The sequence below is a fragment of the Tenrec ecaudatus genome, chromosome 6, assembly GCF_050624435.1.
Source record: "Tenrec ecaudatus isolate mTenEca1 chromosome 6, mTenEca1.hap1, whole genome shotgun sequence".
Taxonomy (NCBI): Eukaryota; Metazoa; Chordata; class Mammalia; order Afrosoricida; family Tenrecidae; genus Tenrec; species Tenrec ecaudatus.
In genome coordinates this window covers 84,346,325-84,416,760 of record NC_134535.1, presented here as the reverse complement: position 1 = coordinate 84,416,760, position 70,436 = coordinate 84,346,325, and the positions used below count along the sequence as shown (strand labels likewise).

Here is a 70,436-nt window from a genome sequence, read left to right as displayed (position 1 = left end):
TCACATGTGTGCCCCCAATCCTTCCCCTTCCTATTGCGTGTAGATCCCTAGATCGTCCCCCTCTCACTGCTGTGTAACCTATAGTGCAACCCCTTCCTGTGACCTATGTCTGTACCTGTAATTAGTGGGCTTGCACCCCCCCCCCCCAAAGGCATGGGTTAGCAATAAAGGTCTCTCTCCTCAGGCTCCTCCCTTGGCCTCTCCTCGGCTCCCCCTCTCCTCTCCAGTCCTTGCTCCCCTGTTCCCTTTCTCCTTGTCCTCCTCCCCCTCCCCCTTTCTCCATGTGGACCACCAAGTGGGGCTGAGGTGAGCATCTACTATGAAATGTGTCTGACTCCATTATTTCAATCTCTCTTTTATCTCTCATGCTCTCAATATCTTTAATATAATAGTTATATATCGCAACCATACAACTGTGCCTATCGAACCCATGATTGGTGGTGGTGGGCTGGCCCTTCAAGCACGACCCCCCCACAACAAGTCAGTTCCTTACGGGAGTAGAGAGCCTCATCCGTCTGTCTCTTGCAGGACTGCTGTGGTTAGCAGCACAACATGTAACCCGCGGTGCCAGCAGGGCTCCCGGAAGGGGAGGGGGAACAAGAAGAGGGCTGAACAGCAGCGGGGGGGGGGGGGGGGAGGGAGGGGAAGGGTTGTTGTGGAGGGGAGGGGGAGCAGGAGGGGAGGAGGATTATGGTCAATGTCCAGAAACGAACAGAACACCAGTTTTCTCTGTAAACTTTTACCCCAAACACAGCAAAAAGTTAAAAAGAAGAAATTGTACCAAAAAAACTTCTCAAAAAAAAACAAACCAACCCAAACTCAGAGGAGATAGCCAATCCCTACTCCGAGACCTGAGGGTGAAACAAGGAGCTGTCCACATGACGATGGTCGTCCTGATCTAAAGAGATGCCTGTGTAGCTGCGGACGTCACTGCAGCTAGTCTGTGTATGCATGCATGTGAGCATGTCTATGCATGCATGTGCCCATGTGTTTGGAATGATCAAGTCCCAGATATCAAATCCACTGCCACCAAGTTGGTTCGCACCCATAATGCCCATAGACAGGGTTTCCAAGGCTGCACATGTTTATGGGAACAGAGAGCCTCATCTTACTCCCAAGGAGTGACAGGAGGATGTGAACTGCTGACCTTGTGATGACCAGTCCAATGCTTACCTCATAGCTCCCACCAGGGCTCCTTTAAAAGCCCCGATATACATGTGTTCAATGTCATGATCAGCATTGTTCTGCTACTTTCCATGTGGTATGTATCACAACCTTGAAATAACGTCTTTACCTCCCCTTGCACCACCCCCGCCCCAGCCTACTGCAAATAGACTTGATGGAGGCTCAAGTGGACGAACGAACGGACACACAAACACAATGTTAAAAAGAAATATGTCACTTTAAGAACTAAAGTAGCCTGACCCCCACCCCCCATGGTCTTATGGGCTGCAAAAAGAATGTGTACGTGATTTACACAAAAATACGTATTCCAAGGCTGGGCCATGAATTTGGAAGACTGGGTTAGAATGAACACATTTGAATATGGTGTTGCAAAGCCGACTGAGAACACACGAACTTTCAGAAGAATGAACACATCTGTGCTGGAAAAACACACCCAGAATGCCCCTTCATAGTAGGACTGGAAGGTGTTGTCTGGTGTCCTTTGATTGAGTTAGGACGAGGGATCAGCCCCTGGAGAAGGACATGGTCAAGTTCAGAGTCCATAAAGAAGACCCGAAACGAGATCGATTGACCACAGTGGCTGCAGCAAGGGGCTCAGAGGCGCCAGTGATGGCGAGGCTGTCCCAGGACTGGGTAGCTTTTCACTGTTGTCAATAGTCAGGTTGTACTCAGTAACTCTCACAAGAACAAGAGAAAACAGCCCATTTCTTCAGAAAGGGATAAAACAAACAGAAACAAAAGTGAGCGTGTCACTATGAGCCACATCCACAAGGTACAACGGTCCCGACATTGCTGGGAGTCCTTAACAAACTAGTTGTGAAAGAAGGGAGACAGTTGGAGACATTTGGAACCTGTGTGGCCACTCTCTAAGGTGCCCCCCGCCCCATGTAGTGCCTTCCTACACTGAGGTAGGGCTGGCATATGTAACCAGGAGGATGCTGTATTTATTTTGCGGCAAATGATATACTGTGTACTTTCTTTTTGCAGCCCATGTAACCTCCTATGCAGCGGCGGCATGTGCATTACATGTAAAAACTCATTGCAGTCACGCCAACGCGTCGCGACCCTAAAGGACAGGGTAGAACGGCCCCTGTGGGTTCCTGAGACTGTCACTATTTCTGGGAGTAGAAAGTCCCATCTTTACTCCTCAGTGGTTTCGAACTGTTGACCTTGCAGATTGAAGCCAAACATGTAACCACTACACAGCATGGCCACTTTTGGTCAGCGGAACAGGTGCTGTAGGATGAACCAACTCCGAGCGGAGGTGCCTGTGTCGCCGTTCATCAGACCCCAGGAAAGGTGTTGGTTGATGTAGACAGCGGGATGGTGGCCATGGAAGTTGGAATCCGTTAAGGAATGTCTAACAACTCACCCGCCAAATCAACTAGCCCTGAAAATTGATGGCGTTGGTGCGTCAGGCCCACATCTGGCCGTCACTAGCACTTGGGACACCAGGTTTTATCCCGTAAAGGCTTGGGGCTGAACCCATCTCAACCGAGTCTCAAAATTCAATGGGTAAGAAGGCCGTCTTGGGCATGGCGTGGGAGGGCCTAGTGGGCGATTATAAGTACTTGTCCATTATATGCAAAATAGAGTGTTCTGGAAATGTACGTGGCAGCTGAGGCTAGATCAGAAAAGACACTCCAGCTTTTGCCTTGACTGCTTGAAGCCTCAGACAAAGCACCCCAAGCCCATGGCCAAGAGTCAATACTGACTCGCGGCCACCCGCAGGCGGAAGCCCGCCCTAAGGTCTAGTCCCCTGAGGAGAGGCCCTGGTGGAGAGGGTCTGAGCACCCTCCTGCCTCCCTCCCCACTTTCCCCCCTCGAACTTGCCAAACAATGTGAATGAGCCACCTTGAAAGTGGACCCTCCGCTCCCTGTTAAGCTTTCAGGTGACGACAGTCTCCTGAGGCATCGAGTCCAAACCACCGAGTCAGGGTGCTCTGGAATTTCTGATCCAGAGAACCGGCGACGGACAAGTTGGTTCCAATTCAGGAACCGCTGGTGTGACTGAATCGAATGCTCCCGGGTGTTCTTGGTGGGGCTGGTGCAGGACCGGGCGGTGTTTTGCTCTGTCCTGCGTCCTGGCACCTGACAAGGGCAACCCCCTTTACAGAGGCGGTCACCAGCCTTTCTCTGGCAGTGCTCCTGGGTAGTTCTGAGTCACCAGTTTCTAGATGTGTCGTGGGGCACGGGCTGTGCCAGCCAGGGACCAAGAGGCCACGGCATGGCACGGAGAAGCAGTTCTGTGTTACGGCCTCCATGGGGAGGCACAGGGCTGGGGGTGGGGTGGTTAACTTGGAGAGCTGCGGGTCAGCTGGTCACATTCTAAATCCGAAAAGGGAGTTCGCTCCCTGACCCTCTTCCCCACAAAGGGCAAATGGAAGGATGGTCAACATCATTAGCCGTTAGGAGAATGCAAATACATTCAAACAACCTCGTGAAGCCACTCTGCACTTATTAGAAGGTCTTTAAAAACAAACAAAGGCGTAAAGGTCATACTGTAAAGTACTGGGATACCTCGGTTATTGAACTCAATTTGTTCCAAATTCATGTTCCAACGTCAAAAAGTTCGAGAACTGAACAGATTTCTCCCAGTCATGGAAAACCAAGTAATTGGTTCTGAGGCTCCCAAATTACACCTATACGTGTGTTTTTCCAGAACTGTAAATCTAGGGTAGTGGCTGTGCACTGGCTGTGATGTGCATGGTCGGCAGCTCAGCACCACCAGGAGCTCCGCGGGGAAAGCCCAGCGAGCTGCTCTCGTCCGGACCCCTGGTGCCGCAGCTGTAAGCCAGCATGACTCCGCCGCAGTGCTTTTGACCCTTTTTTCGATGGAGGCTTTTAGGTTCTCGCCGACGACTGCCTCAGTAACACTATCACCAAGCGAGTTGTTTCTGAGTTATTTAAATTAATTGCAACCTTTCAACCTCTTCGATGGTTTTGGTTCTTTGGTACTTAGTGATTTCATGCCTTTTGCAATATTAGCTGCTTTAATCGTTTATTTTTTTTAATGTTGATCATGTTGATTTACCAATGTTGTATTCAGCCGCCAAATCAGACAAGCGGTGACCTGATTAGAATTTCGCAATGATTTCTTTCTTTAACGCTATTGGGGTTCTCACGGGTTTCCTCTTGGCCTTACTGCTGGCATCTCCGACTGTCTTTGAAGCCACGGTCACGATCTTTTCCGCAAGTGAAGCGCCAAAGACAGCACAATGAGAGATGCGTCAGCCCCCGACACAGCACTCTACTGTCCCAGCGAGAAGGGCGCTTAGACGGAAGGGTCACCACTTTGGGTCGGAGGCGAGATGCCAGCGCGTGACTCACCCTTGGCCTGTGTCGGTTTTCTCGTGGGATCTTTGGTTGGGCGACCAGCAGAGTTTTAGCAGAGTCGTGGGAAGTAGGAGCTTGGAGCCACTCGGCAATGAGACATCCCCACAGGATAAGTGCGTGGAGCAGCCGGCTGGCCTGCCCTCACGTGAACTGTCCAAGAGCCGGACCGCCCCTTACAGAATGAACTCGACACGTACTCTAGGATCCAGCAAGCCTCCTCCTGTAGCCGCCCGGGAGAGATGTGTCCGCGCACACACTGACACACGCAGAGCAGTTTCCAGAGAACGATCATCATCTCAACCGGCATGCCTTCGCTGATGGATGGTGTCCGTCAGCCATCAAACCGCTCTGCACGGGCGGCCAGACTTCCACCACCGAGCCACGCTGCTCTGGCTCCACCCGGAAGGGGACCAGGAAAGGATGCTATCCATAGGTGGTGGGATGGGGACATAAAGGAATGAAAGGGTAAGATGAGAGAGAGGCGAGCCAGCCCAGAGACCCTCCTGCTTCCTGGCGTCCACCGTGGGGTTGGCTGCAGGGAACGCTCCCACCCGACCCTGCGCTGGACGAGTGCACACAGTCTATTGTCAGACGAGTGCACACAGCTCAGACGAGTGCACACAGTCTATTGTCTCGCACATTTTGCCTAGCGTGCGTGTGGAGGAGAGGTCAGGGTCCCTGGTGTTGGGAGGATATCCTATAGTTCTTCTTCTCACCACAGGGGCGCGCGTCAGGTTTGCAAACCTTCCGGCTGGGGCGCTGCCTACTGGGCACCACGATGGCTAACATTTCCTGGAAGGAAAAAAATAATTTCCGCCCCCTTCCAATTTTAAAGAATCTGAAATGAAGCATGTGCAGCGGACGTATGTCTGTGACTTGCGAATGCACTATTCATCCAGCGTAGGGCAGGATGGCGGACCTGTGGGGTCACGGGGTCCTGACAGCAGACTTGGTCCTGCCTCCCACTCTCCAGCAAGACCCGTCCGGAGTTCACCAGCAACCTGTCTCCACCATCCTCCTCCTTCCATACCCACACCACTCTACCTGGGGACAAGTCAGCATCCCTGAGGATGACCGGCTACCACCCGTGGCCTTTCCCTCTCCAGTGACTTTCACCTGCGCCCCAGGCCCGCCATCAGCAGCATGCACACGGTCCACGGCCCATGCCTCTACTCTCCCATCCATCAGGGCCTTCCGCCTCTTCTCACCTGCAGGTTGGTTGTATGCAAACCCCAGTCCTTAATCCCTCTGCTTTGTTCTATTTGTTTTTTAAATCCCTCCTAACATCACCCTGGTGGTGGGCAGGGTGGGTTATTCCTTGGGTGGCTAACAGCGCCATCAGCAGGCCAATAACACCAGCTGCCGGCGGGACAAAGACCAGGCTTTCTAAGTCCATAAGGAGTCGCAGTCTTGGTAACCCACAGGGGCAGCTCTGCCCTGTGCGATATAGGCTCACTATGAGCTGGAGTCGATTCCCTGGCAGTGAGCTTGGTTTGGGGAGCATCGCCATTCTGCCATTCACAGGATGGCTAGGCCTTTTGTGGTGTGGTACACGGGCTGCTTCGAACTGGCACTGACTTGCTGGCACCTAACAACCACAGCATCACCAAGGGGCAGTGGTAGAATTCTTGTTCTGCACAGTCTCTATTAAGGCTAGACCGGAGAACACACATGGGTATGCATAAGAGCTCAGGACACATGGATTTCAGGACAGATAAACCCCTCAAGAACAGTAGTGGGAGTAGCAGTATCATGAGGGAAACGAGATGGTCGGGGATGGGGAAAGGGCAGAAAGGGGGACCCATCACAAAGTTGGATATATAGTCCCCCCCCCAAGTGGATGACTGGCAGAGATGTGGGTGAAGGGAGACAACGGGCAGTGTGAGATGTGAAATAATAATAACAATATATAATTGATCAAGGATTCACTAGAATGGGAGGGAGAGAGGGGATAAAAGAGGAGCTGATATCAAGGGCTCAATTAGAAAATGTTTTGGAAAGGATGATGACAACATATGTACAAATATGCTTGACACAATTGATGTATGGAATGTTATAAGAGTTATAAGAGCCCCAATAAAATGATTAAAAAAAAAAGATCTGTGGGGGTGTCGTGGTTACATGTTGGGTGGTGATCCGCATGGTCAGCAGTTCAAAACCACCAGCAGCCCCTCAGGAGAAAGACTGGGCATTCTACTCCCGAAACCCATGTGCATGGGGGAGTGGGGGAGGGGGGTCTACTATGAGTCAGCACTGACTCAATGGCAGCAGATGCAGTCTCTATATAGGAGCCTTGGTGAGGGTTCAATTCCCCGCCAAGGCACTTCACGTGTCTCTACCGCCCGCCTGTTGGGGGGTGGGAGTGGAGGAGGGGTTTACAGGCTATCTGATGCAGAACAGGTTTCAGTGGAACTCCAGACTCAAACAGACTAAGAGGAACAGCCTGATGATCTACTTCTGAAATCAGCCAAGGAAAACTCTATGGGAGACAATCCATCCTGAGCCGAGCGCAGGGCGGGACGTCTTTTCCTTCCATTGTGGGGCCTGGGTTATGGGGAGTGGGGGGCTACCTGGGCAGCAGCTAACATAGCACCACCACTCCCCTTTCCCCAGCCATTCTGACTGCGGGACTCTGGAGTGGACCCCGTGGGTCTGTTAAGCGTCTTTCTCGACATACAAGTTGTGACCGTGGGCAAGAGCCTCACTCTGTCATATTGAGTTAGGGTACCAAGAATGGCCGTGTCCCAAAGCGTGGCGAGTATAAACCGAGTCCCCGCAGACTCGCGTAGACACTCTATCGTGAGTCTCGGGAGCAGGTGGGCGACCCTGCTGCCATTATTTGTGCTGAAGCCCGTGCGGGGGGCCACCCAGCCCGCCTCTCACCAGCGCCTCAACTCCCTCCTCCACAAGGCCTGCTGTTGCAGTAACCCCACACTCTGCCTCCTCGGACACTCCGAGCGGCCTTTTGTCAGAGCTGCCCAGCGCAGTGGACTTCCTGCCCGCTGGTCCGTGAGTGTTCATTGTGATTCCCAGTAAAATGGAATCCCTGACAACCTCACTCTGTAATCTGTTCATCATGGTGCTGTCTGCTGGTCCAGCGAGACAGCAAGGTGTCTGTCTACCTGCACATCATTGCTTCCCACGTCAATGGCAGCGCAGGCACACACGACTCTGCCCTGGCCGCCACCCCACCCCCCCCCACCCCAACAGTGTCCTGGACACCCTTCCTTGTCAGCACATACAGAGCTGCCGCTTTGTTTCTTCTTGTTGTTTAAACAGTTTGAGGTTTTTGGTTTTGTTTTTTTCAGTTTGAGGTTTTAAAAATTGAACTTTCACTTTCATCCAAATCATCCAGGTACACATGCATCTGTCACCCCTCCCCACCATCCAGTCACCATGACTCACAGGGGCGGCCCTGGAGGGCGGGGAGAGCTGCTCCCTGCGGTCTGGATGCTGTAGCTCTTTAGGGGAGTAGACAGCCCTGTCTTTTTTCTGCAGAGCAGCTGGTGGTTTCAAACTGCTGACCACGAGGGTTGCAGCCCGACTTGTAACCACGACATCACCAGGCTCCTTCCTACCCCACGATAAAATATTAAAAAGAAAAGAAGTCGTGTGTGTGATACTCTGACCACCACCATTTTTGTTCTCAACATTTACCCAGCTCGTGCCCACTGAGACTACTTCCCCAGATCCTTTGGTCCCACCGTAAACTGCCACCTTCGGAGTCTACCGTCTCCACGATGCCCTCCTTCACTGTCCTCTCTGCCCTCTTCCTCCGATCGACTGCCCACGGCCGAGGGACAGAGCCCACCTTTGCACACCTGCACCCCCCTGCTTCTCTTGCTCCCTTGTTGCACATGTTTGGCAAACTGCAGTCCTGGCTAGTCCAAGCTGCCGCCTGCTCTGTGCCCAGCATGACTGGAGAGAAAATAAAACAAAAGCCACCCGCTGGTAGCCAGTTGCAGTATAAATTCCAAACCACCACCTTCAACGAACCCCCCTGTGCTCCTCGCTGCTGCTGATCTACTCCCTCGTTTATTCACCTTTCTGGGCTCCTACAGGACCCGAGACCCATGCCTGCTTTTTTCTCGGACTCACAATACTCTCTTCCTCCATCATTTCTCTTAGCTGAAGGCCTTGTTTCTGTTTATTTCCCTGAGAAAGATCAAAGGCACCGGAAGAGTGCTTGTACAAGCAGACATGATCACATGGACTCAATCTACAATTTGCTTCTGGGTCTCCCTTTTTCCCGTGCCTGAGGGTGCTGTGTGGGGCCGATACCTCCACGTGTGCTTCTCCAGAAGCATCGACGTTTCTTTAATTGATCATTTTCCATAAGTATAACAACATCTGTGATCGCCTCAATCTGAAAGAAAACCTCTCTTGGGACTTGGGAGGAGGGACATCTCTATATCAGTTTGCACACCTCACCTCCAGATTCTGATGACTAAATATCACTCCTCACGGAAAGAACTTGGGGATTTTTAGGAAAAGAATGGCTGTTTCCAAGGCCCGGATCAGGGAAAAGTCTAAGATAAATCTTGGGCCAGGAAGGAAGGATATCATCGAAGAAACTGGGGATTTATCAAAAAGACCGAGCAGCCAGCTTGAGGGGACAAAGACCGGCCACGTCCTAGACAACCTGAACCTCCAAACAGAGATGATAATGCCTTGGATCGAGTAAGAACTATAGTCCATACTGAGCTCAATTTTGTTTAATTGTTTTCTGTGGTTTAAAGCACTACTTGATTTCTTAAGTTGGGATGTAATGCATTTACATATCATTCCATATCCAATCAAGGCAAGTAGAATTGTACTCAGTTCCCAAACATTCTTTCCCTACACGGACTCTTTGCCATCGTCTCCCTTTACCCTCATCCCCACGATCCCCTTATTCTACTTGCCGTCCCTATAGCTCATCAACCCTGGGTTTCAGATACCGAACAACAGAAGAGCATATGACACAGCTTCAAGAGGGTGACCGCCACTGACACAACACTTCTGAGATACACTCTGTGAACGAACCAAAACCAAAACAAACAATACAAACCAAAAATACAGAAGATTTTTGGAAACCAGAACAGGTCCAACCTGTGTCAGAGGGGCTTCTACTGGTAAAGTTCAGCTCAGATTTCTGCCTTTGATCTTCTATATGCCTCTCTCCCAGGCACGCTGTTTAGTGCCCACGTTCCTCCACCCCTCAATTTCAGGCTGGGGGACTTCTCCACAGCTTATCTCCTATGTGGTTCCACAGACGACTCTCGGGGTCCCGCTGTCATCCTCCTTCTGCACACTGGAGTCTCACAATGGAGGCTCTGAAACGGATCCCCCCTTCTACTTTGGATTCTATGGGTTCCAGTCCTTCCGTGGGGACTTAGTTGCCGTCTCACGTAGAGGGCTGCTTGTTTGGAGATGGTCCTTTAACACCAGATGGCTATTGTATTGGATAGCCGGGCGCCATCTAGATTCTTTGCCATATTTTGCTACCTTCCTGAGAGTGGGTATGGAGCAGGGCCATGCCCTAAGAACGAATTGTTCTTAAGTTGGAGTTAGGATTCAGTGCGAGCCCCAAATCCATCCCTGGATCTATGACTTTTCTTCCCCCTTTTAATTAACTGTAACTTGGGATAAAGCACGACTTTTCAACTTTGGCTTGTAAGATTTAAAAATATTTAAGCCCTGTGTTCTTGACTACCCATTACCTTCTCCCACTTGCTTCTCTCTTCTCCTTCCAAGCTATTTATGGTCTGATTCTTCCTCCCCCACTTGCTCCTGAACCACTCCAGTCAGCCTTCATCTCCACCCTGCTTCCTGTAAGTCTCCAAGGACCTCCACAACCCACTATCCAAAAGACCCTCTTCAATCTTCATTTGTCAGCACATCTGCACAAGTTGAGACAGCTCATGATCTCATTTTTCTTGAAATATTGTCTCCACTTACCTTGCAGGACCCCACAGGGCATATTTGCGCGCTCCTTCCTAGTTTCTTCCTCTCTCTGACCTCTGACCTCTCAAGGATGAAGTTTCCCGAGGCTTGAGTTCAGCTCTTTCTTCTTCTCACAGTTCTGATGGTCTCATCTAGCCCCCAGCTTTAAATAACACCTACATGCTCATGACGTGACGAAATTCTATATCCAGTCTTGGCCTCTTTTCTTAACTCTGACCTCCAACCCGCTCTTACTCCCCACCTTCCCTCGGATGTTGTCCAAAATGCACCTCAAGTTTGCAGTGTCCAACACGTAACATTTACCTTCCCTCCTCCCTCAAGACGGTCCCAGCCAACAGGCTTCCTGATACCAGTTCAGACAACTTCATCCTTCTAGCACCCCGAACTCTTCTCTGCTTCTTGTACACGAGCAAATCCTGTTGTTTCTACCACCTTGGTCTAGGCCACCACAGTCTCTCATCTGAGTGTCTGAAGAGATCTTGCTTCTGATCTCCTGCTTCCCCCCTCACGTTCCAGTGGTACTCTGAGCAAATGCCGAAGTCCTTACATTAGACTACTGGGCTCAGGGCAGTGGTTCTCAACCTGTGGGTGGTGACCCACCCCTGTGGGGGTCAAACGACCCCTTCACAGGGGTCGCCTGAGACTACCGGAAAATACACATTTCTGATGGGCTTAGGAACGGAGACACCGCCTCTCTATCCGTCTCCAGGCAGGTCTGCCCACATGAAGATACGCCCACATAGGTACCTGGCCTCGCAAGACAAACTTTCATTTATTTGTTATTGGAAATAAATATTTCACAATATATAATGGCATTGTTTTTGTGATTCATCACTATGCTTTAATTATGTTCAATTTGTAACAGTGAAAATACATCCTGCTTATCAGATATTTACATGACGATTCATAACAGTAGCAATACTACAGTGATGAAGTAGCAACAAAAATAATGTTAGGTAAAGGCTTGAAGATAAACAAGCGGCCATCTAGCTCAGAAGCGACAAAGCCCACATGGAAGAACACACCAACCTGTGTGATCGAGTGGTCCCGAAGGGATCAGTTATCAGGCACCAAAGAACAAAAAATCATATCATTGGCTGCACATCTCCATGATACGATCGCCGAAGACAAACGGGTGCAAAAGCAAATGTGGCGAAGAAAGCTGATGGTGCCCGGCCTTCGAAAGAGATAGTGTCTGGGGTCTTAAAGGCTTGAAGGTGAACAAGCGGCCATCTAGCTCAGAAGCAATAAAGCCCACATGGAAGAAGCACACCAGCCGGTGCAATCACAAGGTGCCAAAGGGACCAGGTATAAGGCATCATGCAAAAAAAAACCCCAAATATATATGTGTGTGTGTGTGTGTGTGTGTGTGTATACCATTGTGAATGAAGGGGGAAGTGCAGAGTGGAGACCTGAGGCCCAAATGTCGACCACTGGAGATCCCCTCATAAAGGGGTTTAGGAGAGGACATGGGTCAGTCAGGGTGTGATGTAGTACCGATGAAGAACACAGCTTTCCCCCAGATCCTGGATGCTTCCTCCCCCCCAACTACCATGATCCGAATTCTACCTTGCAGGGCTGGATAGGGTAGAGGTTGTACACTGGTGCATATGGGAGCTGGAGGCACAGGGAATCCAGGGTGGACGATACCTTCAGGACCAGGGGTGTGAGGGGCGATGCTGGGAGAGTGGAGGGTGAGTGGGTTGGAAAGGGGGAACTGATTACAAGGATCCACATGTGATCTCCTCCCTGGGAGATGGATGGCAGAGAAGTGGGGGGAAGGGAGACTCTGGATAGGGCAAGATATGACAAAATAACGATGTATAAATTATCAAGGGCTCATGAGGGAGAGGGGAGCGGGGAGGGAGGGATAAAAAAAGAGGACCTGATGCAGAGGGCTTAAGTGGAGAGCAAATGCTTTGAGAATGATTGGGGCAGGGAATGTATGGATGTGCTTTATACAATTGATGTATGTATATGTATGGATTTTGATAAGAGTTGTATGAGCCCCTAATAAAATGTAAAAAAAGAAAGAAAATGATTAGGGCAAAGAATGTACAGATGTGCTTTATACAATTGATGTATGTATATGTATGGATTGTGATAAGAGTTGTATGAGCCCCTAATAAAATGTTAAAAAAAAGAAAGAAACTAATGTTAGGGTTGGGGGTCACCACCACAGGAGGAACTGTATGAAAGGGTCGCGCGGCATGAGGAAGGTTGAGAACCACTGCTCTAGGGGATCTCTTCAGCCAATCAAACTACAAATGGAGAAATAACTTACTGTCATCGAGTCAATTCTGACTCATAGCAACCCTATAGGACGGGGTGGGACTGCCCCTGTGGGGTTCTGAGACTGGAGGTCTTTGCAGGAGGGAAAGCCTAACCCACTGCACCACCATGGCTCCTTATGGGGAGGTGGTCCCAGTAACATAGTGTTGGTGGGATTACAATGTGCTAACTTAGTAAAAACATAGCCTGAAACATACTTGTCCACAAGAGGTGTCCTAGGGGTGTCGTGGTTACATATTGGGCTGCTAACCGCAAGGTCAGCTGCTCAAAATCACCAGCTGCTCTGAGGGAGAAAGACAGGGCTTTCTACTTCTGTAAAGAGTTGTTAGGTAGCTAGAAACAGGGACAGGTGTCCCTTTCCATGCCTAGAGTCTCTCCACTACAGGTTGGACCCCATAATCCCCATGTGCCAATTCTAGCCCCAGCCAGGTAGGTGGCAGGCACACCTGGGTGGGCCCAAACTAGGCCAGGTGGGCTTAATTCAGCCAATGGGGTCAACCAGTACCTTTGACCACGCCTCCCAGCTGAAGGCCTCAAATACCAGCACCTTGCGTTTCCCAGCCCTTCAGCTGCTTCTCCACCTTCCACTCTGCCCTGGCCCAGTCTCTCTCTGGGGCCTGGGGCCACCACGCGTGGGTGTGCAGCCCCGAGAGTTGCCCATGTACGGTGACTGTAAAACCTGAAACTCCTGTGTCCTTTGGAAAACTCATTTGAATTCTTTCTCGTGCGAAGCCAAGAACCAAGGCATTTCCCACCGGAGAAACCTAACGGCCTCGCAATCTCCACGGGGGCAGCTCTGTCCTGTCCTATAAAGCCGATGTGAGTTGCATTCGACTCGGTGGCAGTGAGGTGGTTTTTCTTGGTCTGGTTTGTACACAAGTAAACAAATACACACTTGGCAATGCTTACTGCCATTTGTCATGGCACAACAACACGGGGGCCACCCATGCAGCCATGGGTGGGGAGGGGCTTCGGCAACCCATAGGGTGCGTGTAGGCCTAGGAGTGGGCATTCCTGGACTTGGGCAAGGTCTTCAAAGTACAGTAAGTGCTAACCTGAGTGAGAATAGTCTCCCGGTCTGATAAAACGTTGAGATGAACAATCTTTGTGCCTTTTCAAGTGTCTGGAAGGTTCCCCTCTGGAAGGCGGTGTCCCTGGAAAGAGAGCCCACAGGGCCAGAAGAGGACAGAGGTGCTTCCTTACCCGTGCCTGGCATTCTCCTGTTTCCATTCTTAGTCTTACCAGAAGTAGGTGCTTTCATCATTTGTCTACAGAGCATTAAAAAATAATTCTTAAAAGCCCTCACTCACCCTGAGATCATAGGCCTGCTCACCTGCATTTACTTCAAACCCACCCCGGCTTGAAATAAAATCACTTCCACTCCTCCCCCTCCTCACATGGGATTCGAGAACGAGGCTCTGTGTCTAGAGTTTTCGCCAAAGCAGGAATGGGTTCCTTTACAAGCTTTTTGGATCCAGGAAAACAAAACATCCTATTTGTAGAGAATCTACATGAAGGTCACCCCAAGAAAACGAGTCAGTGTTTGAGGAAGACAGGGTACCCCTTGAAGTGGCATCTCAAATTTTTTCAGTCTCTGATGTCTCCCTGCCCTAGGGAGTGGGCGAAGGGGGGCAGGCAGCAGAGGAGGGGGTGGGGCGGGGGGTGGTGTCCGAGGTGGTAGTGGTTCTGGCTGTCTGGGCTTCTTTTGTTTATGAAGTTCCCCATCGAGGGTCACGGCCAATGGCAAAGAGAACATTCACCCATTGTTCAGGAGAGGTCATTTCAAGTGGTCTATGGAGGGGCCAGTGGGCTTTTAGCCACCTGGGAATCGGGTTTTCCTTTACTTTGTAAATGAGTTGGGGGCCAGGAATACTTTAAAACTCCACTGCCTGCCCTGCTCCACAGGATTATAGGGGGGTTTGGCAAGTCTGTGGAAAACTGCCACCCTCTTTTCACTCAGTGTTTTCCCACTAAGGTGGTGTAGCCCCTTTTTATTTTAGATGAGATGTCCCGTCTGGTCTCTGCTCCTCAGCTTTATGGGCTGCAAGAATGGCTGGTGCGGTCCTGTTGCCCCCTAGCTGCATGCAGGGCCGGCAAGAGTTGAAGGGCTGGTTCCATTGCCGCAGCTGTGGCTGATGCCACCCCGCCCTGGAGGCTGCCAGTGCACAGTGCCCACACTGCCCAGCGACCAGTGTCACGTGCACAACAGAGCCAGGCTGCAATGGCCCCGAGACAGGAAGGCAGGTTCACCAACGGCTCCAGTTCTAACGGGGGAGTCAAGAGAGCCACTCCACCAGAGCCCCTTCCAGGAAGGAAACTGGCTGACTACCCCACAGACAAACAACTCCGTGCCAACAGGAAATGAGGCAATTCATCAGAGAGAGGGGCTTGGATGAAAACACACAGACACACACACCCCAAAAACAATAAAAAGGTTCTAAGGATGTAGACTCTTTGAGCCTGTCTGGCCAAAGGCAGCGAGCTGAAGGAAGTTTGCTACTGTCAGACTCAAGTCCGTGAACGGACGCAGAAAGAACAGGGAAGTAAGGCCTGGGAGGACAAGATGCCAGTTGCCGTAGAACTGATTCTGATCCCCGTGAGGGCAGGACTGTACTCCACAGGGTTTTCCAATGGCTGGGACTTTTAGGAAGTCAGCCAGGCATTTCTTCTGAGGCACCTTCGGGTGACTATGAACTGCCCATCTTTCTGTTAGCAGCTGTGTGTCCAGTCATTTGTGCCACCCAGGAGCTCCGGGAGAAGAGAGGCGAGGAAGGAAAAACGGAACTCGGACATTTAGACAAAACTAAGCCCTCTGACTGGACCCTTCTCCAGGTGTGCATTTCGTTGGTGCCATCACTAAGGGAAACCGGAAAGAGAGGTCAGGTGGCAGAAGAGCAACGAGCAAAGGGAGCTAGCCTCGTTTTCTACAGGACACCGAGGCTGAAGAGACGGACCTCTCAGGCTGTCCCTTCGGGGTCTTGGGCAACCATTCGATGTCGTCACCTTTAAACTGAGGAAGACGAGGGCAGGGCTGCGGAGGCCAGGCAGCAGGGCGGGCGTGTAATGTTAACAAGGTAGTTCTTCTGCGGCTCCTGGGGAGATGAAGGGACCGTGCTGGGAAGCGCCCTCCGAGGTCCTGGCCTCTGAGTTCAAATGAGTGTAGTGCTGTGTCCAGGCACGCTGCCCGTGACCCCGTGGTTTTAACAGAGACACACCATGTGTCCACTTACAGGGCCCTCCTCTCTCTCCGTGCCCTGCTGGGGCACACACTGACCAGAGTCCCAGTGCTCATACTGCCTGGCTGGACATCGGAGCTGTATGTCATAGCGGGTGTGGCTGGGCCAGGTGATGGGGACTCTGGACAAGCCAGCCCCCACGTCACCCCCCCCCCTCCCGGGCAGGAAGGAAGCCTTCCTAGGTCTACAAGATGGGCTGGTTGTCATCTGGTTCACCTGCAGACCAGTGCCCAGCTGGGTCCCAAAGGGAGGCCAAGGATGGAAGAGACAGCCCCCTGTGTTTCTCCCATGGCTCGTGCAAAGCAAGGCAGACCCCTGGAAGCCAGGCCGCGGCTTCCTCAATGGAGAACTTCGCAGCCTGGGGGCCTCTGGTTACAAGCCGAGTTCTGCAGAAGTCGGTTCTGAGGAAGCAACAAAGTTTGAGGAAAGACCAGAGCGTCCCTCTGTCCCATAGCCAGCCCATCACTCTGCCCATCCCTAGTCTCAGAAGCTCAGAGCTTGCTGGCACTCTTCCCTCACCCCACCCCTCCCCAGGCTGGGACCAACAGGGTTTTGTTAGAATGCAGGTCCAATCACCCTCACCTACCCTTGGGGGGCAGCCTAGCCTCAGGGCCCCCAGCCCCTCCCAATCCAGGTCTACATACATCTTTCAGGCTGCCTCCAGCCAGTGCCACTGGTGTGGGGAGAGGATGCCTCATCAGGGTGCCCCAGGGCACAGTCTAGGTCCCCAGGGTCCCTCAGCCTGGTACCCACGCATGTGCCCCGAGCTGTCCCATAGACTAAGCCAAGTCGGGGGGGCAGGGAAGAGCCTGCATGTTTTATTGGGGAGACGGCAGAAGCAGAGGCTGGAAGCAGAACAGCCGCGCTTTTAACAACAGATAAATTAACCGCAATTTGGGGTCCGGGGTGGTGGTGAGGACTGGGCCAGGCGCTTTAATATATAAAAAAAACAACAACCAAAAAAAGACAAGACAAACGAGCCCCAAAGATGCGGGGCAGGGAGGTCAGCACCATCCAAAACAGCAGAGAGGGCCAGGCAGACAGAGAAGGCACCTGGTCCCCCTCAGCCCCTGGCTCCCCGCAGCACAGGAGCGAGGCCTGGCCCCACGATTCTCCAGGCAGAGGCTTGGCCAGGTTGGGCAGAGATGGCACAGCAGGTGGGCAGAGCCCAGCACCACAAGAAGAGGGCTCAGCTTGGCCTCCAGTGGAAGCTGGGGGTGGGGGCCCCAACTCCTTTGGAGAAGAGCCTTATTCTGGGTGAGAGAGGGGACCAAGGGTGGGGTCCCTCCCTGAGCTGAGAGCAGGATCATCTCATCCACAGCAGCGGTGCACAGCGGGTGGGTTGCCAGGGAGCCCGCCACCTCCTTTTCCATTGGCCTCCTTGGTCCCTTTGGGGGGCACCCCACGGGCCCCCGGTGAGGTTCGGCCTGTGGTCCCCAGCTCCAGCGGGGGCTGTGGGCTGGCGCCGGCCTCAGCCTTGGCTCCCACAGGAGGACAGCGAGTCATAGAGTGAGTCACTGAGGGACTCCGAGGTCTCCAGCCCCGGGGCGCCCCCACTGGCAGCCCGGGCATCCTCGCCCATGTCCGACGTGCTGGGGGTGCGGCTGCCCCCAGACACTGGGCCTGGGGGTGTGGTGGTGGATGGGCGGCTGGGCTCCAGGCTTGGCTTCCGGTCCACAGACAGGGCCTGGGAGAGGAAGGGAATCTTGGGAGGCAGGTCCCTGAGGAGGCCTTCTGGCCTCAGCACAGTGTGGGGAGGTGGAGGGAGGCAGGCCCCTGAGGTGGGGTGCTTCTCAGAGGAAGCAGGCTGGGTGTTCGGCCTCCCCAGCTGTGGGAGAGGCACAGACGCACCAGGAGCAGTGTGTGAGCAGGCAGATGGGTAGGCTCCCTGGTGGGGGGGGCATCTTAGCCCTCCTGGCCAGTCGTGCCAAGACTGGACATGGAGAAATCCATCTCCCCATCACCCCCCATCCTTCCCCCCTCACCCTTGCTGCATTCTCACCATGGGGGTTCGGGGCAGCCCCTCCAGCTGCCGGGGTGTGCAGAGGAAGGGGTCAGCAGAGCAGCCAGCGGCCCGTGCGTTGGGGAAGGTCCAGTTCTTAGCCAGCTGGCTGGTGGGGGGTATGCCTGGGTCCTCACAGGGGTCTGCCCGGGAAGGCAGGTAGGAGGGTGGGGGGTCAGGGCTGCCCCGGGGTTCACTCCAGGGAGGGCCCCAGCACAGCCCCCACCCCTGCCTGGACACTCACCCTCAGGACAGGTCTTATGGCCGCGGTGGCCAGGCGTCGCAGTGAGCAGCGCAGGGAAGACTGGCATGCTGGGATGCCGGCCACTCACCAGCAGCTCCTCCATGCCCGGCACCTCTCGCTCCAGTGTGTGGGCACGGCGGGGAACCTTAGTGAGGGGCGGTGGCCGGGCTGGGGGTACCCCGGGGGGCAGCTCTAGCCGTGGAGGCTTGGTCTTGGGTACATTCTTGCTGGGGGGGCCACAGCTGCTGTGGTCTGGGGGCGGAAAGGTCCCAATGCCGCTGTCCAGGGTTCGGGTCAGGGAGCCACAGGCTGGGGAGCGGAGGGGAAGTGGGGAGAAGGGGAATGTCAAGCCAGAGGCATAGCTGTGGCTCACCCCCAGGTTTCTCCCTCCAGCATCCATCCAGGTCCAGGTGCCACCCTCCACTCAGGGCCTCACCTGTCCCACAAGCTCCACCCACAGATCCAGGGCCCAGTGATACCTACCACCCTCCCCCCATCTGCACCAGACTTTGGGAAGAAGGTAGAGCAGATAGCCCCAAAGCCAGCTGGCGGTCACCCACCCAGTAATCTACACCAAAGCAGCCCTCGGGACTAAAGTGGGCAGGCAGAGGGTCAGGGTGTAGTCCCAGTCTTGCCCCCCACCCCAGTCCTGCTGACCTGTGAAGTGTGAGGGGGGCACTGGCTCGGCCAGGCTGTCCTCTGTAGGGACCTCTTCTCGCCTCCCTGGCTCGCTGCTCAGCTGTGGAGGACAGGAGGCCTGTCTCCATCCCACGCAGGAGTCCTGCAGGGCTTCTGGAGTGTGGCCACAGCGAGCCACACCCTCAAGAAGGCCCAAGCCCTCCCCAGCCCACCCCAAGACTAGGAGTGCCTGCAGGACACTGAGGCCTCCAGTCAGGCCCCCTGGAGCTCTGGTCAAGCCCATCTGCAAAGAGCTGTGGGGGGTCGGGAAAGCCGGGCCCTTTGATCGAGCCCCTAGCCCAAGAACTTACCTTCCCAGGAGGCTTTCCACAGCCCTGCAGGGGGCCCACCAGGCCATTTCGGGGCCCGCAGGCTGGCCAGGGGTTCTTGGGGTCAGCAGACACTGGCTGGAAGCCCCCATACTCAGGCTTGGGCTCCCGCCAACTTTGGGGTGGTAGCTCCTTGCCATCCACCCTAGGGCAAGAGTGTGATGGACAGTGAGGGTCATGCAGGGCCGGGGGAAAGGGGGCCTAGCTCTGATGGGCACCCCTAGGGCAAGAGTGTGATGGACAGTGAGGGTCATGCAGGGCCGGGGGAAAGGGGGCCTAGCTCTGATGGGCACCCCTAGCGGCCCCTCCTGTCACTGGGCTACAGCAGAGACACCCGAGGGACAAGGCCGGTGGACCAGCATGGCTGGGAAAGGGTGGAAGAGCAGAGACTGTATTGATACAGCTGGCAGACCTGGTCACAGCTGGGCCCACAGCACTCATGCACCTCACCAGGCCCCAGTCTCTGTGATGTCCCACCTCCCCGGCCCAGGTGGAGCGCCCCCGGCTGGGGGGGCCCTGCTCTGAACTGTGGCCCCCACTGTGGCACCTGAGGCAGATGCCAAGGGGCAGGATGGCACAGACAAGCCTCGGGGGAGATTTCCTTCAGCCCCAACAAGACCCAATTCTCCCAGCCTGGCGTGCCATGAGCAAGGCACTGCTGGGGGGCACCCCACCTGACTTGCAGTCCAACTAGGAACACGTACAGCCAACTTCTCCAGGGAGGTGGTGGCCTTGGCGGATGGGCTTGACCGGAGCCCCACTTTTTTCCTCCAGGCCAGCCTCCTGAACAACCCCCAGTTGCTACGTTGGCATCACACTCAACCCCTGGGGAAGCCTCCACCCCAGAAGGATGTGCCCATTGCACACCTGCCCAGCGAGAAGCAGACTCTCACCTGTTGAGCAGCTGCTGCATGAAGGTGTCTGCGCCTTGGTACATGCCGGCCAGCTGGCCCTGCACCTGTGGCCCTGGCCCTCCGGGCCGGGGCCGCGCCCTGCTGCTCAGGTAGGCCTTCTCCTCCTCCAGGGCGCGGCGCAGGTCCTCTGCCTTGGCCATCAGCTTGGAGATGTTGAGGCTCTCCGCCTCCAGCTTGCGGGCTTCCATCTTGGCCTCCTTGCGGAGCGGAGAGCCCCCCCCGCTGGCCCCTTCCTTGCCCTTGGCGGCCTCCGTGCGGCGGTTCAGGGCCGGCAGCTTGCTCTTCTTCAGGCCGAACCAGCTGGCGATGCTGCTGGTGTTGCGGTGCTTGGCCTCAGCGGTCGGCGCCTGGCCCTGGCCCTGGAGCCGAAGCACGTTCTCCTCGATGCCCTTCATCACCTTCTCCTCAATGGCAGAGTGGGGGGCTGGCCCCTCGGGGCCCGGGCTGGGGTCTGGGGGGCCAGCCGCTGGGGGTGTGGGTGGGGCCAGGGCAACCCCGCAGTCGGCCCATGGTGGGCCCTTCCCCTTGTCCGGCTTGGGGGCCTCCTTGCTGACTGGGGGAGCCCCGAGCCGGGGCACCACTTTGGTGGGGGACTTGGAAGGCAGTTTGGTGGGGCTGCCATGGGGGCTCTTATTGGGCTTGCCCAGGCTGGGGGCTGAGGTTGGCACTTTGGCAGGGGTCCGGGGGGCCTGGGGGCACAGGGCCCCTGCCAGCCGGCTCTTGGCCAGCTCCACTTTGGTGAGGCAGCTCCTTGGTGAGATGGGCTCCAAGTCTAGCCGGGCCCCCATGGAGTGGGAGGAGTAAACTCGGGTTCCGGGGTCTCCCAGGAGCCCAGCTTCCTGCTGCTTCAGGCTGCTTGTGCCTAAGGCCACCGGCCCCCGCAGCACCTTGGCGTCTGGCTGCTCAGGGGCTCTGGTGCTGGGAGGCCCTGGGTCTCCTACAGTGCTCTCGGCTGACCTCCCGGGTCCCCGGGCCTTCTCGCTGCCCAGCCTGGCCGCCAGTCCATTCTTCTCGGGACCCAGAGGACCCTCGGGGCCTGCCTTCAGTCTGCCCAGGGCGGCTAGCCTGTCCCGCAGGGGTGTGTAGCCAGGCTCCCCAGGCCGCCGCCCTGGCCCCTGGCTGGACTTCTTGGCCGAGCTGCCTGGGGTCTTGCGTCCGGGGTGGGGGGATTCCCAGCCTGCCTTGTTGGGGCTTTTCTCTGGGGGGCTCTCATAGGGGCAGGGTTCTGAGGGGCACGGGCTGGAGGGGACGCCAGGGCTTCTGAGGACCTCGGCAGCGGGTGGCACCTCCAGGGTCAGTTGTGGGTAGGGGGGGACCTGCAGTGTTGAGGGAGGGGGCTCTGGCGAAGCCCCCCTGAAGGTGGTCCGGGAGAGGTCCAGAATGTTCTCGTAGCAGGCCATCCCTGGCCCTGGAGACAGCGTGGTGGGCACAGCTGGCTGGGCGGGTCTGAGCTCGGCAGAGTCTGAGGCTGAGGAGCAGGGTGAGGGGCTGATGGGCAGGCTGTGTGCCCCATCAGGGGACAGCTCTCCTCCACCCAGGCCCCGGCGGGCCAGCAGTGGTGAGGGGCTCCCATCTGAGCCGCCATTCCGACAGGGGATTCGGGAGTTCCGGGGGAGCTGGGGGCTGAGCTGCGGGCCACCCGGGCTGGGGACCTTTTCCGAGGCTGGAGGCAGCTTTAGGAACCTGAGGCCCCTGGCAGGAGAGGGCAGGAGAGGTCCCTGGGCCTCCCCGGGAGAAGGAGGGCCGATTTGGAGCTTGCTTTTCACCTGAGATGAGGAGTGTGGGGGGCCAGGCCGAGAGCCCGAGGGGGTGTCCCCTGTACCCACAAACATGCTGAGGAAGGGGAGCGGCCCCTGGCCCTCTGAGGTAGCACCAAAGGCTGGCCTTTGGGCCTCTGGGGTACCCCCGCCCCATGCTGACTTGGGGAGGCCTTTGGACTTGGGCAGCTGTGTGGGCCTCTGGTCTATGGGGGCTGGCTGTCCGGGTCCTGGGTGGTCCCCGTTGAGTGGGCCTGTTGCTCCCGCCAGGAAGGCCTGCAGGTAGGACTCCGTGTCCTCCAGGAGTTGACCCAGGTTCAGCTGTTTGCGAGCCAGGGCACCAAGCAGGGTGTCGGGGCTTGGGGCCTCATTGGGGTCCCCTGCCTCATCAGAAGAGGATGAGGAGCTGCTGCCGGGGGCGCCGTGTGGGCCAGAGCCGGTGCCCTGGGCCTGGGGGGGGCCCCTGCTGGGGCCCCAGCACTGCCCAGTCCCCTCTTCCTCTCCTGGGGCCCCCAGGAGACGCTCCCAGCGCAGTAGGCCCCCCAGGCTGCTGGGTCCGAGCAGCAGGCAGGGGCCCCAGGGCGTGGGCGAAGGCCGAGGAGAGCCACACAGCTCCCCATTCACGGGTTCTGGGGAGCCGGGCCCCTCCCCCGGAGGCCGCCAGGGGGTGGCAGGGGAGCACAGAAGCAGGGGATCGGTCTCCTCCAGGGCTCTCAGCACCTCCAGGATCCGGGCTTTCTTCCGCAGGAATGGGGACAGGGCGTCCAGGGCTGGGGGTGGGGCAACCGGTGGTCCCGGGCCTCCAGGCCGCAGCTGCTGCTCCCAGCACACCTTGGGGGACGAAGGGCAGGAGCAGGTCGGTGCCTGTGCCACTGGGGGGGCAGAGCTGGCCTGCCGTCTGTGGGACCCATGGTGATTCGGCCTGGACACTTCGCCTCTTCCTCCTGGTACACTTGGTGCTGAGTGGAAAGCCCACCTCCCCTTCTTGGGGAGGGGGGTTCCTGCTCTCCCCTCTAGAACCCTGACCTCTAGGCTATCCCTGGGGAAGGAGGCATGGCCACTTTTCAGGGCCACAAAGAATAGAGTCACTCAGGAGGCCTTGAAAGGTGCCCAGATAGGGTCAGCTGGCATGGCCCTGGCAGGAGGAGGGGGCTGGGGGCAATGCGACACCAACCCTTCCTCACTCTTTCCCAGCCCCTTCTTGGGCTGTCATTGTGTGCGCTCTGCAGCCAGTGCTGTGTAGGCTCGAGGCCTGGTCCTACCAGCTGCTGCCGCCCTTAGGGACCCTCAGTCGACTCCACCTCGGGGCCGCTCTGTGGACAACAGGACAGAGCGCTGCCTGGTCCTGCGCCAGCCTCCCGACTGCTATGTTTAAGCCCATTGTGCAGCCGCGGTGCCAGCCCGCCTCTTATCTGAGGACCCTGCACTTTACCGGACACTGGACAACCCGGTCGGTAACTACCGGCAAAGCTCGGCGCTAACTGCAGTCCAGTGGCGTCGAACCAATGGGACTCAGAGGGGCTCTTGGGACAGAGCACAAGGGCTGCATGCACGCATACATGCATGGACGGACACACGGACGGAGTCCAGGCTGTGGGGAAGCAGGCAGGCATGTCTTTTCATCTGTGGAGTGGCCAGTTGAGTGCAAACTGCCTGGATTTCGGTTGGCAGGGGAGCGCTAGACCACTGGGCCACCAGGGCTCTTTTGTGCTTGACCGCGTAAAAACAAGACTCACGAGCTCGAGGGGGCTGAGCGCGGTGCCTGGCTGGGAGTGAGGGGTGTGACCTAGTACCCACAATGCATATCTGCTGCATCTGCCACGGGCCCTGGCTGGGCTGAAGGCTCACACCACCAGGTCGAACAAGTGCCCACTTAGGCACCAACAGGGCCCTGCCCTTGAGACACATTAGCAAACAGCCTGGAGTATAGACCGACAAGCCCCTCCCCCTACTACCCCAGTAAAGCCTGCCCTCCTACCTCTCTCTGCCCAGCAGAGCGCCCCACGGGCAGTGAGGGGGCCGGTCCCTCGGCGGAGCTCAGGGAGGGGGAGGCCGGCAGCTCTGGGGGAGGCTGGAGTGGGCTGAGCGGGACCTGCAGAGAGAGGCAGGCTGAGCACAGGTGTCCGGGGCTTTGCACCCAGGGCACCTTCTGGCCCAGGGCCCACGGTGCTTGCTGAAGTCCTCACCCGCCAGCTCGCAAGACAGGGGTAGATCTGAAGATGGAGAGCAGCACAAGTGTCAGGCTGGTGGGACCAGTCAGGAGGCTTTGGGGAAAGAGAAGCACCTTTGGGCCTCGGGGGGAGGGGGACAGTGGGCAGGTCTGGGCCTGGGTGCCCATGTTGGCTGCAGGGCTCTCTGCTGGCTGGGGCATGTCTTCCTCAGTGACTGGGGTGGGGTGTAAGCATCTTGGCCAGAGTGAGCCGCGGGTCTCTTCACACCCACACCCACCGCCTCCACGCCTGCCCACGGCCATGGCCACCAGTGGCAGCTTGCCTGGTTTTTCTGACTACACTCGGCCCCCCCCTCACATACCCTTTGTTCCAGCCAAGCCCAACGGCCCTGGGACCCGTGGGGGTGCCCTTCTCCCACTGGAAAGCCATTCCCCTACTTAAAAAACAAAACCTTCCCTCTTCCAAGGCTGGAGTGCAAAAGCCCAATGACATCTCTGTAAGGAGCCCTCCAGCCCTCCCCCTGACTGCTGGGCAGCATGCAGCTGTCTGCTTTGCAGTGTGTCTACCGGTAGACCTGCCCTACCAGTCTGCTTAAAGGCCCTGCTCATGGTAAAAACAAAAACAAACAACTTACTTAGCATCTGCTCAATGGAGCCTCCGTCCAAGCTAAGCACAAATTGGGAGTAACATTTAAGGACAGATAGCTGTCACTGATGACTGTCTACGACGTGTCAAGCACGAGAGATTACTCATTTAACCCTCAAGACACCCCGAAATGTAGGAGCAGGTATTTGAGTCCCCATGATACCAAGAAGAAAAGCGTGGCTCATCTGGTTAAACAATGTGCCAAAGGTCACCGGGCTCAGGAGCCCAAGCAGGGATCCAACCCAAGTGTATCTGAGTCCAAGGGTCGCGCTCTCTCCACTAAGTCTGTGACCTCTGATGGGGAGAAATTCACTCCCCAGGAGGTCCCAGGGTTGATGTAAGTAAAACATAAATGAGTCAAAGGTCACAGAGAAGGGCCAGGGAAGGGGTGAGCTCGGCCAGGGGTGGGGTAAGTGGGCCTCTGAGGGATTCTAGGTGAACCTGGGGCTGGGAAGGCTGCAGAGTCCCTGCCTACAACTCAGATCCCACTCTGGGCTGCTCTGCTCAAAGGGGCTCCAGATAGGCTGAGGTGAGGAGCAGCATTTACAGCTGGAGGCTTAGGCCTTCCCAGGGAACAGTGGGGTTTGTAGTTAGTAAGTTAGACAGTCTGACAGACAGACAGACAGACAGACAGACACACACACACAGGCCTTCCCAGGGAACAGTGGGGTTTGTAGTTAGTAAGTCAGACAGTCTGACAGACAGACACACACACACACACACACACACACACACACAGAGATACCTTCCCAGGGAATAGTGGGGTTTGTAGTTAGTAAGTCAGACAGTCTGACAGACAGACACACACACACAGATACCTTCCCAGGGAATAGTGGGGTTTGTAGTTAGAAAGTCAGACAGTCTGACAGACAGACAGACAGACACACCCACAAACAGGCCTTCCCAGGGAATAGTGGGGTTTGTAGTTAGTAAGTCAGACAGTCTGACAGACAGACAGACACACACACACACACACACAAGCCTTCCCAGGGAACAGTGGGGTTTATAGTTAGTAAGTCAGACAGTCACACACACACACACACACACACACACACACACACACACACACACACACACACACACAGGCCTTCCCAGGGAATAGTGGGGTTTGTAGTTAGTAAGTCAGACAGTCTAACAGACACACACACACACACACACACACACACAGATACCTTCCCAGGAAATAGTGGGGTTTGTAGTTAGTAAGTCAGTCTAACAGACAGACAGACAGACAGACAGAGAAAGTGCTTCCCTTCATGTCACGAGGACTTCAGAAAGTGGCCATTGTCGACCTCAGCTTCCCCCTTGAGTGGTCGACAAGAGCAATCGCAGGGGACTAACTCAACCCAGGATTCATTCCCAGGGGCCTCCCACCTCTCTCGGGTTAGGCAGGTGCCAGGGCTCGACCCCAGACCGGTGTCTGCAACCCACCCATGCACCTGTGGGTGACCACACGCTGTCCCGACCTCGCTGAGATACTGGCTGCTGGCTGCCTTCCGCTCAGCCCACCCTGTGTCCTTGGCAGCACACAGCCATGCCAGTGGCCAGAGGGGCCCTGTGGGAGCTTGAAGTCATTTCCAGCCACCACCCATCCTGTCCCACAGGACGGGCACACGCATAGCCTTCTCTGTCAACAAGAAGGGATGTCCACCCGTTGGCTGGAGAGCACCTGGGAGAGCACCATGCTCGAAGGGACTCAGGTAGCTTTTACCCATCTAAGGCCCAAATCAAACAGGCTGGGGGGGGGGTTCATTCCCTAATGGCCACAGTGCCCCAGATGGCTGGGGGGTAGCTTCCTTCTTCAGGTGCAGTGAGAAGAAGGTGCTGACGGGTCGGGACTAGGGAGCTAGAGCTCCCGGCGCACCTGAGGCAGGGAGCCTGCTGTGAGCTGGAGCTTCTGCTGGAACAGGGCACTGAGCATCTGGTTCTGCCGCTCCAGGTCGAACACCCTTTTCTTCAGCTTGATGCACTCCTCCCGCAGGTCCTGCCCCACGGGGAGTGGGGTGGGCAACGAGAGATGGGGGTGTGAACACGGCCCTCCCCCAAACTCTGCTGTGCCCCCTCCCTCCCTTCTGAAGAACTGAGCCTGGTGGATGGTTGGAGCAACAGCATCTTCTAAAGACGGTGAACCCCTGAATTTAATATGATTGGGCCTTTCCCATCTAATCTCCTGTGTCTTAGAAACCACGCCTCTGAGAAGGGGCCCTAGGCAGGCAGAGGAAGGTCTGGGGGTTCCTCAAAGTTACCCACCATGCCTGGTAAGTAATTCAGACGGGTCTCCTTAGACTCACAGCCTCCCCATTGTTCTCAGGGTCTTTATCAGCAGGTGAAGCTGGCTGGGGCCAGAGTACGGGAGGGGCGCAGGCCTCCAGACCAAGGCACCCAGCCTTGCCTCCCTACCCCACCCCACTGTTCCAACTTGCCCCCAGGGCCGGAGGGCCTCTAGGGAAGGCTACACAGACCAGCCTCGGGGCTCTGGTAGGACTGGCCCTCTACCCAGGGCCAGGGGTGAGACTCACCTTCTGGTGGAGCAGGGCCTGCACCACGTGGTTGGCCACCTGGAGACAGAGAGCCCACATGTCAGCAGGCCTGGCCGTGGCCTGGAGCAGACAAGCCGTGCAGCTCTCCCCCCCTCCCCCCTGCATAGCCCCCAGACCTCGTCCAGGCAGCGCTCGTAGGACTCCCGCTGGCTCTCGTTGGCCTGCGCCAGGGCCGAGTTTTCTGCCTGCAGTGGGCGGGGAGAAGAGGGCGAGAGAGCAGTTTTGGACATCATTCTTCCCTTGGGGCAACGTGTGTGTGTAGTGGGGGATGGGGGGACTGGCGCTGCGAGATTTAAGGAACCTACTAGTGACAGCCCCACCCCACCCTCAGTGTTGACAGATGCGCCACGGGCTGCCTTGAGGGCTGGACAAAGCAGGGCAGGGCCTTTGTGTGGCCAGCAGCACAGTCTGAGGCTCTGTCCCCTGTGCCTCCTGGCCCCAGCCCTGAATCGAGTCACTCAGCCCTCCCCTCCGGCCATTTCACACAAGTTGGGGCAGGGACGTGGAGGTAGTGATGGGAGCCAGCTGGGCGCTGCAGCGTCACCGCCCTATATAAGCGGGCACTAGGGCAGGGGCTCGAAGGGCTTCTCAGATGAGCTCTGCAAACGGAATGTCGGCTGGCAAAGAGGCCCGCCAGCAAGCCCACTGCACCCCCTCCACGCCAGGGACAGCGCCCCACCTCCAGCTCCCGCAGTCGGTGCAGAAGGTCCTGGCAGGTGCCCGGCTCTCTGCCTCCATCCCCGCTTTCTCCTGGCCTTGGGCTTCCAGGCCCAGCAGCCGGCTGATCCATGGTCTCCGACATCAGGTCCTGGAGCAAGTGAGAGAACTCTGGGCAGGCTACACAGGCGCTGGGGGAGGGGAGTGGAGGAGGCGGGGACAGAGATGACACTTGTTACTATTTCTCTGAGTTCCATATACTATAACCGTCGGCTTGGGGCTGGGGACCTCCAGGTCCTGGGACTGTTTTCTCATCTCAGGGACAGGCACCATTGTCTTCTACACTGGACACTTGCCCAAAGGGAGTCCGGGGGCGACAAGTGGCTCAGGCGCTCGGCTGCTCACTGTGGGGCTGGACACAGTCCAGCTCGAGGCACAGCTGGAGAAAGAGGTGGCTACCTACTGCCAGACCAAGCAGCGGCCGGGAGTTGGGGTCGGTCAGCTCCAGACCACCGGTTGGGTGCCCTGGACACATCCAGACACAGGTCACAAGCACTGGGCTAAGAGAGGAGAGGGCTAACACAGCTACAAAATAACCACAACGCTGTCCTTCAGAGGCTACAAAGACTCTCTGTGACTCGGAGATTGGAAGAAGTTACAAAAGTAATTTTTTTTTTAACATGAGGCTACTGATACTCCTAACAGGAGCGAAGACAATGCATAGAAAGATTCCCAAAGCTGTTGAAGACATAAGGCGACTAGGGTTTTGTCCTGATGTCCTGGGTGGGGGTACACTTCAGACAGTGTGTGTCTTATAGCTCCAAGGCTCTGGGTGAACACGTGGGGGCTCAGTCACTCGCTTGGTCCACACACCTTGGATGCTCAGTTTCCTAACTCTGAGACGTGGGTGGACTTCTGCTTTCCTTGCAGTCTTGTGAGAGTCAAATGTGTGCACAGAGGGAGGTGGGGGGGGGAGGGGGCAGAGTTTGAGAACTCATCTACCAGAGGAGGTGCCCACACGGGACTGAGATCCAAGGCTGGGAATCAGCGACCTGGGTTCTGCTCCCATCTCCCTCTGGTTCCTCCTGACCAACACCTGCTGCTCCAGGCACCGTCTCCCCAGGGGGCACGAAGACCCCTGTCAAGCCGAGCCAGCCCCTCGGTGTAAGGTGTTTGGTCCCTCTGCCGCGGGGAGTGTGCTCGCGCCCTGACCCTCCTCCTCCCATCGGCCTGGCTCCCATCCAGTCTTCAGGTTCCTCCTTCCAGTTGGGGAAGGTGCCTCTCCTGCTGAGTTCTGTAACCCTTGGTCTCCCGGAGGGGCCAGAGACAGTGCAGGAGACGGGTTAACCCCAGCGCACACAGTCCACCGCCCTGCTGGGCCTCAGGCTGGATCATCTGTTCCCCTCGGCATCTAGCTAGCTGCCACCTTCCATTTGAAAGTGAGTTTCAACTTCTCTGTTAGAGGCAAGTGTCGGTTTTTGTCTGCACAAGTAGGGTGGAGGCTCCGGGATAGTGGGAGCCTATCCCTAGGGGAAGAGGGTGGTACCCCACAAGGTGTCCCGTGACCGCTCCTCTCCCTGCCCCCATTGAAGCTGCCACAAAAAGGGGCTTAGAGCACTGGGGCCAAGGAGGAGGGGTCCCTCAGCAGGGCACTGAATAGTCCCCATTCTGTCCTCCACAGGGGGCCCAGGGATGCCCCCCTACATGTGCCCCCGCCCCTCCCCCCCGCCCTCCTCTGCTGATCCCCACCATTTCCAAACAGGCCCCCAAGTGCCTCACCTGCCTCTGCCTCCTCTCCAGGCGGGCACACTCGCACGTAGCCCACGCGGTCACCTGGCCTGTGGAGAAACACAGGGGGACATTGTAGTCGCACACACCCTCATACAAGGGTTATGCTCCTGCTGTGGGCTGAGGGGCCCACACAGCCCTTCCTTCAGGATGCTTCCACTCTGACAGATGAGCCAGTGGCCACTATGTGTGCACCGAGAGGTGACAGCTGAGGGGACAAGACCCAGGAGTGGGAAGTGCAGGCCAGGCCAAGGGAAACGGCGAGTGCAGAGGCCCTCAGCCCTTGGCCAGGTGTCGCTCAGACAGACTGGGGCTTCCAGACCCTGGGGCACACACACTGCCTTCCTCAATCCTCCCAACCTCACCGGAACCCAATGACACCCAGGAGCAGGCAGGCAGACTGGAGTGCGCTCCGTGTCTCCTGTGGGTCAGGCCATGTCGGCATGTCCTCAAACACCGACACCTTCCATTCCCTTAACACTCGGGCTAACACGGAGGGGGCCAGGGGCTGCCGGAGCCCGGGACTCGCTGGGCGGCTCCTAGGTGTTCTGTTTTCTACGCGTCCCGTGGTCTCTCTGCACATGTCAGGGTTGAACGACAGGCTCCTGATAACTGTGGGTTCCTTACAGCCACTGCTGGCCTTTGCCTGGGCAGATTCAGGCCAGAATGCTTACTCGATGTCGGCGGTGGGGTGGGGTGGGGTGGGAGATATGTGTGTGGTTCACCAAACCTCTCTGACGGTTTCCTCACCGGTGAGCCTCCTCTATAAAGCACACCTTAGCGAATTACAAAGAATGGAAAGGAAGAAAAAAAACAGACGAAACACACTCCCAGGTGGTCATGCTGGAATTAAACTAGAAGTCACTCCCAGTAAAAGAGCTCACAAATCCCCAAATAGTTGGGAGATTAAACAACACGCTTCTAATGAACACATGGGTCCAAGAAGAAGTCTCAAGAGAAATTAAAACATTTATTTTTTTTCATCTAAATGGAAATACAACTTGGTGACATTGGTGGGACCCCAGTGAGAGCCGAGCACAGCCCAGGTCGTTCAGAACACTCAGCCCAGAGGGCTGCGGAAGGGTGACATGAGAACATGTGCACAGCTGCCGGCCAGGCGGGCTCCCTAACTGGAGGCTGGCAGAGACCACCGTCTGGCCTCCCTGCCCTCAGCACGCACCCCCTCCAGCCCATACCCTGCCAGCTCTCTGGCCCCAGGGCCAGCAGCTCAGCCTGACACCCGAGGCAGAGTGTGTGGCTGGACTTTGTTGCTTTTTAACCATCAGTTGCATCGCAGTTGAGACGACACACAGCCAGCCAGCCACGCACCTGCCTCTACAAGTGCAATTCAGCGACACTGATGATGGGCACCATTCTTCACGCTGCGCAATTCTAGGTGGTTCCTCCCTGATTAGCGTGAGCTCACTGTCCCCTATGGTTCCCAACTGATCTTTGAGTTGCTGTTGCCAATCTGATTCCATAAAAGTCGTTCTAAGGAAGCGTAAAGCTCACGAGTCTTCTCCATAGGACCGAACTACTGAATCATATGCTACATGGATCATGTGCCAACAAAAAGGAAGCCTAGTACTCAAGGCAGACATTTTTTCACTAGTTAAGTGAAACTATAATTTGGCTTTCAGAAGACGTCAGGGGATATTTTTGGTTTGAGGTTTAAAGATGATCTAAGGGCAGTAGTTTCAAGGGTTCATCCAACATTCATGGTCCAGGAAACCTGGCGCTCCTGGGAATTGGAAATTCTGTTCTGCATTCGATCCCTTTTGATTAGGACTCTTCTGTACAATTCCTGACCAGCATGTTGGTAGGCAGGCACCATCTCGTTCTTTGCGGGAGTAGAAAGCCTCATCTCTCCCCCAAAGAGCGGTGTGTGGTTTTGAACGGCTAACTCCACAGCTGGCAAAGGGGGCCGATGTTCAGGGGATCAATTAGTCACACATTCCGTGTCCCCCTCCTACCTCTGGTGTTCTGGGCGAATAGAAGAGGGCCATCAAAAAGTTTGTGGACAGATAGAAAGAAAAGGTAACAGAAAATGTCCACGACCTTATGGAAGGCCCCTCATGGTGACCAGTTACTGTGCTGTGAGCGGCCAGCTTTGCTAGCCGAGACACTTGTATCAAACTAGGGTGCAGAACTGAACATGCTATTGTGCCAGGTAACTGGGGTAGCCCATGAAACCCTGACCCCAAACCTCCAAACCAAGAAACCCATCTTATGAGGTCTTTAGTTGCATCTGCAGTCTCAGCAGGGGCTCCTTTGTGTGTGTGTGTGTGTGTGTGTGTGTGTGTGTGTGTGTCTGACTGTTATAAATATATCTGTCACATGATGTTTGTGGCCGGCTGCTTTGAGGGCAGGGTAGTAAGAAGTGGAAGAGGGGCCTCTGAAAACACTCACAGGTAAAGAAAAAACTGTAATATGTATTTCTAATATTCCTTAACAATCTAAAGATGCAATGCTAAAAACACATGCTTGTCTACGCCAAGAAATCTGGAAGACAGCGACCTGGTCGTCTGACTAGAAGAAACCCATATTTGTGCCCATTCCAAAGGTGAGCCAAGGAAATGTGGAAATTATCAAACGAATCTCATTGGTATCACATTCAAGTAAAACTTTACTAAAGATAATTCAAAAACCACTGCAGATGATTGACCTCCCTCTGCCTGGAGGGGAAAAAAAAGAATGAAGAAAGTTGAAGCTGCATGGAGACATTTAGCCCAGTGGACTCACGGTCTTCTCCAGCATCAGTCTCCATGACCCTGAGACCAGAAGAAATAGATGGTGCCCGGCTGTCCTGGCCAACTGAAAAAGGGATCCTATTAGAAGAATCTGGATAGATTGGGAGAAAAATGTGCAACAAAACTCAAAATTATGACGACTGTCTAACTGGTCAGACAGAGGGCCACTGAGGGACCACTGAGATGATGGCCTTTAGTCAGTCACCCTTCATTCAGGTCTGGAGCCGAAATTAGTCCCTTGGACCAAACCATAGACAGGTGTGTATTTAGGCACAGCAACGCCAGGGAAGCACAAACACCTCAGAAGAACCAACCACACGAGACTAAAACCGCAGCATTTACCCCACGACAAAGTTCAGAAGGGGTAGGAGGGCTGGAGAGAGGAGACTGAGTGAAAGTGGAAAGTGACTGTTAGGACTGCAATCCAAGGGACAAAGTGCGTCTGCATTCCTGAAGGGAAAGCCGATGGCCCCGTAAACCTGGACCCAGTCCACAACAAGAAGTTAAAGCAGCAGGACACTGACGGGGGAGTTGCCAGAGAGTGTGGCTGGATCCAGAAGGGGGCAGGGATGGGAGATATCATGGCTGAAAGCAGAGGTTTCCCTGGGTTCTACTAACTAGGCTGTGGGTCACAGCAAATGGTGGCTGACACGGTGACCCATGTAAATTCCAAAACCCGACATCTTGCTTCCACATGGAATGTGTACAAGAGACCACGAGGCAGGCATTCAAACAGAGCAAGGAGACACTGTGGCTTAAAGTCAGGAGCGTCTGCGTCCTTTTACTCAACTTCTACGAGGTGCAAGCTGAACCAGCGATTAGAGGAGATGAACCACAGGAAGAAGAACGCAGCATCTGGAGGAGAGAAGACTCACCAATCACCTATAATCTGCAGATGAACAAGTCTGTCTGCTGAAAACGAAGAGGCTCTGAAGCACTAACCGATAAAGGTCAGACTACAGCTTACAGGACGCGCTAGACACCAACGTGCAGGAAACAAAAATCCCAGCCACTGGACCAATATGTAACATTAGGATACACTGAGCAAAGACATGAAGTTCAAACACCTCTTTGAAGTCTTCCAAAGCGTAAAGGTCACCCTGAGGACAAGGTCCGCCTGGCCCGAGCCATCCTATCCTCACCTGCTTTACGTGCCTGTGAAGGCTGGGTCAAGGCACAGGAAGAAGAACCGAAATTTTAATGACAGTGTTGGCAAAAAAAAAAAAAAGAGCCAATAGACCACGGAGCGCCGGGAGAACCAACAAGTGTGTCTTAGAAGTACAGTTAAGTGGGGGTGGCGAGTGTTTTCTCAGGCACCTGGTCACGTGATCATGAAGGACCAGTCCCTGGAGAAGGACATCGTGCGTGGTATAGCACAGGGTCGCTGACAACCAGAGAGCCCCTCACGAAGATGGACGGACAGCAACGGGCTGGAGTACAGCCACAATGGTGAGGAAGGTTCCTTCTCTCACCACAGGTCTCTACGAGTCTGGACAAACCTAACGACACCTTACAACATCAACAACAATCTACAGTCTTTTGTTACTTTAATACCATAAACAGGTCATATGTGCTTTGCTCATGGCATTTTTATGTTTAATCTATTTAGAAAGAGAACCCAAAACCCACTGTGTTAAGTCAATCCTAACTTTAGTGATCCTATCGGACAGACTAAAGCCGTTGTCAGCACCTGTGAATTTCCAGGATTAGAAATCTTCATGGGGACAGACAGTCTCAACCTTCTCCCCTGGAGCTGCTAGTGGGTTCAAAATGCTGACCTTTGTGATGCAGCCCCACACCTAACCCACCGAGTCACAGAAAAACACAGGTCTGGGAGAAAAAGAAAAGCCATTCAGGAAATATCCCCCTTTCCCCCCTCCTGCCCAACACACAAACAGAAGCTAAAACCAAAAAAAGACCGCAGGAGAAAAAAATGCGAAGGGTCTATTCACCGTTCAGCATCCACAGCCACTTTTCACTCCACTCCTGGACCAGACTCCAGAGAACACCCACGCCTTCAGGAGGCGCCCCGGTTTGGGTGCTCCCTAGCCAGGTCTCACCGGATTCCCCTCAAGAAGGGGCCCTGGTGGCATTGTGAATTATGTGTTGGGCTGCTAACCGCAGTTTGAAACCACTAGCAGCTTCTCAGGAGAAAGATGAGGCTCTCTGTTCCTCTACGAGTTACAGCCTTGGAACCTGAAGGGGCAGCTCTACGCTGTCCTATGGAGCGGCAATGACCCCGAACTGACCTGATGGCGGTTGAGTTTGGTTTTGGGTTTTCCCATCAATCCCCTCACCATTTATTTCCCTCGAGTAAAAAGGCTTGGAAAGACGGCGGGGTGGGCGGCGTGGGTGAGGGTTCAGAAAGAGAGCGGGGAGGGTGAAGGAAGGGAGGAGGATGTGTAGGGTGGTGTGAAGGGTCAGAAAGAGGCAAGCTACAGCTTGCTTCTGAAAGGCCACGTTTCTGAGGGTGTGTTGTTCACACAAACACACAGATCAAAGAAAAGGTAGGTGGAGCTTAGGAGGGCATCTTTTCCTTAAAAACAGAAACCCCAAAGCAAACAGTATCCAAGTTAGGAGTGAGGGGCTGATGAGGACCTGGTCTATGGGGGGCGCTTTTCTGTGGACTGTGCCCGGTGAGACGTTGACCACCCTCACAAAGCCCACCTCCAATCAGAACCCAATGAGTCTGCCACCTCAGTCTGGGTTTTCTCCCAAAGTCTCATGGGAGGACCAGGGTCAGCACCCCAGCATCTCCCCCTGCAGGGGATGGTGGAACCCACCCCCTCCCCTCTCTGGACCCACAATGACTCCGACTTACAGCCTCGGTGAACAGCTAATCTGGGCTCTACAGATCCAAAACCCAGGTCCCCTTGCAAATCGGGGGAGACTTTGCAGTTCATCAGCCTCCCGAGGGATACAGCGCTTTCAGGTGCCTTCTGGGAGACTGGGGCAACGCTAGCTGATGGGGGGCTGTGACTCGGGCCCCCTGGGGAGCCGCTCTGCCCTCACCAGGAGGCGGTGCTGTCCTCCCAGGGCAGAGGGCTTTCTCGGAAGCCGCAGGGCAACCAGCAGCAGAGGGACGGCAGCAGCCGGATACTGTAGGGGACTCCAGGGGAAGAGGCCTGCATTCTGGCTGTGGCGGCGGGGAGGTGCCCGGAGCGGGGTGAACCCGGCCAGCCAGAGAGGACTGTCTGAGTTCAAGATTGCCAAGGTAAAAAGCAAACTTCTGCTCCTTTGCCATCCTCTAGGGACTATTCCAGATCTGGAAAGGCATGGCTACCCCTACTTCCTAATCCAAGAAGAGTTTGGAATTTGGGGCTCCCGAAGCTGGGTTTTTGACCTCGGTCACAGGAAAGCCTGGCCACTCATGCCCCAGACCTCTCTTAGCTGAGGATCAGTGGGGTCCCCATCTCCTGGGGGCCGTGCCCTGCTCCTCCCGCCCTCGGGCCCCACAAAGCCTCTACTCACAGCCTCCGTGCTTGCAGGCACGGGCCTGGGTTCTCTGGACGGCCATTCCTCGGTGGTCTCACAACACAGCCTGACTGGGTAAGGGATGGAGCCACAGGGGTGGGAGCTCCAACTTGAATGGGAGCCTTCTCCCTACTCCCGCCCGAACTGCCAGCGGGTGGGCCCCTCCCCCGACAAAGGCCTGATTGAGAGGGAGGTGACCTCAGTTTGAGGGGCGGACCGAGGAGCCCTGCAGGAAGAGCAGAGCAGAGTCCCTCTGGCCTGGCTTCAGCTCAGGACCTGGGGGCGGAGACAGGAGCGGAGGAGGGCAAGTGTGCTCAGGAGTCCCTGGGTAACCCAACTGCTGACATCTGAATGGCCACTACCCCCTCAGCCTGTTAGTCACCTGGGGTCCCAGCTCCCCCTTATCCTGCAAGCTGGGAGGGAGCAGAGCGGCACAGGCCAGCCCCTCCCGAAACGAAACGCAGAGTCCAGGCCTAGGAGGAAGGGGTGGGGGCTGTGGGGACAGACAGCAGACTGAGCCAGAGAAGTGGCAGTGAGCCGCCCCTCACCCTGGCCTTAGGCAAAGCCTTCTGGCTCCTGATGAGCCCCTCACTCACCAGCTGTTCCCCCCAGGGTCCTCTAGGGAGAGAGGCCAGGAACCGGGAACGGGGAGGGATGGGCAGCTGCGAGAAGGCAGGGATGAGATGGTTCATAGCAGAACCATCTATAACACCGACAGGCCACCCCACCCCCTGCCCCCACCGCCCCAGCTGCTTTCTGGAATCTCTTTTGCTGGTCTCAGCCCATCCCACCCCAAACAGACTCTACTTGTAAACAGCAAACCAGCCCTCCTCTCAGCGGAGATCAGCTTTGGGGGCTGCCATGGGGTGTGGGGTGGAGCTCCCGGGGCACCCCTGGCACCAGGCATCTCTGGGTCCTAAGAATTCCAACTGGTCTGCCCTCCCCTCAGGGAAGACAGGCAGCCAAGAATGTCCTTCCCTTTTCCTGACAACTGGCACCAGAGACACAATAGCCCTTCTGAGAGCCATCTGTCCTTGGGAAAGGGGCCGCTGCAGCTTCCCCTTCACAGGCACGTCAAGAACCCCCACGTCCACAGAGCGGTGCTGGCGGACCAGCACCAGGACCGGTCCTCCGAAGTCCAGGCTGGGAGGAGGAAGGGCAGGCGAGCGATGAGCCCCAAAGGCCTCTGTATTTCAACACCTCTTATCTCTCCTCCCCCCAGCTCCTTCCCGGTCTCTCTCCAAAGCAGAACCCAACAGCAAAAATAGCAGCTGTTCAGGGTGGGGAAAGGGCAGGGGCACCAACACAATGGGTTTATTTCTAGGGCCACACACCAGGGGCCCTGCAGGCCAGCAGCCTAGGCCTCCCGCTTGAAGACCCACAGGGCTCATCCTAGTCCAGCGCCCAACTCGGAGCCATTGAGTCGATGCGGACTCCTGATGTCCCTGTGGGTTTCTGAGACTGACTCTTCATGGGAGTAGAAAGCCCCGTCTTTCTCCCATGGCCACGGACTGCGGAACTTGTATTGGCAAAAGCAACATGCGGCCCAGCAGTTGAATCTAGAGCCTTAAATCTGCAACGTTAGGCCCAGCACTACCTCAGGATCCTTCATGCCAAGCAGAGGGGGTTCTAGAACAGTGATTCTCCAAGTGTGGTCTGGGGGCCCTGAGAGGGGCCCCAGGACAAAACGACTCTCTTAATACTACAAAGACACCTTTGAATGCCTTTTCAGTTCTCAATCTCCCTGGAGTGCCCAGGGTCACTGCCCAGAAATGAGATGGTACAAGCTGTCCCAACCGCCTGATTACAGAACAGGGAGGGGGGACACAGCCAGCTGCCTTTTCCTGAGAGTCAGACTCTAGAGACGTGCAAAAATGAAGACCAATGCCATACTTCTCACTCTGTTGTTTTGGAAAATTACTTTTCACACTACAGTATGTTAACACACAGTGGCTCTGTTACAAATTCTTAAATGCGTGAATTAAATAAACGGTTAAAACTTTCCGCTCCGAATCATACCAGAGTCGACGTCAACAGGCATCCTCCATACAAGCAAAAGCTCTTTGGAGTCCTCGGGCCCCAAAGTTAGAGATCAGCTCTTCTAGATGGTGCCCTGCAGGAGAAATGTGGGTGAGGAGACTAAGCTGTGCTCACAGGTGAGCACTTGAAATGCGGCCAGTCCAAACAAAATGTTCATTTATTTAAAATTTCACTTAAAACGGTGACCCGTGGGTTACAGGTCGGGCTGCCATCTGAAAGATCAACAGTTCAAAACCACCAGCCACTCCACTGGAGAAAGAAGGGGCTTTCTATTCCAGTAAAGACTTCCACAGTCTTGGAAAGCCACAGGGGCGGGGCGGCTCTCTACTGTCCTCTCGGGTCTCTGTGAGTAGGAAGGGACTTGATAGCAGTGAGTTTGGTTATGGTTCATTTTAGCTTTGGCGGTGCTATGGGGTAAACTTTGGGCTGCTAACCGTAAGGTTAGAAGTTCAAACCAACCAGCTGATCCAAGGGCAAGAGATGAGGTTGTCTGTTCTCATAAAGATACATGACATCTGAGAAACGCTAGAAAGGGTCACCATAGGTCAGAAGGGACTCGATGGCAGTGGCGGTGGCTTTGATAAGCGTAGCTGGCTGTAGTGGACAGAGCAGTTCTTCAAGGTCCTGGGAATCCTTTGATTTGAACAGTCTGGGTCCATTTTCCTTTCCTCAGAGTGGGAAGAGATCAGACCTGGCACACAGGCCTCCTTCAAAGGAGGAATTCAGAGAACTTCTCGAAGATGCCTGAGAGTTTTGATTTGTACATTCTGGGTCAATCTGTCTTTACACAGAGTGGGCAAGAGATAAGATGTGACATGCATTCCTCCAGCGCAGGAAAACCTACTCGAGCTAGGTCACTGGCCCTGGCTGGCAATTCTAACCAACGGTCGCAGCTGCTCCCTCAAACTTTGCAATGACTGCTTTATACCCTGTCCCCTCTGTGCCGGCTTCCCGAGGCAAGCCTCCCCCAGACGAGGGAAAACCTCTCAAACTTGCACCCCTATCTCTGGTGACATCAGAACCTTCCCTGCCTGCATGAGCTTCCCTCCTGGTTCAGCAGAGGGGCTGAGCTGCCCTCTTCTTTGTTTAGGAAGGTTGTTCCATGCATGTCCCAGACAACCCCCCACCCCACCCCAGACACACACCCCTACTCACACAGATCTGAGTTCTTCAGTACCTCCTTCCTGAAGGGCTCTCTCTCCGCCCCCTCGTACACCGCTCAGGGGTCCTCAACTTAAAAACTGTCTTCCTGTGTCATCTCTCCCAATGCTGCCTTCTCCAAACACAGCCAGACTCCCGAAAAGAGCCGCCACCTCCTCCTCCTCCTCCTGCCCCTCTCCTCCTTCAACCAGGCCAACGGCACCAGGAACCTCCTGCCACATGACTGAGTCCAGACGGCACATTTCAGCCTCATCGAATAGGCCTTCTGAGCTACACGTGTCTCTGATGGGCGCTGCCTCCCAAACAACGTTCTTCTCCAAGCAGCTATATTCTGTGGGGGTGGTCAGCACTGGGTGGCTAACTGAAAGGTTGACAGTTCAGACCCATGGTCAGAAAACTCTTGGGGGAGGAGGCCTGGGAATTTGCTCTCAGAAGGGAACAGCCTGGAAAAACCTACGGAGCCCCGTTCTCTGCACATACCAGGACACCCAGTGGTCTGGCTGGCAACTGCGAGCAGCACTGAGCCACAGTTCTCAGACAGCAAGCACGGTTCTCAGACAGCGGGCACCCATCACCAACATGGAGCACCCGCTCAGAGGTTCGTAGTATGCTCATAGGTATGCACGGCTGACACCCCAGTCAACTTTAGAAACATCTTCATCACCCCAAAAAGAAACTTCACGTCCTTTAGCTATGACCCTTTAGACCAGTGGTTCTCACCTGTGGGTTGTGACCCCTTTGGGGGGGGGGGTGCGGGTCGAACGACACTTTCACAGGGGTCACCCAATTCATAACAGTAGCAAAATTACAGTTTTGAAATAGCAATGAAATAATGTTATGGTTGGGGGGTCAGCACCACATGAGGAGCTGTGTGAAAGGGCTGCGGCCTGAGGAAGGTGGAGAACCGCTGCGCTACCCCCTTTGCCCTCGGTAGCCACCGCCCCATTTCCGCTTTGTAGATTTCCGTGTGCAGGACATCTCATGTTAATGGGATCATGTCACGTGTTGTCTTTTCAAGGCTCATCTGTGTTGTGGCACATTTCATGTGTTGTCGCATATTCTTTTTGTTGTTGCGACCCAAAGCAACCTTATGCCCAAGAGGGCGAAATGCTGCCTGCCCTGCGCCGCCCTCACAAGTGACCCCGTGCCTGGACCCATGGTGGCGGCCAGTGTCGATCCTGCTCATTGAAGGCCTTGCTCTTTCGCTGCCACTTTACTTTTACCAAGCATGATGTCCTTCCTCCAGCAAGTGCTCTCTCCTGAGAACACGTCCAAGTCACCTCCCACCATAATGCCACGTTGCATGTATGTTTCTTGATAAATACTTGGGTTGTTGCCACCTTTGGGCGATGAGGAATGATATTGCTGTAAAGATCCAGGGACACGGCTCCTCTCTCTTGGGTATACACACAGGAGGGGGAATGCTAGGTGGGGTATTTCATGTGGTAATAACTCCGAGGGTTCTGACACGCCTTCCCTAAACCTACCATCTGTTTGTGTTATAGCCATCCTAGAAGGGTGTGGCGTGCTTAGCTCATGGCTTTGATCTACATTTCCTCGGTGACTAATGATGTCAACTATCTTTTCCTGCGCTTATTGGTCATTTGCATCTCTTCCTTGGCAAAATGGCTGTTCAGCTCATTTGTTCAGTTTAAATGGGAATTGACTTTGTGTTTTGAGGCATCCCAGTGGCATAGTGGGCTGTGCGTTGGGCTGCTAACTCCAAGGACAGCAGTTCAAAACCACCCAGCTGCTATGAGGGGAAAGATGAGGCTTTCTACCCGGTAAAAAGTTACAGCCTCAGGAACCCACAGGGGCAGTTCTACCCTGTCTTACACAATCACTATGAGTCAGAACCCACTCAATGGCATGAGTTTGATATTGCAGGAGCTTTTGTGACATAGTAGTTAAGCAGTGAGCTGGTCCATAGTTCAACCTCCGGCCTCTTCGCACGTAAGAGATGACGCTGCTGATTCCTATAAAGATTGAGAGTCTTAGGAACCCAGAGAGCAGTTCTGCTCTGTCCTCTAGGGTGGCTGACTCCGAATCGACTCGACGGCCGTGGGTTGTTAACTGAGCTTTATGGTCTTCATCTATCCTGGATACAGGTCCCTATCAGATCGATGATCTGCAAACATCTTCCCCACTCTGTGGGCTGCCTTTTTGCTTTCTTGATCGTGGCCACGTCCGTCCTCTGAGCGACTTTGCCCTCCTGCCCTTCTGCCCCAGCCCTGGTCCTCCAATTCTATTTCCAACTGCGTCTCTAGGCCAACCCTCTGCTGAGCAGAGGCTGGGGGTTTCAATCCACTCAGAGAGAGGCCTGGCAGTCACTTCCACAAGGTGAATCCCTGAGAGCCCCACGTATCAGTACTGCCCTGAACACACGAAGTCCCCCTCAGTCCCCCTCGGCCCAATGGCCACAGGAAGGAGCTGTTACGCACACTCGCGCACGGGTTGTTTTTACACAGACCTGAGAGCTTGCTGCGCACACTGCCCTGCGACCTCTCGAGCGCAACAATAAAGCCATATACTTCACCGGAAAAAAATGACCAGTTTTTCCCTGCTGCCACTTTTCTGTTCCAAGATCCAGAGCAGGATCTGACAGGTGTGTTGACTCTCCACGTTTCCTATCAACCGATTCTGACCCACAGCAACCCCCTAGGACAGAGGCCCTTTGGCTTTCTGAGACTGTACGTCTTGACGGGAGCAGACAGCCTCGTCTTTCTCCCAGGAATGGCTGGCAGGTAGGCTCAAATGGTTGACCTTGCTCAACGCTTAATCCACTAAGCCACCAGAGGTCCTTTTCCATGTCTCTTAGATACCTACAACTTTTTTTTATGACCTGTATCTTTGGGAAGGGAACTAGCTGGCTATTTTGGAGAACTGATCTGGGGGACAAATACCACAGAGGCCACATGCATTGTGCTAGAGGTACGCGGTGTCCCTATCAGAAGTACATAACACATCTTATTACTGGCAGTGGTCATTAACCTTGATCCCTCTGTTAAGGGGATGTCTGCCAGATTTCTCCACTATAAAATTACTATTTTCCTTTTGCAACTAAGTAACTGCTGGGGGGTGGGGAGGGGAGGGCCATACTTGGCGATGCTGCAAGCATCCTGCGTCTCCTTCCGTGTGTTCACGAATGGGAACGTTCATCTGCGGACCTTGCCTGGAGCACTTACCACTACGTGTTCCCACGGGGATTCCTGATTTCCTCCAAGCTTCTGGCGCTTCTGTTCACTTGATGGTGTGAACTGGGTGATGTTTGAAGGAGCAGTTTATCCGTTTCACATATGCCACTATTCAGACAAGCTCTTTCCCCTCGTTCACTGGATCCCCTCCTTGTGACACCACCCATTCCCACTTCCTGTCTCCATTCTTCAGCCCCTCATAATCTGGCTGAACTTTGGCCTTGAGTCACTGCTGTCCCCTTGATCCCAAATAGGAGCCCCGGTGGGGCTGGTGGGTGAGTATACTAACCACAAGGTGGGTGGTTCAAACCTACCACCCACTCCTCAGCAGACAGATGAGATGGTCTTCTCCTGAAAAGATGTACAGCCTTGGAAACCCTATCTAGGGTAGCTATGAACTTGAGGGCAGTACTTTCTTTGTTTGCTGGATCCCAAACAGATTGTTCTAAGGGGTGTTATTGTTCCCCTTAGAGCAGTGGTTCTCAACCTTCCTCATGCCGCGACCCTTTCATACAGTTCCTCATGTGGTGGGGATCCCTCAACCATAACACAATTTTCACTGCTACTTCATGACTGTCATTTTGTTACAGTTGTTTTCTGATGGTCTTAGGCGAAGCCTGTGAAAGGGCCGTTCGAGCCCTAAAGGGGTTGCGACCCACAGGTTGAGAACCGCTGCCTGAGAGACTATTGTTTGGCTGAAAATGGAGCGATGGTGGTGAGTTCAACCCCAGGCCTGATGGTGAGTTTGGTTCCTTGCATTCTTTCCGTTGAGTAACTGGAGCTCCGTCACCTACGTAGCTACTCTCACCGTGCTTTTCGCTCAGTCCGGACGCACGGATATGGATTTCATTCTTCGGGATCTAACCCACTTATTATGTTGCTCAAATTCCTGCTTTGACCACTGGGAATGCTTTTAGGTTGGCTCCAGCGTCCTTTAAATCACCCTGCACCCCAGTATTTGTTTGAGAGGATCGCTGGCGTCATCATAGGTTACAAGTTGGGCCGTTAATTGCAAGGCCAGCAGTTCGAAGGCACTAGCCTCTCCTCGAGAGAAAGACAGGGCTTTCTACTCCCATAGAGTTACAGTCTCAGAAACTCACTGGGCGAGTTCGACCTGGCCTACAGGGTGGCTATGAGTCGGCATCGAGCAAGCACTTCCTTATTTTCTTGCCACCATAACGTAATCCAAAAGGCCTCTTGTATGTCCCCTGCCCACCACTTTTTCATGGAGCCCTGGCAGAGCTACCTTCTAAAACTGCTATCGCCTTGTGTGCCTCCTACTTCAAATCTCCCCAGGAAACAGCAAGGCCTTCCTGGCGACCCCAGAGGCCCTGGGAGAGGTCAGGGGCAATTCTTCCAGACTGAGGCTCTGACCCCTCTTTTTAAACTGCCTCCTGTCCCACCAGGATTTCAAACTGCAAGGCCTCCTGCAAGAAGGCGGGGCTTCCTGTGCTGCATTAGGAGGGAACTGGCTAGGAGGGCCCACCTGTGTTTCTGCACCCCTTATACCCCCTGCCAGCACCCCCACCAACGACCCTTGCCCCATACAGAAACTGCCAGTCTTTTACTCCAGCAAAAAACAAAAAGGCGCAGAAAGAACATACCAGGTAAGAAAACACAAAGACCAGCCACGTTGCCTGGGAAGGCTTTCCCTTCTCCTAGAAGTCTCGTAGTAAAATTCTCTTTGCGGGGGGAGAGTGTACAAGGGACTTTAGGTTCCCCTAAAGGACCCTAGCTGTCTGGCCCCCTCCCAAATGTCCTGAGGGCCCACATGACAAACCACACTAAGTGTGAGTGACAGACACTCCTTGATTTATCCCGGACACTGATAGGACCTTTTCCAACCTCCCAACCCACTTCCTGGCCTCAGGGCCTCCCTCTGACAAAGGGGACTAACATCCACTCTACAGATGTTACAGGACAGGCCACTCTGGAGCAGGCACAGTGCGAGGTGTGCAGGGGACAACTCAGAAATGGGCCATTCCTCTCTGACAGCTTGAAGCTTTCTGTCTCAAACACATCCTCTGCCATGAGTGGAGGCTGACTCACGGCGACCTAGAGGATGGGAGCAGAAAGCCTCATCTTTCTCCCAAGGTACGGCTGGTGGTTTCAAACTGCCGACCTTGAGGCCATATGCCCAATGCAAGAACCACTACTCCACCAGGGCTCCCGCTTTCAATTTTGTGGGGGCATAACACATGTACATAAATAGTGATACTGTGAAGTACCTTCCAGTAAGAGCAGTCATTTGGAGAATTTCAGTAAAGCTGGAGCTGGGGCAGTCTTTCAAACTTTGAGGCAACATGTGATCTGAAACTTGAGATGGGTGGGCTTGGGGCCCGTGGGTGGTGCGAACAGTTCAACACTTGACTACCGGCTGTAAGGCTGGAGGTGAGTATCCAGCCAGAGGTGTCTTGGAGGCCAGGCTTAGTGACCTGCTTCTGAAAGGTCACAGCTTGGAAACTGCTATGGGGCAGTGCTACCCTGTAACATGAAGGGCTCCCAGAGTTGCAGTCAGCTCAATAACAACTCAGAGCAATGTGCCACCTGGGGTTCAGCTCAGACTCGGGGGGCGGGGGGGGGGCGGCCACGGTGGGTGGCAGGGGCGTGGGCGTGGTGAGAAGGCTCTGCGCGGATATACAAACAGAATGACTCAGTGTAGCTGGGACTGAGGACATATGAAAAGGGCGGTTTCCTGCCTCCTGGCTCATGCCAGTAACCAGCGGTCTCCTACCCACTGGCCCAGTTAAGAGAATCAGCATCTTTCCAGCATCCTGGTGTAACCAGAGACGGAGCCTGGGTCCCACAGGAGGCAGAGGGGTTGGGGAGGTGAGGGAGGTGGGGATGGCAGAACCCACTACTGAACGCAAGCTACCTGCTCTTAATGTGGGACAAAGGGGGCCTGGGAGGAGATAGCACCTGGGGGTTACTAAGCTCCATCTGCAGGCCCAGGAGTGTCCCATTCAAGCCCAGCCCCCAGGGCCCACTCTCCCAGGCTTCAGAACCTGGCTTCTTCCTTTAAAGGGGACAGGCTGTTAATTCGAGCACTCTGTATGCAGCCAGGTACCAGAGCCCTAAGATGATTTTTCTCTAAGCTGTGTATATGTGTGTGTGTGTGTGTGTGTGTGTCTTTCCGGGTTCCTCTTCTGGTTCAGCTCCATTGCACGAGTCTTAGGAAGCCTAGAACCCCTATATCTGTCTCCTCTCTCCCTGCAGAGCAGAGAGAGGATGAGATCAGTGCTAGAAGGGTCCCAAGTGCAGGGCGGGGAAGGCCTGGGCCTTTGAAGTCGCCTTCCTTCCCTGGAGCCTGCAGGCTTCCCAGGGAGCAGTGCAGGGAGAGGAAGGCTCAGCAGAACAAGAGCTGCCGCCTTCTTCTCGCCTGGGGGGCAGGAAGTGAGGTGCTGTCTACAGAGGAAGTGAGAGGCAAACAGCCCCCAACTTCCCCTGTCGAGCCCAAGCCCGTTCCTACTCAGCTCGGCCCCTTCCCAGAGTAGAACTGTCCCCTAGGGTTTCCAAGACTGACTCTTTACACAAGCACACCAGCCACATCTCTGGATGCAGCGAAGCCCTTAACTACTTCACCTCGGGGCTCCCTGCCTGAAGACGGGGAGCTGGGGAGATACATTGTGATGGGGCGAGGGTGGCACAAAAGGGGGTCTCTAGCCTTGGACGCAACCAGGCTCAAGGGACCCAGGATGTCCCAATGGAGCAGTGAAGGGGGAGGCTAAGAAGGTGAGCACTCAACTTTCCAGGTCACAAGGTGCACCTGCAGCCCTGGCCAAGGCTTCCACTCCCCAGCACCAGGCCACGTGCCTCCCACACCAGACATATGCGCACACATGTGCACATCACAGGGCAGGTCCTTGGAGCAGTTGCCTTACCGCAGGTGTTCTTTCTCTGCAGTCCTTATCGTGACTAGTTTCCCGACTACAGGCTATCATGCTACACTTGCAGCCCCCAGAGAGTTGAATACATATCCTCCCAGCCCCCATGCCAAGATCACCACTGTATCGTGGAGTCTAGCACCGGGCCTGGTCTTTAGTAAGCCCTACGATACCTGTTGGCTGAATGAATGGGCTGGTGGACTGGTTGAGGCTTGAAAAAGTCTCTCTCTCTCTCTCTCTCACACACACACACACACACACACACACACACACACCTAGCTATTGCCAACAGGGCACAGGAGCAGATGGCATCCAGTTGGGCAAGGGGGAAAACCATAGATATTTGTATTTGCTTGTCCACGGGAAAGAAACTTGGAAAGGATGTCTACGAAGCTACTACATGACTGAGGAGGGAGAAGTGAATGGAAAGGGGAGTGAGATTTCTTCACGTATGCCTTTTTATATCATGTTTTACTTTGGAGCCGTATGAAAACATTTGCTAGTGAAAAGATACAGAAAATATCAACTTGATGAGCATTAAAGTCCCTCCAAACATGGTCGTCCCCAGTTCTACACCGCTCCCGCTTCTGCAGTAGGGAGGAAAGGGCCAGGCTCCTAGGACACAGGCGCGGGACGAGTTCTGGCCAGGTGACTGTGGAGATGCTGACCAAGGCATATCAGGGCTGTCGCTCCCTTCCTTCCCCAGAAACCTCTCCCTGGGCAGGAAGAGAGGCTCTCCTGCCCCCATGCTGTGGGGATGGGAGTCTCAAACAACTCAGAAGTGGTCAGGGCCCTTCCTCCAGAGTACGAGCTAGGTTCCTCCTGGCTCCCTGGGAAGGTGGCTAAGGGCAGGCCACAGGCAGAGGCAGGGGCAGGAGGTTGGGCAAGGGGAGAGTTCAGGGCAGGTGTGGGTGGGATGGGGCACATGGCTACGGAAGACACCGGGGTTGCTGTGGACAGGTTCTGGGGGCATCCCAACAGATCCTCCCACAAAAGGGCCCATTGCAACCCCCCACAGCAAGCCAGCTGGGGTTGAGGTCAATCAGCTTCTGGGAACTGCAGGTACTAAGGACCCTTCCCTCACTGATCCTCCCAGGAAAGGCCTCGTCACCCCCCACCCCCCCACCCATCCCTCCTCACCTAGCGGTACGAACAAGGGCCACGGTTAACTCCAGGCTGAAGGGCCTGAGGGTGAGACCTGCAGACCAGGGTCCCAAGCAGCACCCACCACAGGAGCAGTGGAGGGGGGGGTGGCTTCTCTTTTTTTTCCTAAATACCTTTCATGGATTTTTCAAATTCATTGAGCGCTGCAGACCTCCCAGTGCTCCAGGACTAGCCTGGGTTGGGGGGCAGCACGTGATGGGGGCCTTCTCAGTGGCTGCTGGGTTTTTAGAAATCAGTAATAACAGCACTGATAATTCGTCTTAATAACAGTCTGGCACTCTCGGGCCGCTTTCATCTGCATAACACCCAGAGCTGGGAAAATGGTAATTATCAAGCAGGTGCCACGCCCCGATGGTGGGGTGTTATTAATCTATCAGCACAGGCTCAGAGGCCAGGGGAGGCTTCCCCTCACACCAGCTAAGACTGCAGGTGCCAAAAGCCGGGGAAGATACTGAAGACAGAGCTACCCCCTTCAGGGTTAACCAGAAAGACCCCTGGTGCTGCCCAAGGCCCCTCCCCAGGCTGTAGCCCCCCCCCCCCCAGCACTAAAAACCAGGTCGCCAGCTACCCTGGGCCGCTGAGCCACCCCTCCACTGGGCTCCAACACAGGCTAAGTGAGGGCTCAGCTGTGCCTGCCTCATGCTGTGGGGATAGTCCATGAAGTGGGTTCGGGGCGGAGCAGATCAGGAAGTGAGGGGGCTCCCCTTGAGGGGCCCGAGAGCATCGCTGCAGTCCTCTTTGCTCCCCAAGTTTGAGTATCTTCCCTAGACCCAGGCCTGGCTGACCTATGCCTTCCCCCAAGAGGGCAGTGGAAGGTGGGTAGTCACAGGAGACTGGGCCATTCCCCCCATGGCCACAGAGGGGAGAGCAGAGAAACAGCCTACATCTGATGGGAGGAGGAGACAGAGGCTTGCCTCTCCAATCCACCTAGAGCTGACTGTGTGCCTGGCATCACCAGAGATGCTGGGAGCAGACAAAAGCCTGGCTCTGGAGAAACGATAAGGGGGAAGCCAGGCAGCGAGCCATGCCCTTGTCCTCCACCCCTCCTGGCAGCTTCAGGGGAGAACGTCCTGGGTCTTGTCCTGAGGGATGATTTTCCTCAGCGTGTGAAAGAGTGGAGCAGAGCCCCAGGGTGGGGGGTGGGGGAGGCGGGGCAGGGAGGCTTCCCTCCACAGGCCCAGTTCTCAGCAATGTCAGGGGCAGAATGGCCCTCTGCGTCACATGTATCCCAGGAAAGGAAGGCCACATGGCTCCAGAGCACACTAGCCTGGAGTCGGGGTGGGGGTGGAGCCTCTGACACTCACCTCGGTCTGAATCACTCCTCCCCTGGACTTCACGTCCCCCATTTTCAACACCAGGGCATTGGACTAGACAGTCTCCAGGATTCCTTCCAGCCTGTGACCCTGCGTTGTTTTGATGTGGTGGCGGATCCCAGATAATTTACATAAATTAGCATGTTCAATCAGAAACTCCCAACCTCCAAGTCTAGAAAACCCAATCAGTCTATTGGTGTCACCAGCCTGCCTCAGGGAGAGCCTGCTGGGTTTGGGTAAGGGTGGTGGTGACCCAAGAAAGGACCTGGGTGGGCAGCAAGAGCGGGAAGCCTTTGTTCTAGAGCTACAGTTTCTAGTGACGCAGGATGGATGGGGCCATCGGGCCAGGGTCTTGTCCCCTCTTGCTTCTATTTGGGCCTCTATCTGGGCAGCCTTGAAGCCACACCCTGGAGGGCACAGCATTCTGCCTGGCAACAGCTGCATCCTCCCTGCCACCAACAGTGACTTCACTACCAGCCACTTCCAGGGAATCTGACTTCTCCCAGGGAGTGCCCATTAGCCACGGAGAAGGCTTGTTACATAGAGCTCTACCTCCCACGGGCCGCAGGGCCCAGGACAAGGGAGGCCGGCTCCCCAGGCGTGGATCAGCCAGCAGAGGACAGAGCCTTGCAGGAGACTGGCCCTATGTCTATGCCAAGCCCAGGCCTCGCTCACCCCCACCTGGCCTGCAACATTCCCCTGGGCACCTGGGAGACTAGGATGAAAACAAACATGGAGAACGTGAAGGCCTTTGGCTCTTGGGCTGGAGAGCAAGTCCCAACCTGGAGAGCCTGACTCCTGAGAAAGCTAACTCTGGGAGGGATGGTGCTTGGGAAAAGGTGGGCTGGCGGCCTCACCTGTTGCCATTAGATTGGCATGGATGGGCTGGGTGAGGGCATGACCTCCCCCCTCCACCAGGCCTTTCACCAGGGAGTTGGCTGTAGGGATGAGGTGGGCAGGGCGAGGGGGGGTAATGGGCCAGTGCGGTGGGGCCCTCCTTGCCCTCTTATAAGAGGGCAGATGAGTGTGCTGTGCTCTCTGGCCCAGATCCTAAAACAAGTCCCAACAGCTGAGATGCAAACTGGCTCCTGGGAATCTGCTTACCCTGCTGGCCCTTGGCTGCCTTCTCCTCTCCCAACCCCTCCCCGAAGGCCCAGCTCAAAGACTGGCCCCGCCAGGATGTCTCACCAGAAGCCTTAATGGGTGGGCCAAACCCAAGCCAGCACGAGTTCATACCCCAAGGCACCAGGGATGCACAGTCAGTGCTGTTCTAAGCAGGACGAGGGCGTCTGCTCTGCCCCACCCACCGTTCTCATGCTAAGCAAATGCACTTTAGAACCTCACAGACCGACATCTTTAATGCTCCACACCTGGGCCACCAGCTTCCAGCCCCTGCCAAGGGATCTCTTCCCTCCAGGGTCAATTATCAGTGGAACCACACAATGCCAAGATGGGGAAGGCAATGTAAGAGCCTTCTTCTAGTTCAACTCCTGAGTTTTACAGAGCTCTGAGGCCAATCAGCTCTCTCTGCTCCCTCCAGCCTTGAAGGAGAAAGAAGGGGGAGCTGGGACACCCCAGGTGACTGATGAGGCTGAGGGGATAATGGCCATTCAGATGTCAGCAGTTGGGCTCCAGGAGCCTTGGTCCTCAGGTTACCCAGGGACTCCTGAGCACACTTGCCCTCTTTCATGTCCTCTGCGCTCCTAGCCTCCTTCTGTTCACTCCTACAGTCCAGGAAAGCAGGCCGAGAGGCAAACTATCTTGGGCAAAGCACTCATTCAGCCAGCTAGGAAAGTTCTCATAACGCAGGGTTTTGCCAGTCAGTGGTAGAAGAGCCTTCTTCCTCGAGGTCCAAGCCAGCGGCCCCTCCTGGTTTCTGCTCGCAGGAGGCCTGAGCTGGGGAAGCTGGAGGGCCGAAGCAACCTTTGAAAACCACATTCAGCTTTGTGGGGAGCTCTCTCCATATAGGAACGTGTGTGGGTTTCTCTGGGGTAGGATACTCACTGACCCTAGGCTGTTTTTAAGACGAGAGGTTTGATTTCAGAAGGGAATTTTGATTTCACCCTTCCTGGCAGACTAAGGGTCTCCGAGCCAGCTGGCATAATCTCTGCCCATGAGGGCCAGTTGCCGGATTCATTTCCCCCAAAGTACTGACCGAAGAATGGCTAGGCCTTGAGCTGCTGTTTACTGTCCCCAGGACCGCCCGTCCTAGGCTTCTGCTTTCAGTCACTTCCTCAGGCTGACAATGGTCCTTATGGGGCAGGGGAGAAGTGACAGGAAGGGGTAAGCCCAAGATCCTGGGCTCCTAAGGCAGGTAGCGGCTTAAGAAGCCGCCTCTGGACAGGCTGATGGGCCCTGGGCTCTGACACCAGGAAGGTCAAGTCTGTAGGGAACGTGGGCCCTCTATGCCCTTGGGGCAATGTCTGGGCTGGAAAAACCACCGGGCCTCGGGCGTCGGATAAAGAGAGGAGATAGGATCCGGGAGCCGCTCTCAGGGCCACGCCAGACCAGCGGAGTGTCGGGCACCGATGAATTCTCTGCATTCTTCAGGCACCGCAGCCAGAAGCCAGAGAGCCTTTACTGCAGGAGCTGCCCTGGCTCCACTCCCTGCCCAGCCCCTCTCCTTCCCGTCCCTCTCCCTCCTTCCCGCAGCCCCTCCAAGCCTGGTAGTTCCTGGAGACCCTGGTCTCTCCCCGCCTCCCCCACACCGTACCTTCCCAGGATACTGGGACTGAAGAGAGTACTAAGGGGAGCCCCAGATCGCCTCCGCGCCTGCGCTTTGGGGAGAACCACCCCGTTTCCCCACCCCACTCCCCCTCGCGCCCCGCCCCGGGCACTGCTAAGCTGGGCTCCCAGACAGAGGGATGCGGATGGGGTGGGGTGCTCAGCCGGGGCAAGGTCAGTGCTGTAAGGAGGAAGATCGGCCCCCGGAACATCCCCTTCTCCCTAAAGTTTCCCTTCCGGGGCTACGGAGTGTGCGCGAGGATGGCGCGGGGGGCGGGAATGGGTAGGGTGGGTGGGGGTGGACAGAGTCGCAGTCGGGCCCCCAGGGGAGAGTGCGGCGGGAGGGAGGGGCAGGCAGCGAGGTCCGCGCTGGAAGCCGCGACGCCCCCCTTCGGCCCAAAGCTGCCACGAGAGCCTTACCCCTCGAGCCCCCATCCCCCCCGACCCGGAGCTTGCAGAGACACCCCCCGCTCCCCCCCCCACACACGCCGCCCTTTACATTCCAAGCAGGCCCTGAACTCACCGAAATCAGGTGTTCAGATGGGCCAAAGCAGGCCAGATCCACCGGGTCCATGGCCGCGGATCAGGGGCGGGGGGGCAGAGAAAAGGGGTGGGGGTTGCTGGGGCCGCCTCTTGATGTCAAGGCTTTAAAGGGGCCAGTGAGCCCCGCCCCTCACCTAGACTCCGCCTCCCTCTCCCCGCGCAGCCAATCCACGCTCATTGTGGATGCGCGCCCCTCCCAGCCCCCTCCAGATGTTCCCAGGACGAGAGCGAAGTCTGCCCGGTCGGCGCGCGCTGCTTCCGCCCTGGAGGGCGAGCTTCCCCTCCCTCCCCCCGCCCCCAGCGCAAATGCTGTGCCAGGGCCGCCTGGGTTGGGCCGACCTCCCCAGTGGCGGGCTAGGGGCTCCAGGCTGGACCTGGCTGGGAGGCATCATTTTGGACGGAGAAAACTAAGTCCCTGCGCGCGCGGGCCTACCGGCAGGCGCGTCGACTTCTGGGGCGGCTGGCCGTGCACGTGTATCTGTGGATGTGTCACTGTAATTTGCCATTCTGTGTACATATTGGGTGCAAATCCTTGAGAAAAGGCTTGAGTGCCTCCTTAGCTTTAAATGCTTTTGCCTCCCCTTAACCCCCTTCCGCATCAGGTCTTCCCAGTTATCAGGAAAACTGGTCGCCAGCACAGGCTCCGCATTCCTTAGCAGAGCTGGCCGGTCCTCGCCGATTTTTTGGAGGGAAAGTTGTGCAGATACAGCCTTTCAATCTCAGTGAGGGCAAGTCAACGAGGGAAGACCAAACAGCCCACTCGGGCCCCCTGCAGACCCTCAGGACTGCTTTCAATAGCAGTCTCATTGCACCTTGCTTAAATATGTTTGCCCTTGTCTGGCCACCGCTGATCCTCACAACCTGTATTGGTCTGAATGGCCCAGAAATGCAGGTTCTGAGCAATGCAAAGGAATCCCTAGGCACCGTCCCTGCCGCTTCATTAATATTGGTTTTTGTTGTGGGCACAAACAGGATTGTGATTTAGAGCAACATCTGAGCCCAAGAAAGGCACATAACAGCTGAGGGAACGGGGAAGTGCTCTGATTGGTTAGGATTAACCAAGGGCTCATCTCTGAAGGAGGCTTCTTAAAATGTGATTAGAAGGGCAGAGAGAAATTTGAGTAGGATCCAGGCAGGCTAAGAACATAAGGACAGTCGGCCAGGAAAGAGCCAATTGTAGGCAACAGTGAGCAAATCACCTTGGGAGAGTGGAAGAAGTTAAAGAGGAGGGTTTGTACAGAAATCAGAGTGAGGATAAGCATTTGACCAGGGAGATGATACAGATGCCCTTTGGGATCTTGGGCATAGGGGTGGTGGTGGTGTTAGGTGCGGCCAAGGAGGTTCCTACTCATAGAGACCTGGTACACAACAGTGAAACACCCACCTCCCAGGCCTGCCCCTTCCTCACAGTGGAAGCCCATTGGAGCCCATTGTTACAGCCACCGTGTCAGTCCGGCTCGGTGAGTCTTCCTCCTGTTCATTGACCTTTTATTTTACAAAGCACAGGGGGCAGCCTAAAAGTTGTCATAGTGATAGGTCCCACTTCTCCCACCTTTTAGCTTTAGAGAGAAAAAAAATGGTTTTCATAGATTTAGCCTTCACATACAATAAGAATGCAACAGATCTTAAAGTGTTCTTTCTGTTTGGATTCCAACAACAATGGACGCTCAGACAACCAACACCCCAAATTCAAACTCTTAAACTCGCTGCCACCCAGTTGGTGCCGACTCCGTGACCCTCTAGGACAGGATAGAATGGCACCTGTGGGTTTCTGAGACGCTAACTCTTGATAGGAGTAGAAAACTACAGGCGGTCTCCTTTGCAGAGGCTGGTGGTTTTAAACTGCTGACCTTGCAGATTGCAGCCCAGTGTGTAACCACTATACCACCAGGGCTCCTGTTACACCCAAAACCAGATCCAAAGATTCCAGAAAGAAAGATACAGCTCTAGAAAGTCTCTCATGTCCCCTTAGAGTCAAAGCCCCTGCACCCACCAGTGCTTTCTCCCAGCAACTTTCTGCATTGTTTGGCCTGTTCTTGGATTTCACATAAGCGGGTCATGCCATCTGCAGTTTTTTGTTTTAAATCTGGTTTATTTAGCTTAATAATGTTGTTTGAGATCCATCTATGTATTTCAGTAGTTCATTTTTTATTGCTGAGTAAGATTTCAGAATGTGGAAAAGGGCGATGGAAGAATTGGTGCATTGGAATTGTGGTGCTGGCGAGGAATATTGAACATACCATGGACTGCCCAAAGGACAAACCCTCTGTTGGAAGAAGTCTGCCCAGAGGGCCCCTTATAGGCAAGGATGGCGACAGTCTGTCTTAGACACTTTGGGTGTATTGTCAGGAGAGACTGACCAATCCCTGGAGAAGGACCTCAGGCTTAGGCAGCAAGAAAGAGGACGGCCCTCCAAGAGCTGGACTGACCCCTTGGCTACAGCAGGGGCTCAGCCACAGGAGGCAGTGGGAGGGGAGTGCAGGCTAAGGTGGTTTCCTTCTGTTGTGCAGAGGGTCATTCTGCACCAGACGGACTCAGTGGCACCTAGTCATAACACCAATGTGAGCATATCGCAATTTCTTTATCCAATTTCGGTTGATGGATATTTAAACCTTTCACGTTTGGGTTTTTGTGTGTCAGGCTGCTTTAGCAAGTCTTTCCGTAAACATGTTTTCACTTCCTGTTTCTCTTCTTCGATAGGAGATCTTTGGAATGACAAAGTATGGGTTAGTTTTTATTCATTCAAGCAGGACTAGGGGGGTACAACAAAAGCTGGTCATGTTGCCTCCTCAGAGTGCTTAGAGTCCTGTAAAACTCCCTCGGCCCGTTGCCTTTCAAAGTCCTCCGTTTCAATGTTTCCCTTGTCACCCAGAGGCTTTCCCATTTCGTAAACACGGCTGGGACTCCTACACGTCTCAACGCAAACTGCAAACTTCTGAAGGCTCGTGCACATGTCACAGTTCAGGCATTTGGGTTTTGTCCGTTTCTTCGTGCATCCCAGACCTGCATCCTCTCGGACAGGAGGCGAAGGCAGCGTACCTCCCATTGCTCCATGATCCTGTCCGCCCTTGGTGAGGTTGAAGAGAGCGTCCTTCCTCAGTGGTATCACACTTACGGTACATTATGAACATGGTACCGAAGTACAGGTTGGGAACATACATTTAACATAGGTGGTTCTCTACCTGTGTTGAAGGTGTGTTACCAATCAAACATTGTTCTTTACTTGAGTTGCCCATGTCACAAAACAAAGGAGGCCACATACGTCTCTGGTTGCTGCAAACTGTTGGTAACAAACCAGTCTGGTGGTGTGATCTAACTGAGCAGCTAGTGCTGATGACAGACGGGTGTACGTCGTCACAGGGAACCACCCCCTCACAGCTCCCAGCGGTGCTTTGAATGGGGCTCTCTGATCCAAGACTATGCGAGCGCTCATTCAGTGTTAGGGAATCTTCATGCCCCCGAGCTTGTCATTCTAGCCATTTCACCATCCGTGGCCTTGGTTGAGAGATGGCCCCACTTGAGAGCTCCTGACGTTAGATGCTCAGGCTGGTAACTGACCTTCCCAAACATATTAGCCGGCTTATTCTCCTGGGTAACGGCTCTGAGTGCATTCTCGATAGCTTTGCTGTTCGGTGAGAGAAAGGAAGGGGCTCGGGATACTTTGTTTGGTTCACATGCTGTTCAGACTGCCAACCTGGTTAGCAGCCGAGCACTCTAACCACTGTGCCACTAGGAAGGACACCACAGACTTTTGCTTGTTGTTAGGTGCTGTCACCTAACTTCCGATTCCAATTCAGTGACCCTACGGACAACAGAAGCACCTCCTGATTGTGTGCGGGCCGCACGACTGTTCCCTTTGTTTAATCAAGCGCCAGACAGCTTCGCTCCCTGGGTTCTGACCGCATTACTAATATGTGCTTTGAAACTGACCTGGCACAGATAGGTATTCTTATTTACCATTCAGGTATTCTTATTTAGTCCTTACTATGTGCCAGACATTCACCCTGATGGCGTAGTGGTTACTTGTTGGGCTGCTAACCACAAGGTCAGCAGTTTGAAACCACCAGCTGCTCCTTGGGGGAAAGAGGAGGCTTTCTATTCCTGTAAAGAGTTACAACCTTGGAAACTCACAGGGATGGTTCCTCTCTGTCCTATAGGATTGCTATGAGTCAGCGTTGACTCAATGGCAGTGAGTTTGGGTTTTGGTTTTATATGCCAGGCATATAAGCTGTGCAAGACCTCTCTAAAGTGCTGAAAAGCAAGGATGTTACTTTGAGGACTAAAGTGTGGCCTGATTCTGGCCACAGTATTTTCAGTCACCTCATCTGCATGTGAAAGTTGGACATTGAATAAAAAAGACTGAAGAGGAATCCATGCATTTGAATCGTGGGGCTGGTGAAGAATGGTGAAAGGACCAAGGACTGCCAAAAGAACAAACAAATCTATCTCGGAAGAAGTACAGCCAGAATGCTCCTTAGAGGCAATCATGGTGAGACTTCGTCTCATGCACTTTAGACATGTTATAGGAGAAACCAGTCCCTGGAGAAGGACATCATGTTTGGTAAAGCAGAGGGGCGGTGAAAAGGAGGAAGGGCCTGGACCAGCTGTAAGTGACACATGGCTCCAACATGGGCTCTGACATTAGGACAGTTGTGAAGATGGCGCAGGACTGGTGGTGTTTCGTTCGGTTGCTCATAGGGTTGCTATGAGTCGGAGCTAACTCGATGGCACCGAACAACAGCCACATATGCCAGGCAAGGAGCCCTGGGGGCGCCATCGGGATGCACTGGGCTTCGAGCCCACCAGCAAAGATGAGGCTGTCCACTCCTGTAAAGATTTTCAAAGCCTCGGAAACCCGATAGAGGGTCACTAGGAATCTGAGTCGACTCAATGGCAGTGGGTTGGGATGTGCCAGGCACAAACATAGAATGTTCGACGACTAATACAAAGTTCGATGTAGTTTGATGACACGCCGTGAGATTGGAAAGGTAAGCAGTGGGAAAATCAGGCTGTATGTTAATGCTGAGACTGAATGGTTTTCAGAAGGGCTGAGGCCTCATCAGAGGTGCATTTTAGAAAGATCCTGAGGTTGCAGCATGGATAATGGAGTAGAGAGAGCAAGAGTGAAGTCAGGGTGCCCCGAGAGCAGGCTTTTTGCAGTAATTGAAGGAGGAAATGAGAAGTGATGTGGTCTGGACCAGGCAAGTGCTAGTGATGAGGGAGAGATGATTCCAGGAAATAAATGGTAGGGTTGGGGACTGGACTTGGAGGGAGGGAAAGCCTGGCGTCAGAACCTCTGGGCTGGGGAATTTGCCGGCAGTAGAAAATCCTGGAGGAAGAGCAGGTTGGAGAGATGATGGGCATACTTGAAAATATGTGGACATTGAATTGCCTGTGGGACAGTCCAGTGGACATGTTCATCTAAGAGGCCAGTTGTCCCCAAAAATTGTGCTCCGGGAAAAGGCTGTAGATGTGCTACCTGTAGATTTCTTCCAAGCGACCACGTGCTCCCTGACAGAGAGCAGTCTGCTATGCAAGATTGCCAAGAAAGCACCATGGTTTCCTGTGTGTCCTGCTGTGGAAAGGCTGGGAAGCACAGTTGTGGGATGTTGGCTAAGGAATAGTGAAGTCTGGGAGAGAGATCTGGCCTCGAGATCAGAGACTTGTGAGTCATTAGAACAGAGGTAGGCAATGAAGGAAGCAAACTGGATGTGGCAGTTACATCATCTGTCAACTTTTGAAGGGGTGGAGTCTCGCCTGTTAATCAGGTTGCAGCTTCATGACCTCATTTGGACATGACACAGAGATAAACAGCTCACTGGAGGGCAGGCACACTTTCTGCTTTGTCTTTCTGCTGACAGGCCAGATGTGCTACGCTGATGGAGCCAGAGCCCTGGAGCTGGAGGAGCCACGTGGAGACCCCTGCCAGTGCTGAGTTGCTTCCACCACCACTGGATCCACAAGACTTTCCACCCACTGGCTCATGATCTTCCTGCATTCGGTGTCATTGCATGTGTTGCATAAGGGAAAAGAGGAATGTATAGACTGGTATCAGACATATGGGCTAATATCAGACTTATGGACTTGATCTGGACTGGGCTGGGCTGTTTCCTTAATATACAACGACTCTTTATAGCAAGTTCTTTCTCATACACACATGAGTGTCTCTGGATTTGTTTCTCCAGTCAACCCCGACTAACACACTGGATGAGTGCTGTCCAAGAGAAGAGGAGATTTCAAAGAAGCTAGCTCCTGGTGTTGCTGAGGTTAGGTTGCAGCAGGACTCAGTCATTTCTGCTGACGTTAGCTGTACATCACTGGTAACTTTGGCAAAACCGGACTCTGAAGGGTTGAGAAAGGTGAACCAAGTAAGAAGTGGAGCCAAGAATTGTTTAAAACTCAAGGCTTGTGGAGCTAGGCAGGCAGGGCAGTGGGGAATGAGATATGGGAAGAAGGCAGTTATTTTCAGAAAGACACTGCTTAATCCAGTTTAAAGCTAATGATCTTAGATTAGTTGTTTTTTAAAAAGTAATATGTCCCCAAATCAAAAGCACAGCGGTCGCAAGTTGCTTCCAACTCATAGCGACCTAATCAGACAGAGTAGAACTGCCTCTGTGTGTTCCCAGGGCTGTCAAGCTTTATGGAGACAGACTGCCTCCTCTTTCTCCCACAGGGCGCTGATGGAGTTAACCCACTCAGAGTTCCAGTTAGCAGTCTGAAGCCTCTCGCGCTGCTTCACTGGCGCTCCACAATGGTCAAACACGAACACAGAAGCCGTGACTTACCTCATCAACATTTCCACGCCCAGCAATGAGTCATGTTAGCTTTCTGGCTGATTCTTTGATAAGACTAACCCATTTGCTTATACTGACCTGCCTTGATTTTGCCCTGGAGGCTTTATTACCTTGTATGTGTATATTATTTTTAAAAGCTAAAAAAAAAAAAAAAAAAAAAAAAAAAAAAGTTAATGAAGTGGGATCTTACCACTCAGGTTACTTTGCACCTCATTACTTCTTCTTTTAAAAATCATTTTATTGGTGGCTTGTACAACTTTTATCACAATCCACACATCCATCCATTGTGTCAAGCACATTTGTACGTATGTTGCCATCATCATTTTCAAAACATTTTCTTTTACTTGAGCCCTTGGTGTCAGCTCATTTTTCCACTTCCCATCCCGACTCGCCCTCCCTCACAAACCCTTGATAATTTATAAATTATTATTTTTTCATGTCTTACACTGACCGAGTTCTCCCTTCACCCACTTTTCTGTTGTCCACCCCTCAGGGAAGGGTTATATGTAGATCATCGTGATCAGTTCCTCCTTTTTCCTCCACCTTCCCCTTACCCCCCTGGTATCTCTACTCTCATTATTGGCCCTGAGGGGTTTATCTGTCCTGGAATCCCTGTGTTTCCAGCTCTGATCTGTACCCTTGTACATGCTCTGGTCTAGCTGGATTTGTAAGGTAGAATTGGGGTCATGATAGTGGGGGGAGAAAGCATTAAAGAACTAGAGTGAAGTTGAATGTTTCATCGGTGCTATACTGCACCCTGACTGGCTCGTCTCTTCCCCATGGCCCTTCTGTAAGGGGATGTCCAGTTGCCTACAGATAGGCTTTGGGTCTCCACTCTGCACTCCTCCTCATTCACAATGATACGATTTTTTTGTTCTTTGATGCTTGATACCTGATTCCATAGACACCTCATGATCACACAGGCTGGTGTGCTTCTTCCATGGGGGCTTTGTTGCTTCTCAGCTAGTTGACCGCTGGTTTACCTTCATGCCTTTAAGACCCCAGACGCTATATCTTTTGATAGCTGGGCACCATCAGCTTTGTTCACCAAATTTGCTTATGCACCTACTTTGTGTCTTCAGTGATTGTGTTGGGAAGGTGAGCATCATGGAATGCCAGTTTAATAGAACAAAGTGTCCTTATATTGAGGGAGTACTTGAGTAGAAGCCCAATGTCCATCTGCTACCTTAATACTAAACCTATAAATATATACACATAGATCTATTTCTCCATCATATATAAATATACTTACATGTGTACATGCCTGTATTTGGACCTCTATAAATGCCCTTTGCCTCCTATTTCCTTCCTCTATTTCCTTTTACTTTCCTCTTATCCCACTATCATGTTCAGCCTTCATTTGGGTTTCAGAATTCCTCTCAATTACATTGCCCTTGAGCAAGCCCTACCAGGCCTCCTATACCCTCCTTGCCATCGATTTTGGATCACTTGTTCCCTTATCCCTGGATTTGTTAACACCCACTTCCTTTCCCCTGCCTCCCCCTCTCCCATGTCCCCCAGGAATCATTGGTCCTGTTGTTTTCTCCTCCAGATTATTTTGCCTATCTTATCTAGATAGACATGCAGAGATAATACGCACAAAAACAAGACAGAACAAAACAAAGCAACAAAAGAAAACAATAACAACAAACCAAAAAATGAAAAGCCTGTAAATAGTTCAAGGTCTGTTTGTCGACCTTTAGGAGTGCTTCTGGCTGAGTCTGATGGGGTGCCACACCATGGCCCCACAATCTATTTTTGGTATTCCCCGGGGACTTCATTGCTGTTTTCCTTGCTGTTCTGTTTCACACCCTTAGTGTTTTGCCTCAGTGTGGGGTAAGATCGGGTGCAATTCCTGCACTGTGTCTCCAGTGTTGTCCCCCATAGTGCTATGGGTCAGTGAGGGTCGTCATGTTTTGTAGTGGGGCCAGCCTTGTGGTCCTCTCATGCGTTGGCTGTTCTGAGAGTACCTTACTTCTTACACTTAAAATATTTGGGAGACTTTTCCATATATATATATAACTGTTCTTTTAAATAACTCATCCATGGCTGTAGCATATTATGTATATTTCTTACTAATAGGCATTTAGATAGGCTCCAGCTCTTTACTGCTATCAAATCATCTGTAATGCAGAACACTGTACACCTATCGGTGCAGACTTGTGAGTACAGTTACAGAAGAAATCCCTAGCAGTGCAACTCCTTGGTGTGTTCAGGATACATTTTGATAAACATTGACATATTGCCTGGCCAAATGGCCAAGACAACTTACATTTTCACTAGCAAGGCATGAGAATACCTGTTTGCCCATATTCCTCCATCACTGTTATTTTAAAAATTGTGAATTTTTTCTAAGTGATAAAACTTTATCATTTTCATTTCTTGTTGAAGTTAATAATAAGAGCAAACAAAAGGAGTCCTAGTAGTGCAGTGGGCTAAGTGTTGGGCTGCTGGTTCAAAACCACCAGCCCCTCTGAAGGAGAAAAGTGAGGCAGAGTGCTTCTCTGAATTACAGCCTCAGTCCTGTAGGGTCCCTATGAGATGGAATTAGCTCGATGGCACTGCTTTGGGTTGTTTGTAAGAATAGAAACGTTTTCTAGTACTTATTTGCCATTATGCTTCTCTGTGAATGTCTTTCTCTAATGGACTTATAATAATTGTTTGTGTCAGGGAACAACAAGTGATCTCAAATCTATGGCTAGGAGAGCATAGAATGCCTGGGAGTGCTTGATCAAGGGCAATGTGGCTGAGGGGAACTACTGAAACCCGAATGAAGGCAGAACATGATAGTGGGAGAAGAGGAAAGTAAAAGGAAGTAGAGGAAATAACTAGGAGGCAAAGGAGATCTATAGAGGTCTAATACAGGCATGTACATATATAATACATTTATCTATAATGATAGGGAAACAGATCTATGTACATATATTTATTTGTTAAGTAGTAAGGCAGCAGACGGACATTGGATCTCCACTCAGGTACTCCCTCAACACAAGAACACTTTGTTCTTATAACCTGGCATTCTGGGATGCTCAACTTCCCTGACACAATCGCTGAAGACAAAATGGGTGCATAAGCAAATGTGGTGAACAAAGCTGATGGTGCCCGGATATAGCGTCTGGGGTCTTAAAGACTTGAAGCTAAACAAGCGGCCATCTAGCTCAGAAGCAACAAAGCCCACATGGAAGAAGCACACCAGCCTGTGTGATCTTGAAGTGTCAAAGGGATCAGGTATCAGAGATCAAAGATCGAAAACAAAAGAATTGCATTGGTCTGAACGATCAGAAGGGTGGAGTGGACGCCTAAAGTCCATCTGTAGACAATTGGACATCCTCTTACAGAAGGAACACAAAGAAGAGATGAGTCAGTCAGGGTGCACTGTAGCACTGAAGAAACACACAACTTTCCTATTTCTTTAGTGCTCCCCGCCTCCCTCACACACACAGTCACGACCCTAATTCTTTCTCACAAGTCCAGCTAGATCAGAGCATGTACACTGGTACAGACAAGAGTTCACATCCCAGGGAATCCAGGACAGACAAACCCCTCTGGACCAAAAATGAGAGCAGCGATACCAGTAGGGGAAGGGAAAGCAGTGGGAGAAAGAGGTAACCTACAGACAACAGAAAAGTGGGTGAAGGGAGACAGTGGTCGGTGTCAAGACATGAAATTTAAAAAAATAAATTATCAAGGGATCATGAGGGAGGGAGGGTGGGGGAAGGGGGATATGAGCTGCTACCTAGGGCTCAAGTAGAAAATGTTTTGAAAATGATGGCAACATATGTACAACATGTGCTTGACACAATGGATATATATATATATATGTATATGAATGAATTGTGATAAGAGCTGTAAGAGCCCCAATAAAATTATTTTTAAAAAATCATTTAGCCTTAGTTTTCACTAACCCACCCAAGGGGAGGGTACTGTTTGTGTCTCCACAGGGAAAGAGGGTCCAGACTTCAACCCAATGCTCCAAGATGTGAATGCAACATGCTGGCGTGGAGTAGGGAACCAATGGAGAGGTCTGGGAGGCCGGCCCCAACCCCAACTACTAAGGGGACATCTGCCCCTCCCTTCAGAAGAATTTATTTTAAAGGATCACACTGAATCTACAGCTCCAGAAGAGGGACCTATCTGATCAGAGCACACGGGAACAGATGAAGGGGGAGGAGGCGAGAGTGGAGCACATCATGGCCCACCAGGCCAGGAGGTCGATGTTCCCAATTAGAACAGCCAGTTGACAGAGAGGACCACATGGCCAGCCCCACTATGAGACATGATGCCCCTCACTGACCCATAGCCCTACAGGGGACAACACCAGAGACACAGTGAGGGAATTGCACCCGATCGGATCTGCCACACCAAGACAAAACATTAAGGGGGTAGGACAGAACAGCAAGGGAATGGAGCGGCGAGGTCCCCAGGGAAAGCTGAAGGTGGACTTTGAGGCCAGGGCATGGTGCCCCAACAGAATGGACTGGAAAACACTCCTAAAGTCCAACAAACAATCCTTGAACTAACTACAAGCTTTTCTTTCTTGTTGTGTTTTGTTTTGTCATTGGTTTGTTGTTGTTTTGTTATATATTGTTGCTTGGTTGTACTCTGTCTTGTTTTTGTGTATGTTATTATCTCTGCAGGTCTGTCTTAATAAGATAGGCTGGATGAACAATTGGAGGAGAAAACAATAGGACCGATAGTTCCGTGGGGACATGGGAGATGGGGAGGTGTGGGGAAAGGTAGTGGTGTTAATAAACCCAGGGGACAAGGGGACAATAAGTGATCCAAATCGGTGGTGAGAAGGGTGTGGGAGGCCTGGTTGGGCATGATCAAGGGTAATGTAACTAAGAGGAATTGCTGAAACCCTGGTGGGGACTGAGCATGATAGTGGGACAGAAGGTAAGTCAAAGGAAATAGAGGAAAGAACTGGGAGGCAAAGGGCATTTATAGAGGTCTAGATAAAGACATGTACATATGCAAATATATTTATACATGAGGATGGGGAAATAGATCTATGTGCAAATATTTATAAGGTTAGTATTAAGGTAGCAGAGGGACATTGGGCCTCCACTCAAGTACTCCCTCAATGCAAGAATACTTTATTCTATTAAATTGGCATTCTCACCTTCCCGCACATTTGTGCCGCAGTTTATTACAAATCCATTGAACAATCTGGAATGTATGGAATCAGAGAGCAAGATCAAGAAGAATGACTAAATAGTAAAAGTTAGCAGTTCGGCCACTGATCAAGATTTACCCATAAAAGAACATCATAGTATCAGAGTGAAATCCTAAAGCTCCCATGATGGGTCTGGGCATATTTACAGCAAGATGCAAACTTCAACTACACTGAGAGGTGCTATTCTTGGAATTAACTTTCTGAAGGTATATTGTTATAAATGAAGTTTTGGCTATACTAAAAATAAAAGTGTTTTGGAAAAAAAAAGTGGCATTCTATGATGCTCACCCTCCCGACACAACCGCTGAAGACAAAGTGGGTGAACAACTAAATGTGGTGAAGAAAGCTGATGGTGCCCGGCTACCAAAAGAGATAACGTTGGGGTCTTAAAGGCTTGAAGGTGAACAAGTGGCCATCGGGCTCAGAAGCAATAAGGCCCACATGGAAGAAGCACACCAGCCTGTGTGACCATGAGGTGCTGAAGGAATCAGCTAGCAGTCATCAAAGAACAAAAAAACTGTATCATTTTGTGCTCCCCTCCCTGATATGATCGCTGAAGACAAATGGGTGCATAAGCAAATGTGGCGAAGAAAGCTGATGGTGCCCGGCTATCAAAAGAGATAGCGTCTGGGGTCTTAAAGGCAAACAAGTGGCCATTTAGTTCAGAAGCAACAAAGCCCACATGGAAGAAGCACACCAGCCTGTGTGATCACAAGGTGTCAAGGGATCAGGTATGAGGCATCATCAGAACAAAAATATTATCATAGTGAATGAGCAGGGGAGTGCGGAGTGGAGACCCAAAACTCATTTGTAGGCCACTGGACATCCCCTTGCAGAAGGGTCTTGGGGAGGAGATGAGACAGTCAGGGTGCGACGTAGCAACGATCAAAAATACAACTTTCTTCTAGTTCCCCCGACTGTCATGATCAGAATCCTACCTTGCAAGCCTGACTAGACCAGAGGAGGTACACTGGTACAGATGGGAACTGGAAATACAGGGAAGCCAGGGCAGATGATTCCCTCAGGACCAGTGGTGAGAGTGGCGATACTGGGAGGGCATAGGGAGGGTGGGTTGGAAAGGGGAAACCTATTTCAAGGATCTGCATGTGACCTCCTCTCTGGGGGACATAAAACAGAAAAGTGGGGGAAGGGAGATGTGGGACAGAGCAAGATATGACAAAATAATAATTTATAAATTATTAGGGGTTCATAATGGAGGGGTTTGGGGAGGGACGGGTAAAAATGAGGACCTGATGCCAGGGGCTTGGGTGGAGAGCAAATGTTTTGAGAATGATGAGGGCAACGAATGTACAAATGTGCTTTACACAATTGACGTATGTATGGATTGAAATAGAAGTTGTACGAGTCCCTAATAAAATGATTTTAAAAAAAAGAAATTAGCCTTAGTTTGTCACATGTCTTGCAAGAAATTTTTCTGGTTGATACTTTGTCATATGACTTTATTGGATTTTGGTTTCTTTTTCTGCCTTTACTATTCAAATTCATTGATCATTTCCTTTGTAGTCTTTTGAATTATTCTTTAGAAATTACTCTTGTTTTTAAAATGACATGTTTTCTCTAGTATGTTCTCTTTCTACCTGCAGATGTTCCATCAAGAATTGAATTAAATGGCAAGGGAGATTACTACTATCACTCCCCACTGCTACACCCAGACACGTCTATTCTAGGCTCGTCAGCCTCCTCTGTCCCCAGTGAAAACCAAACAACAAACAAAAACACTGTCTTGCCACCGAGTCGATGCTGACTCACAGTGACCCTGCCTCTGTGTTTCCGACAATATAACTGTTTTCAAGAGTAGAAAGCCCCATCTTTCTCTCTTGGATCAGCTGCTTCGAACTGCCAAACTTTTGGATCACAGACAACTCATAACTATTGCTTCACTGGGGCTCTGTGTGAAGAGAGTCATTCCCCAGTGTCCTACCCTGGAGGTTCCTTCCTCCATGCCCCTTGGGAGTGCTTCTTTCCCTCTTGTCTGTCATTACAAATGCTACATTCTCTGTCAGAGGCAGCTCAAGACCCACATCCTGCAGACTGTCTTCCAGGACCATTCTAGATCACAAAAATGGTTCCCTTTTCTGAAGCTCACATGACGCATGTGCCCTTCTATGTGTCTTTCTCTCATCAACTTTGATTTACTGAATACATCAAATGTAACCTTTGGGAGCTGTTTCAAGCCACCGTTGGGTTGCATCAACTATGTTTCCCCATGCCTGTGAGCAGCTAACAGCGTGCTGGATATCTATGGAAGGAACCTGAGAATGATTTCTTCATGAGCCATAGAAAGTGGCTAAGTGGCTAATGAACATCTGCAGTGTGGCTGGTCCAAATTGAGATGAGCTGTAAGTGTTAAGAGAGGGGCCCTTGTGGTGTAGTGGTTACGAGTTGGGCTGCTACCTGTAAGGTCAGCAGTTTGAAACCACCAGCGTCTCCTCGGGGAAAAGATGGCGCCTTCTCTTAGAAACTCACAAGGGCAGTTTTATCCTATCCTAAAGGGTCTCTGAATCACCATTGACGCCATGGCAATGAGTCTGGCTTGATAAGATACATATCGGATTTTTTTTTACATATTAGATTTTTAAGATGGTTTAAAATTAGCGTATAATTTTATAATGATGGCACAGTGAGATGCTAATATTTTTATATATTAGAATTTATTACTATATTTATTTTAATTTCAAAGGTATATCCAAGCTCATGCTCTATTTCTTGTCCTTTCAGAAGTCTCATCGTGCTTGGTGACGGCTCCTCCGTGAAGCCTGTGGCGGGTAAATTAGATGATCTTCTCTTGCAGCCAGAGATAACCTGTCTCCACGGACTCCCACAGGCCATATGCAATCGCACCTTCTAGGTACTTCGATCTCATCTTGAGCGCTAATCACACCTCTTCTCTGAAGCTCACTGCCACAGACTTGACATGCAGCGGTTCCTCCCGACAGTGCATGGAGCAGCTCAGCCAATAGAATGACACTAGGAAACGGATCAGGTTCAAATGTAGGAGCATCTTGCAGAGCTTTTAGTAGATGGACCCCTCCATTAACCAGGTGCTTCCTCCTCCTTTCACACCTGGGGCCATTCTCTGCCACTAAGGAGCTGCTGGGACAGATGCTACTTGGCCTTTTATCCCAGCGTCCCTGTAATCAGATTGCCTCGATTCTTGCCGGTGGGACAAGGCACTACAAATGAAGTGGCTGGAAATAACAGTTATTCTTAGCATGCTAGAGATCAGAAATCTAAAATCAAGGTGTGGAGACAGAGCTGTCTCCTTCTCGAAGCTTCGGGGGAGAACCCATTTTATTGCCTCCACTTCTTGGCTTGCAGCCCTTCCTCACATTACTCCAGCACTTGCTCCTGTGTCGTTTCCTACTGTAGTCAGATCTCTCTCGGCCTTCCTTTTATCAAGACTGTTAGAATTACATGTAGATAATCTAGGTTAATCTCGTCTCAAAAAATCTATCACTCAGCACATTTTCCAAGTCCTTTTTGCCATCTAAGGCTACTAGGTACAGGTTCTGGATTACAACGTGGACAGCTGTGGGGGCCGTTATTCAGCCTACCGCAATGCCCTCCAACATTCCTCTGAGCTACCTTGGTCAAGGGTGGTGGGAGAGCACCCAGCAGGGGCCCTTTGCCTTTGTTTCAAAGTGCTCTGAGCTGCAGAGGAGGAGGTAGATTCAGCTGGGTAAGCGACTGGTTCTCCAGGCCCTGGGAGACAATCGCACCCTCCCAACTGGGCTTCCTTTGAAACACTCTGCAGGGCAGAAGCACTTCTCCCTAACAAACAAACTGTTAGAGCGAGTCAGATGCCTGTGTTCTACCAGGTGAGTTGTTTATCCTTTAGGACTTCAGTTTAACAAGCATAGTTGTGGTCCTGGGCAGTCCGAGCATGATCTGTGGCACACTTCCAGTATCATGACACCTTGTTTGTGTCTCATTTTCTGCAAAGGACTTTCCCACCTTCTGGCCCATCTGGGCACAGGAAAAGCCAGGTCTTCTTAGTTCAGTTGTACAGAGGAGTAAACGGAGGCTTAGAGAGGTTAAATGGCTTAAGCAAGGTGGTCATACAATGAATTACTTGTAGATCTTGGCTCCAAGTCGGGGGCCTTCCTGCTGTACTGTCTGCAGGCCAAACTTAATCAGGGGGCCTGGGAAGGATCCAGCTGTCCTAGGATCTTGGTTCACCTTTGAGTGAGTTGACCCTGGAATCCCTGCCTCTTTAGCATGAGACAGATTCAAATTCATTTTTAGGAGGTCCTGCCCAAGGGTGGAAGCCAGCAGCAGGACAGAATGTGAGGAATTCAGGTGAAGTTAGGGTGCTGGCAAGTTAGCGGGTCAGTGTGAGGGGAGTTGGGTCTGAGGGAGATGGAAGCATCTTTCTCTCCTGGTGACCCAAGGTGTGAACATTGACTTGCTAGGCAGGAGGTCTGCAGTTTGAACCAACTACTCCTCCCAGGAGGCAATCTGCTTCTGTACAGATGTACCGCCTCAGAAGCCCTGGGAAGCACTTGTACTATGTCCGGTACAGTCACTTTGAGGAATGGCCTGTGGCTGCCAGCTCAGTTTCTGCCACACCACAGGGATAGGTCTGTTAATTTGGCAGGAAGCAGCAGAGGCACAAGTCAGGTCTTCAAGAGGGTTCGGTGACTTCTCCGAGGGGACTCTCATAGTCTCCGGGATTGCTAAGGGTAATCCGGCAGGTCTCATTCCCAGACCTGAGTGTAATCTGAGGGGGCACGTTCGCTCTACCGTCCATGTTCATGTCACCCTCACTCCCCTGGCTCTCTGGGGTCTCTTCCTGACCTTGATTTCCGTGACAGCGCATGCCAGGGCAGCGGAAGCTGCCTCGGGAACCATTCTGCTCGGGCTCAAAGCCCAGTCGTGCTACTGACTAGTTATGTGCCCTTGGGCAGCTACTTAACCTGCCGGGTGGGGTGAGTATTCCCTTTCTTTGTTGGAAGCAGACCCTTTCCCCTTCATTCAGTAACTTCCAGGGCCCTCAGACCTACAGCCTGCCCTCGCCTACCATGCGCACTTGTTTTTGAAATGTACTTATTAAATCAGTCACTCTATGTGACGACCAACATTTCATACCATTTTGATCGACTGTCCTCTCCCAATCCCCAAGGTTTGAAATGAACATTTATCTCAGACACGTTTAATAAAACCTATCTCAGACTTCCGTGCCAAAGGCCTTCAACTGTCAAACTTCCCTCAATGCTCACGGTTTCCAGGGCAGTCTGCAATCACAGTCAACCATATGCATCCTCAGATCCTGAGCGCGCGTGGACTTCGCTTGCATTCACTCACCTATTCTCTCAACCAATGCGATCCCACGTGTTGGGCCTTGGTGTACAATGGTTAAGCTGGGCTTGAACCCAGCTTGTGGGAGGAGAAAGGGGCATGTAAACAAGTACAAGTAGCCAATCCTATGAGGTTGCTATGCAAAGTTGCCTCAAAACCACAGTGAGCAAATGCAAAGCACTAGAGTTAGGGGAATATGTCCTCCTAAAATGGAAACTGAAGCCATAGTCTTTTAGGACAAATAGTCCTACTAGGTGTGAGGCGGGGAGAGGGAACCACAGAGGAATGGCTTGTGGTTAAGTCCTAGAGGCATGAAAGGGCAAGGCCAGCCTGAGGGAGTGGCAGGGGAGTTCAGTAGGGCTGCCCCAGCGGAGAGGCCTGAGGGCCACCATGCAGGGCTTGCCAGCTGATAAAACTTCCTGCACTGATGAAAAAGATCTGTGTACAGCAGCCACTACTGACACCAGTTAGTGAGCACTCGAAACGTGGCTGCTATGGCTGAGGGATGGAATCTAAATTTCATTTCAGTTCCCCTAATTTAACCTTATTGTGACCTATAACACATATTACTCACCAACATATGCAGCCTCTCGGGTTTCTTGGGAAGTTGTGATCCCAGGTGTACTATGTGTTATTGCCTGACGGGGACCTATCTGACCATGTGGCTCCGAAGAAACAGACCTCATGCTACCAATCCTACTACCAGAGTCCACTTGGGACATGGAGGACCTTCAAAATGTATGTGGAAAAACTCCATTGCCTTTTAATTCCACTTTTCCATGAACTTTGTGAAGCTTCCTTGTATGTAGCTCACGTATGTTAAAATCCATATTCTCTCCAAAAACCAAAGACACACCCTTGAAAGCCCCATGATTTCAGCATGCCTTGTGATACAGACAGCACATGGAATGAACAGCAAGTCCTAAGCAGAAGTGTTCAGTCAGGACCGGGCTACGCAGCAAGTGGCCATCTGCTTGAACAGGCAGGTGTAGGCACTGGATAAAGGGCAGTCCTGGGGGTTTAAAAGTAGTTTCTACTCGCACAACTGGATACCTGAGAACATGGGCAGCAAGGCAGGCTGGAGTAGTTGACTTATACAGAACCCCCTGCCGGATGCCACAACCGAATGAATGGCATAATGGGATTTTTGTGTTATTAGATTATCAGACTGAGTAGCCCT

At 53.2% G+C, this 70,436-nt stretch overlaps 1 protein-coding gene across 4 annotated transcripts; it reads right to left on the bottom strand.

The window, feature by feature from the left end:
- Positions 1–16,784: 16,784 nt before the first annotated feature.
- On the bottom strand, positions 16,785–52,046 carry NCKAP5L (NCK associated protein 5 like). 4 transcript variants are annotated; one of them, XM_075551720.1, is made up of 14 exons: positions 51,948–52,046; positions 37,964–38,057; positions 29,712–29,770; positions 27,955–28,083; positions 27,392–27,460; positions 27,255–27,293; positions 26,600–26,719; positions 23,898–24,011; positions 20,142–22,750; positions 19,231–19,393; positions 18,899–18,980; positions 18,242–18,550; positions 17,998–18,140; positions 16,785–17,682 (listed from the first exon to the last, which is right to left on the bottom strand). In XM_075551720.1, the coding sequence occupies exons 2-14, from the start codon at positions 37,983–37,985 to the stop codon at positions 17,467–17,469; spliced, it is 4,074 nt and encodes a 1,357-aa protein (XP_075407835.1). In that variant the 5' UTR covers positions 37,986–38,057; positions 51,948–52,046; the 3' UTR covers positions 16,785–17,466. The 4 variants fall into 4 exon arrangements, with proteins under 4 accessions (XP_075407835.1, XP_075407837.1, XP_075407836.1 ...); XM_075551722.1 differs by lacking the exon at positions 37,964–38,057 and having other exon boundaries at positions 27,955–28,123; positions 51,948–52,041; XM_075551721.1 differs by lacking the exon at positions 37,964–38,057 and having other exon boundaries at positions 51,948–52,041.
- Positions 52,047–70,436: the final 18,390 nt, after the last annotated feature.

Bases quoted from the DNA above. Each gene is read 5' to 3' on its own strand.
- NCKAP5L (XM_075551719.1), bottom strand. From the start codon at position 35,987: ATGGCCGTCCAGAGAACCCAGGCCCGTGCCTGCAAGCACGGAGGCT. The intron at 26,720-27,254 runs GTGAGTCTCACC...CCCGTGGGGCAG, and splicing joins AGGCCCTGCTCCACCAGAAG to GACCTGCGGGAGGAGTGCAT. The intron at 24,012-26,599 runs GTGCGCCGGGAG...CTCTCTCTGCAG, and splicing joins CAGCAGGCTCCCTGCCTCAG to GTCCCGCTCAGCCCACTCCA.